The sequence below is a fragment of the Oryctolagus cuniculus genome, chromosome 2, assembly GCF_964237555.1.
Source record: "Oryctolagus cuniculus chromosome 2, mOryCun1.1, whole genome shotgun sequence".
Lineage (NCBI taxonomy): Eukaryota > Metazoa > Chordata > Mammalia > Lagomorpha > Leporidae > Oryctolagus > Oryctolagus cuniculus.
The window spans coordinates 94449842-94521930 of NC_091433.1; the positions used below are offsets into that span (position 1 = coordinate 94449842).

At 44.4% G+C, this 72089-nt stretch overlaps 1 pseudogene; it reads left to right on the plus strand.

Annotated features, from left to right (window-relative positions):
• Nucleotides 1-7520: 7520 nt before the first annotated feature.
• On the plus strand, nucleotides 7521-60432 carry LOC103346463 (protein GREB1-like; annotated as a pseudogene).
• The last annotated feature ends 11657 nt before the right edge of the window (nucleotides 60433-72089 follow it).

Below are 72089 nucleotides of genomic sequence, written 5' to 3' on the forward strand. Positions count from 1 at the left end.
GAAATCCTTACTTAATGTATGCTAAACTGATCTTCTGTATATAAGAAGAATCGAAAATGAATCTTGATGTGAATGGAAGGGGAGAGGGAGTGGGAAAGGGGAGGGTTGCGGGTGGGAGGGACGTTATGGGGGGGAAGCCATTGTAATCCATAAGCTGTACTTTGGAAATTTATATTCATTAAATAAAAGAAAAAAAAGACAACATTACTAGTTGAGCAATACCCTATACCTTGTGCGGTTGTGTGAAGGCAGCCTATTGAAATCCTTGCTTAGTATATACTAAGTTGATTTCTGTATATGAAAGTAATTGAAAATGAACCCAATGAATAGCAGGATGAGAGAGGGAGTGGGAGAGGGAAGGGTTGCAGGAGGGAGGGAGGTTGGGGGGGAAGCCACAACAATACAAAAGTTGCACTTTGTAAATTCACATTTATTAAATAAAAAAATGAACACAGGATTAATTCAATGTTAAGAAAGAGTTCAACAAATAGTATGACGGATAGAAAAAAAAAAAAAAAAACTTTCTCAACAGTCAAGACCAAAGCTGTTCAAGTCATTGCTTCTCAAAGTGTCAATCTCAATTTTATGGATTTTCTTTTAGGTGCTCTGTTATTTATCACAGATCAAGGAAAACATGTGGTATTAGTAAATTGGGACTGTCTTATTTCACTCAGTATGTTTTCCAGATTCATTCATTTTGTTGCAAATGAATGGATTTCATTTTTTTATCCATTGTGTAGTATGCAATAGAGTATATATCCCATAATTTCCTTATCCAGTCTTTAGTTGAAGGGCATTTAGGTCAATTCCATGTCTTAGCTATTGTGAAAGCAGCTTTAATAAACATCGAGGTACAGATAACATTTTTCATTTGCTGACTTCGTTTCTATTGGGTAAATTCCCAGGAGTGAAATGGCTGGGTCCTATGGTAGGTCTATATTCAGATTTCTGAGGTATCTCCAAACGGTCTTTCACAGTGGCTTTACAAGTTTACATTCCCACCAACAATGGGTTGGGGTACCTTTTGCCTCACATTCTCATCAGCATTTGCTGCTTGTTGATTTCTGTATGAAAGCAATTCTAACTGGAATGAGGTGAAACTTCACTGTGTTCTTTTTAAAGCTTTATTGAATTTATTTGAAAGACAGAGTTACAGAGAGAGGTAGGGACAGAGATAGAGGTCTTCCACCTGATGGTTCACTCCCCAGATGGCTGCAATGCCTAGAGCTGTGTTGATCTGAAGCCCGGAACTTCTTCAGGGTCTCCAACATGGGTGCAGGTTCCCAAGGACTTAGGCCATATTCTATTTTTTCCCAGGCCATAGCAGAGAGCTGTATAGGAAGAGGAGCAGCTGGGACTAGAACCGGCACCCATATGGGATGCCTGCACTTCAGGCCAGGGATTTAACCCACTGCACCACAGTGCCAGCCACATCACTGTGGTTTTAATTTGCATTTCCTTGATGGCTAGTGATTCTAGACATTTTTTTATTTGTCTCTTTGCCATCTGGATTTCCTATTTTGAAAAAGATCTATTTAAATGCTTGGCCCATTTCTTCACTGGGTTGTTTGTTTCATTGTTGTGGAGTTTCTTGATCCTGGTTATAAATCTATATCCTGGTTATAAATCTATATCTATATATATCTATAAATCTATATATAGAGATCTATATATATCTATATATTTATATTATATATATAAATCTATATATATCTATAAATTTATATATCTATAAATCTATATCCTGGTTATAAATCTTTCATCAGCTGCATAGTTTACACATAATTTCTCCCATTCTATCAGTTGCCTCTTCACTTTCTCATTGTAATCTCATTTGTTAATTATGGCTTTGATTACCAGTGCCTTTGGTTTCTTTTCTAAGAACCCTTTGCCTGAGTTCTTTCTAAGAACTCTTACTGGCTATCCCCAATGTTCTTTAATAATATGGTGTTATCAGTTCATAGATTTATGTCTTGGATCATTTTGAATGGGTGTTTTGTGTATGGTGTAAAGTAGGGGTTTTGCTTCATATTTTTGCATGTGGAAATCCAGTTTTCCCAGCACCACTTGCTGAAGAGACTGTCCTTACTCCAGGGATGTGTTTATGCTCTTTGGTTGAATATAAGTTGGTTGAAGATGCTTGGATTGACTTCTGGTAGTTTTGTTTGTTTGTTTGTTCATTTTGTCTATCCATCCTTTTTTTCACCATTACTAGGCTGCTTTTATTATAACTGCCTTGAAGCATGTCTTGAGACCTTGTATTGTGATGCCTCTGGCTTTGTTTTTGTTATATAATATTGTTCAGCTATGCAAGGTCTCCCGTGTTTCTTCATCATTTTTCTAGATCTTAGAAGAATGTCTTTGCTATTTTGATTGGTATCACATTGAATTTGTAAATTGCTTTTAGAATAATGGACATTTTGATGATATTGCTTCTTATAATTCATGAACATGGATATTTTTCCATTTTTATCTTCTATTTCTTTGTTAATGTTTTATAATTCACATCATAAAGATCTTTGGCATTATTGGTTAAATTTACTCCATGCTATTGTGAATGGGAATGATCTGAGAAGTTCTTTCTAAAACATGCCATTGTGTATACAATCTTTGTATACAAAGGCTATTTTAATGCCTGTGTATTGGTTGTATATCCTCCTACATTACCAAACTCTTCCATGAGTTCACATAATCTCTTGGAGGAGTCTTTTGGATCCATCTGCAAATAGAGATAGTTTGACTTTCTCTTTACCAATTTGTGTCCCTTGATTTCTCTTTGAGGCTAATGGCTCTGGTTAAATCTTCCAGGATTATACTGAATAGCAATGTTGAGCATGGGCATCCTTGTCTAGTTCCAGATCTCAGTGAGAATGCTTCTAACTTTTCCTCATTCAATGGGATGCTAACTATATTTTTGTCATAAATTTCCTTGATTGTGTCAAGAGATTTACCTCTATACTCAATTTGCTCAGTTTTCATCATGAAAGGGTGTTGTATTTTATCAATTGCTTTCTCTGCATATAGAGATTTGGTTTTTGTTCTTAAATTTGTTAATGTGATGCATCACATTGATTGATTTGCAAATATTGAACCATCCATGCATACCAAGGATAAATTCCACTTGATCTGAGTTAATGATCTTTAGATGTGTTGTTAGATTCCATTGACTAGAATTTTATTAAGGATTTTTGCATCTATTTGATTTAGAGAAATTGTGTCTTTTTCTGTGTTTAGAAATTAAGGTGATGCTGGCTTCATAGAAAGATTTTGTGAAAATTCCCTCTCTTTCAATTGTTTTGAATAACTTGAGAAGAATTGATATTAGTTCTCTTTTAAATTTCTGTTAAAATTCAGCAGTGAACCCATCGGGACCTCAGCTTTTCTTTATTGAGAGGGTCTTTATTACTGATTCAATTTTCATCTTGGAAATTTGTCTGTTTAAGTTTTCTATGTATTCATTGCTCAATGTAGCTAGGTTGTTTGTTTCCAGGAACCTGTCCATTTCATTTATGTTTCCAGCTTGTTGACATGCAGCTCTTTGTATTAATTTCTTGTTATTCACTTTATGGTGTCTTTTGTTACTTTTCCTTTTTCATCTCTAGTTTTATTAATTTGCATAATTTTTTGGTTAGTTGCCCAATTATGTGTCAATTTTATTTTTTAAAAAAAAAAAACAGCTCTTTATTTTTTTACAGGCAGAGTGGACAGTGAGAGAGAGACAGAGAGAAAGGTCTTTCTTTGCCATTGGTTAGCCCTCCAATGGCTGCCATGGCCACTGTGCTGCAGCCGGTGCACTGCACTGATCTGAAGGCAGGAGCCAGGTGCTTATCCTGGTCTCCCATGGGGTGCAGGACCCCAGGACCTGGGCCATCCTCCACTGCACTCCCTGGCCACAACGGAGAGCTGGTCTGGAAGAGGGGTATCCGGGACAGAATCCGGCACCCCGACTGGGACTAGAACCTGGTGTGCTGGTGCCGCTTTGCAGAGGATTAGCCTATTGAGCCACAGCGTCGCCACAGCTCTTTATTTTGCTGACCTTTGATATTGTTTTTTAGATTCATTTTTTAAATTTCCTCTCTAATTTTGATATTTATTTTCTCCTATTAGTTTTGGGTTTGGTTTGTTCATTTTCTAGATCCTTGTGATGCATTGATAGCTCATTTATTTGGTGTATTTCCAGTTTCTTGATATAGGCACCAATTGTTACAAACTTTTCTCTTAACATTCCTTTTGCTGTACACCATACATTTTGACATTTTATTGTTGCTTCATTTGTTTCCAGAAATTTTTTATTTCAATTTTAATTTCTTCTATGACCCACTGTTTATTCTGGAGCATATTGTTCAGTCCCCATATGTTTGCATATGTTTCAGAGATTGTTAAGTTGCTGATTTCCAGCATCATTCCATTGTGGTGTGAGAAGAAGCGTAGTATGATTTTCATTTTTTTTTGGAATTTACTGATGTTTGCTTTATGGCCTAGTTTGTGGTCAATCCTAGAAAAAGTTCCATACACTCCTGAGAATAATATGTATTCTGGAACTGTAAGATGAAAATTTCTGTAGATATCTATTGGATCCAGTTGGTCTATAGTGTTGATTACCTCTGCTGTTTCCTTGCTGAATTTCTGTCTGGTGGATCTGTCCATTCCTGAATGTGGGGTATTGAAGTCCCCCATTACTATTATGTTTGAATCTATGTCTCCCTTTTGTTCCTTTAATGTTTGTTTTAAATAGTCAGGTGACCTGTAATTAGGTGCATATGCATTTATAATAGTGATATACCCTCCTCCTAGCATGTAGGATTTCTGATGAGAAGTCCACTCTGAATCTAACTGGAGATCCCTGAAATAAATCTAGTGTTTCTCTTGTAAAGATTTTAGAATCTTTTCTTTATGTTTTACTGTGGAAAGTTTGATTATAATCTATTATGGTGAATATATTTTCTGGTCATATCTTTTAGGAGTTCCATGTGCTCCTCGTACTTACATGTCCCTTTAATTCTCCAAATAAGGGAAGTTTTCTGTTATTATTTCACTAAAAAGGCCTTCTAATCCATCCCATCTTTCCAAAACTTCAGAAATTCCTAGAACTTTTATGTTGGGTCATTTGATAGTATCTATAATTTACCAACAGTGTATTTTAACTTTCTAATTTCTTATTATGTTTGATCTCTCTGAATGATTTCCCTTTTCTGTCTTCTAAGTCAGATATTCTTTCTTTGGATTCACAGATTCTTTTGTTAAGGCTTTCCACTGCATTTTCTAATTTGCTCTATTGACTTCTTCATTTCCAAGATTTCATTTTTATTTCTCCTTAAGTTCTCAATTCCATGGGAGAAAATTTCTCTCATGTCATGTATAGATTTTATTAGTTCATGCATTTTCTTCTGATTACTTTTAAGAAATCCTGTGATCAATATTTTGAATTCTATTTCTGGATATTTTTTAATGTCATCATCTTCACAATCTATTATTGTAGTGTTGTGTTCTTTGGGGGGCATCATTTTGTCTTCCGTATTATTGTTTGGTGCATTTTTTATTTAGTATTTGTGGAGATACTCATTGTTTTTTGTTTTTGTTTTTTGCTGTGGCAGCTTTTATACGTGGACTATGTCTGTGTTCATTATCAGATTGTCTGCCTTTAGGAAATACCTAAAGGCTTGTGGTGATTGTAGCCAGGGAGCTCTGTTCATTGCTTCAGAGTGAAGGGTGTGTCTGAAGTGACACACCAATTTTGGCATCTTAAATCTCATTTTTTTTTATTAGAAGGGAGTTTTCTTCTTGTCTGTTGGTGTAGATTCATCTGAGCTCCTCTCCTCAAATGAGACCAGTGCCTGGGTGCTAGCCCCAGAGGGTATATTATTTGTTGGCACTGCCACAAGGACCACAGAAAGGATCTGTGCAGTTTCCAGTATAAGTTTGGATTCTCCAGCCATGACCCTTGCCTGGTAACCCGGGAATGCTGATTGTTTGGAGCCTCCCACAGTGACTGCTCAAAGTCCCGGTGACACCCTGAGTGCTCCCACACAACCGCAGTATTTACACAGTCCTAGCACAGAAGCCTCACACAGTCCCAAGCAGCATACCCCCCTGCCAGATCTCCCCACCAGATCAGGATTCTCTGCTTGGCTGCTTTCAAGATGCTGACACAAGCTAGCACAGCTGTCATATGTGTCAAAGTGGCACTTGCTATATCACTTTCTTACATGTTGCAGTTGCAGGGTGCTATGGACAGAGAACATGTGCCCCCACTTTTTTTCTCCTCTAGTTTGGCAGGTACATTATCCCCCAATTGGTTCCAAGTCAGATTCTCTCTAGGCTCTTCCTGCAGCTTTTTCACCCATGGATTTGGCTTATGCAGTCTGGTCTCACCACACTCTCCTCTGTCGTGTCCCTCGACCAGCAAGGAAGACACGACCCGAACTCTTCTTCAAGCAGTTTATTCAGGAACCTTGAACAAGCTTCTTCTTCCACCTCCTTCCCTCTCCCATCCCTCTTATAGCCATCAGCACACCAATCAAAAGCAGCCAAGTGGCAAGGATTGATAGGTACAGCAATGCAGAAGCCAGAAGGGAGCTCAGCCATCTCCTTATTAGGAGTTGTTTGTTTCTCGCCAGTCCTTCCAGGAGAAAAGAGCCGGCGCCATCTTTAGGGTGCAGTGCAATGGCTCCCCACAGTTCCCCCTTTTTATTTTAGAACCAGGCATCTAAGGATTACAGGAGAAGGTAGGGGTCTGTCCCTCACTGCCAGGCATCCACCTGGAACAGCATCCTTTTCACGGGGGTGGGATCTGGGATGCTAACCCACATGCAGACAGACTTGCCTTCCAGAGAACGTAATGGCTCGTTCTCTCTGCAGTGCTTTGCCTCGCACCCTGCACCCATGCCTAGCATTCAAGGAAGGCCAGCCATGCTTGCGGCGATTGTCCAGCCTCAAGAGCATAAAAGGCTTGAGCTATCATGGCCAATTCCTGCCAATGAGCTGTCCTCATCCTGCACAAACACCACAGGCAAAATAACACAAGTAACAGCAACCCCGTCAAAGCTCCAAGTCCTGCCCACTCCTTCAGGTTGGAGACGGCTGTGCGGATCCAGGATGACAATCCAGATGGGAAGGAGACATCCACACGTGTGGAGTTGATGGTGACCACGGCAAGGCACAGTTGCTTCAAGGTGTAGTCAAATTCTGTGGACCAATTCTGCAAGAGCATCTGAGACAACTGTTTAGAGTAATTTGCTGCCTGAGTCATGTTATCGTACTGAACAGAGGTCACACACAACCCTGAAAATTTCCACTCACATCCTAGCTAAGCAAGCTGCCAGAGAGTATCCACCTGCTCCTGTACCAAATCCATACGCTGATTAACAATCATCAAGCCTCCCTTTATTTGTGCATTTAAGGATGTCTGAGTATCCAAAGCAGCAGCCACGGAGGCCGTTAAATTATTCAGGGTATTAGCAGTTTGAACTGTCCCTGTGAGCGCTATAGCAGCTGTTGTAGTGCCCACAGCTGCAATGGAAATGGCGGTTATAATGGCTGCAGTAACGATCCCAATCAGCAATGTTATAATGAAGATAGAGGGGCTGCTTTGTGACATTGTCTGTTTGCCGCACCAGTCGCTCAGGTAACCATCGAGAATATAGAAGCATGTCCACGTCCCCATATTAAAACAGGGTCAGGTCCATACCATTGAGCAGTTAGAGGGTCTTTCCACTTCACATAGACTTGTCTTTTGGTTTCAGGATGCCAGTGACGATCAGCTGCAGTTTTCCCTTGATTATCAAGTATTAGAAAATTTAAAATGAAAAGAGCATGTGATAGCCATTTTTGTGGGGAATATGCCATGGTCCCGTATTCCCCCTTTTTTATTTTTTGTAAATAATTTTTTAATGTGGCATGTGCTCGTTCCACAATACCTTGTCCCTGGGGATTATAAGGAATCTCGGTGATGAGAGATGTGGAAGTTAGTACAGAAGTGCTTAAAAGAGTTGGAAGTATACGTTGGGCCATTATTAGTTTTTATCTGTATAGGGGTTCCTAGAACAGCAAAGGCCTGAAGGCAATGAGAGATGTTTGGCAGCCTCGCCGCATTGCGGGGTGGCAAAAACAAAACCTGAACATGTATCTAAAGAAACATGTATGTATTTTAGTTTACCAAATTCAGAAAAATGGGTAACATCCATCTGCCAAAGCTGATTAGGCATAAAATCTCTAGGATTTACACCATAATAAGGGACCAGGAGAAATGTGACACAGGAAGGGCAGGATTTTACAATTTGCTTTGCCTGTTCCCGGGTGATTCTGTATCTTAATCATAAGGTTTGGACATTGAGGTGATATAAATCATTACCATGGGATGCTTTAGACTTTGTCAGTCTTTCTTTAAAGGATCTGACTTCTAAGCCAGAGACTGGAGCAGCTAGAAAGAAACACGTTTATAACTGAAGTTTACATCATTTCACATCTTGGCACCACTTTTTTTTTATCTTTTATTTAATGAATATAAATTTCCAAAGTACGACTCATGGGTTACAATGGCTTCCCCCCCATACCATCCCTCCCACCCACAACCCTCCCCTTTCCCACTCCCTCTCCCCTTCCATTCACATTAAGATTCATTTTCGATTATCTTAATATACAGAAGATCAGCTTAGTATACCTTAAGCAAGTATTTCAACAGTTTGCTCCCACACAGAAACATAAAGTGAAAAATAATAGATGATTTTTTTTAAATGATGATGAAATCAGATCAGACCTATTGTCATGTTTAATCCCAGTGAGAGTCAAGTTGGGAATTGATAATTTCTTTTTTTTTTCTTTTTACAGAAGATCAGTTTAGTGTACATTAAGTAAAGATTTCAATCGTTTGCACCCCCATAGAAACACAAAGTGAAATATACTGTTTGAGTACTCGTTATAGCATTAAGCCTCAGTGTACAGCACATTAAGGACAGAGATCCTACATGAGGAGTAAGTGCACAGTGACTCCTGTTGTTGACTTTACAAATTGACACTCCTGTTTATGGCATCAGTAATCTCCCTATGCACCAGTCATGAGTTTCCAAGGCTATGGAAGCCCCTTGAGTTCTCCGACTCTTATCTTGTTTAGACACAGTCATAGTCAAAGTAGAGGTTCTCTCCTCCCTTCAGAGAAAGGCACCTCCCTCTTTGAAGACCTGTTCTTTCCACTGGGATCTCACTCACAGAGATCTTTTTGTCTTGGCACCACTTTTAATCTAAACAGCCCGATTGGTTATTATCTCTGCAAGATGAGAGATATATCTTTTGACATCTCCAGGGGCCCTCTGGAGATACCAAAAGTCCAGAGAATTTAGAACTTTGATTTTCAGAAAGTCTGTTAAAGGTGCCAAGAGAACTTAGAGTATCTGGTCAAAATAGAATTCCTTAACATTTAGTCAGGGCGATTTTAACACTTTTAGACCAGATCTGATCATAATAATATTTAACATAATTTTTTAAGACTTAATACTTTTTATCAATCATAACTTAACAGACAGTAGTGTTAAAAAGAGATGTTACAGTTTTTGCAACAACAGATTTTAAGATTTACAATTGAGACCATTTCCAGATAATTACTAACATTAGTACACATTTTAAAAAATCCCATTGTTATAACAGAAGATCAGACTTCAACTTTAGGTTAGTGTAATTTTGGCATTAACATTTAACTTATAGAAAACTCTGTAAACAATGTTTTAAAATCGTAAACTTTTTACAACTTTTCATGACTTGCTCACATCTTCTGTAACTTTGTACCTGTAGTTACTTTTACAGTCTTGAATTATCATGTATGGACAACCTATGAGAATACATGCTGGCAAACTTAAAAGTCTCTCTTATCAAATTTAAGATGTTAAAAGTACACATAATACATTTTCCATATTTTACTTAGCACCGATGCCTGGATAACTTAAAACACTGAGCTATTAATGAATACCACACCATTATCTGAATTAAAAGTCAAAATTACATTTCCATGCTTTTAAGTAACATAAGGATAACACCACTTGGGCAGCAACAGTCACTAGTGCATATTTACAACTTTGAAAAGATCTTCATCCTTAAGAGAAACAAGTTTAAAGCATATCAAAGGCATGTAAATGTAAAACTGAGCAAGTGAACCAAAGGGCGTTTGCATTAACCCAATTTTCTGAACCAATCTGTATTGGCTTACTTGAGTTAACAACATAAAGGCTTGTATACACAGAATTTACTCTCATTTTTAAAAGACTACTCTAGCTGAAAAGCAAAAACATGAATACAACATAGATTTGACATCATTTACTACATTTTAATACACTTTGTATAATTTGAATTGACTCAAACAGCTGTTACTTTAACAAATTTAGAGTCCCATCCTTTGAGAGTTCCAGGGATCTGACTGGAAGCCCCAAAGTTGAAAGACTCGGTTTAGAATTTAAACTATCAGAGAGTCAAACCATTTTAGTCAAAAATTAGTACGTTTAACCAAGGCAGTGGACTAGATCTAATCAGAGTTAGGTAATCACTCAAACATTAAAGATATAACGTAAACAGCTTCATGGTGCAGTTTTTCCAATCAAGACTCATACTGGCAATAGAAAAATGCGAAACCTTCAAGACACATGAAAACTCTCATTAGATAAGTTAGCTACAGCAGCACAGAAAAGAATTGATTATCAGTGTATGAGCCCATTGCTTAAGTTTTTATTAACTGTAAAGAGAAAAACCCATCAAGTTGGAAAGGGTTATTGAATTAAGACTTTTCTCTAGATCAAGATACCTGTGGAATTTTTCCTCTCTCTTTCTCCTGGCCTGTTGCATCCCTCTTTTTGTTTTAAAAGATATTCTTTCAGTGTGCGGTGTGCTCGCTCAATTATGCCCTGGCCCTGAGGATTTTACGGCAATCCATGGACAAGTTGAACCTCCATTTTTTGGCAAAAGGTGGTAAAGGTTTGAGATGTATAGGCCGGGCCATTATCAGTTTTTAGCACCTGGGGTCTCCCCCAGGTGCCACATGCATCCAGACAATGAGCAATCACCTGATGTTAGGGATGCAATTGGGCTAGAAGGTTTAATCGGTCCTGCAGTTTCCAATATCTTTAATGCGTTCACCACATATAAGGAATCTGACAACAACTGGTAATGGCTCAGCGGCTTTAATTTTTGGAAATCCTCATTTGCCAATTCATCTCCCGTACTTGCTTTATACCAGACTCTTTGTTATCGCCACACTCTTCAGACTCACTGCTGCTTTCTGAGCTACTTTCTGCACTAGTACTACTTACTAAGGAGGGGCTGCGCAACTCGGAAAGATCAGGGTACAGTTTTTTCCTAGTTCTTTTCTGACTCTCCTTCAAAGTTTTCCCTTTTTCACTGGCAGCTCTCTCGGAGTGCTCTTCCTGAAGCTCCTACAAGGCAGCTTGACCACTCAGAATAGTTTCACTATACTGCTCATCCTCGAGGCATGCTCGCACTAACATCCATATTGGTCTCACTCCCCTTTTGAGATTACCCTTTTCGAATGCAAAATCCAAATCCCTGCCTAGTTTGTCCCATGAAGGGATAGTAAGGCTTCCCGAAACCCCATACCAGGGTGCAATGGTATCGCAGTTACGTAAAAACCTATGCAATGTACTAGGCTTAAGTTTCAAACCATTTTCTCAAAGCAGCGCATTCAGCGCCAGAAAAATTGGATGGGACTGTGAATTACCCATCGTCAAAAATTGCACTCTTTCCCTGGCCACGGGTCAGAGCTCCTTCTGCTTTTGTCGCAGAACTTCCTCTGCTTTAGTCGCAGAACTATCCTCCCGCTATTGTCGCAGGACTGCCCACTCTTATCGCGGATCCCCACCTTATTTTCCTGGGGGACTTACCAGCGCTGCCCTGACTGCAGGAAGTTCTGAGTTCGCGTTTGAGATGGTTCCCCGTACAGGCCACCAGTTGTCGTGTCCCTCGACCAGCAAGGAAGACACGGCCCGAACTCTTCTTCAAGCAGTTTATTCAGGAACCTTGAACAAGCTTCTTCTTCCGCCTCCTTCCCTCTCCCCTCCCTCTTATAGCCATCAGCACACCAATCAAAAGCAGCCAAGTGGCAAGGATTGATAGGTACAGCAATGCAGAAGCCAGAAGGGAGCTCAGCCATCTCCTTATTAGGAGTTGTTTGTTTCTCACCAGTCCTTCTGGGAGAAAGGAGCCGGCGCCATCTTTAGGGCATGGTGCAATGGCTCCCAACACTCCTCTCTGATGTGGAGGCTCTTGGCTGCTGGAGTTCTGAGTTGTGAATCCCTCCATGTAGGTCCACTTTGTCCCTCCAATGTGTAGAGCTTCCTCTGCTTTTTTACCCAAAACTCTTGCCTGAATCTGCACTCTTTCCATTTTTTAAAAACTATCTTCCCCAAGAATAGAGCAGCAAGCTCCCTCCCTACTCTGCAATCTTGCCCCTGATCCCTATTATTATTTTCTAATGGAGGAGAGCTTACATGTATCTGTGGATTTGTTCAACATCAAATGTTAATAACCTTGATGAAAAGGGAAGAATTTAATTCCATGCAAAGTTAAACCAGAAGAAATTAACATGTATGTTCAGGTACAGGACTCCATCCTTTATTAATGTGTTGGTGGTAGGAATCCAAGTGCTTATGCACCAACTACTGCCTCATAGACATCTTAGGAGGATGCTGCCCTGAATATGCAGAATATCAATCACGCAACTGGGCATGTTGGTATTAGATATGGTATTTCCCAAGCAGCAGACTAACTTGCATCACAACATTTAACATTCCCAAGTCTGATGGTTTGCTATGAAATTTTGCCTGGGTCCTGTATCTCCAACAGGAAGTTCTGAGGCTTATTCATAATATTACTTTTCAAATCACGTTGGTGTTATATTCACTGAATGCCAAGAAGCATTTTGGGGAAGAACTACATGAATATTTGGAAACTGGGAGGTGTCTTCTGCAAAAATTGCTATAAAGATATAATATAATAAATGTGTATTATATTCATTTTTCTACACAGCTGTGGACAAAAATACCCTGGTTATAAGAAGAATATATTCTATAGAATTTTCGTGTATTACATCAAAATATGTTCTAGTGAAACTAACCATGAAGTGTATTTGTAGCAACAGAACAATAGTTAACATCACCCAAGTATTTTTCTATAGGGTAGATTTTAGTGACAGCATTAGTTTCTTTCTGTGGTATTTTGCAACTTGACTCACAAGCATTCTTAAAATAACAAATTGCTTTCCTTTAGGGCCATTTTTTTGCCAGAGTGTCTTGGCTTTCCATGCCTGAAATACTCTCATGGGCTTTTCAGCCAGATCTGCGTGCTTTAAGGGCTGATTCTGAGGCCAGAGTGCTGTTTAGGACATCTGCCATTCTATGAGTCTGCTGTGTATCTCACTTCCCATGTTGGATCCTGCTCTCACATTTTTTTCCTATCAGTTAGTATTTGCAGACACTAGTCTTGTTTATGAGATCCCTTTGGCTCTTAGTCCTATCATTATGATCAATTGTGAACAGAAATTGATCACTGGGACTAGTGAGATGGCATGGGTACATGCCACCTTGATGGGATTGAATTGGAATCCCCTGGTATGTTTCTAAGTCTACCGTTTGGGGCAATTCAGCTTGAGCATGTCCCAAATTGCACATCTCTTCCCTCTCTTATTCTCACTCTTATATTTAACAGCAATCACTTTTCAGTTAACTTTCAACACTTAAGTATAACTGTGTATTGATTACAGTATTCAACCAAAAGTATTAAGTAGAACAAACAAAAAAAATACTAAGAGGGATAACGTATTAAGTTGTTCATCAACAGTCAGGGTAAGGGCTGATCACGTCACCGTTGCTCATAGTGTTCATTTCTCTTTAACAGGTTTCCTTTTTGGTGCTCAGTTAGTTGTCACTGATCAGGGAGAACATATGATATTTGTCCCTTTGGGACTGGCTTATTTCACTCAGCATAATGTTTTCCAAATTCCTAACAGGGGTCACTTTTCAGTTAAAATTTAATCACCTAAGAATAATTGTGTGTTAATTACAGAGTTCAACCAATAGTACTAGAACAAAAAAATACTAAAATGGATAAAGTATTACATTGTACATTAACAGTCAGGACAAGAGCTGATCAAATCACTGCTGGTGCTCTTTCAAGGAGGTCTTCCTTGGCCCTTGTCATGTGTAAAGCACTGTTACTACTGAGCATGATATTGCTCTGAGTCTAGGAGCAAATCACACCAGTTCTCTCACATTTCCATTTTTCTTCTCATCCAGGTACAGTCCTAATTCCCACTGCATGTTTCCAAGGCCAGAGAAAATGAACACACCACCAGTATGTTGTTTATTTTTGTTTGCATTATATTGTGATATAGCAGCTTTATGAGTATATTTTGTTAAAATCGTGAAATAAATGTTTGACAACATAAAATTTTCATGATTATAAAGCATTAGAAGTATCAAATCTGATATCAAATTTGTTTCCAGTCTCTGTGATGCTATAACAGTAACATGTTTATCATGTTATTCAAATTGGAACATAGAATCTCCTAAATTATTGTAAAATATAAAGCCTGAATTTGTATTTGTTGGTCTTATCGATGATATAGTAGACGTGGTTTAGTACCAACATAGTAATATACGCTGAACTAGTAAAAAGTTGGGGCCAGCACTGTGGCACCGTGGGTTAATGCCCTGGTCTGAAGTGCTGGCATCTCAAATGGGTGCCAGTTTGAGACCCGGCTGTTCTACTTCTTTTTGTTTGTTTGTTTGTTTAAACTTTTATTTAAAAAAAAGTACAGCTTATGGATTACAATGGCTTTTCCCCCCAATAACTTCCCTCCCACCCGCAACCCTCCCATCTCCCTCTCCCTATCCCATTCCAGTCACATCAAGATTCATTTTCAATTCTCTTTATATACAGGAGATCAATTTAGTATATATTAAGTAAAGATTTCAACAGTTTGCACCCACATAGAAACACAAAGTGAAAAATACTGTTTGAATACTAGTTATAGCATTAAATCACAATGTACAGCCCATTAAGGACAGAGATCCTACATCGGGAGTAAGTGCACAGTAATTCCTGTTGTTGACTTAACAAATTGACACGCTTGTTTATGGCATCAGTAATCTCCGTAGGTTCTTGTCATGAGTTGCCAAAGCTATGGAAGCCTTTTGAGTTCACTGACTCTAATCATATTTAGACAAGGTCATAGTCAAAGTGGAAGTTCACTCCTCCATTAAGAGAAAGGCACCTCTTCTCTGATGGCCTGTTCTTTCTACTGGGATCTCATTCACAGAGATCATTCATTTAGGTCTTTTTTTTTTTTTTTTTGCTAAAGTGTCTTGGCTTTCCATGCCTAAAATACTCTCATGGGCTCTTCAGCCAGGTCCAATTGCCTTAAGGGCTGATTTTGAGGCCAGAGTGCTATTTAGGACATCTGCCATTCTATGAGTCTGCTGTGTATTCCGCTTCCCATGATGGATCTTTCTCTTCCTTTTTGATTCCATCAGCTAGAATTGGCAGACACTAGTCTTGTTTGTGTGGTCCCTTTGACTCTTAGACCTTTCAGTGTGATCAATTGTGAAATGAGTTGATCACTTGGACTGGTGTGATGCCATTGGTACATGCCACCTTGATGGGATTGTATTGGGATCCCCTGGCATGATACTAACTCCATATTGCAGCCTCAAAACCAAAGGTAACATCAGAAAATACATTGCAAACCATGATAAATAAGAAAAATGTGAAATAAGCCAAAGAAATCCAAGAGTCCTTAGTGATATTGGGCTTGATTTAGTCACAAAGAAACCGGCTTTTCTGGATTCATCCACCCCTCCCAGCTGACTGGCTGTGGAACTCTGATTGAATTAACCTGAAAATCGCAGTCACACTCGATTTGGAGGGAATTAATACCTGTCCCCTCAGCAAAAAGGTTGCATTTCATTTTCCAAAACACAGAAACTCATCTTGGTCGTGTTGCCTGTAGATTTCTAAGCAGAGACACCAATTTGTTGTTGTTGTTGTTTTATTTCCTAATGGATATTCTATCTAAACTCTTGTTTGTATTGTGTCAGAATACCAAATTTGATATTGATATATGACTGCTGCATCATTCCCCCTTCAGAGACTCCATTCACTTAATAGGGATGTTAAAGGGTGTAGAATCATCACATCTTCTATAGCTGCTCCCTGTTTATGAGGGATGTAGTGCAGGTCCTGCCTGTGCTGTTCTGGAAGGCTATGCCTATCTCATCTAAGAAATTCTCTTTGTGAGCTGGAGCAACCTTGGTCACCACCAATGTCTGTTTCCCCTGCATGGTCAGTGACTCCCAGAAGTTGTTGAGTTCTGGAACATACGTTTGTTATGTAGTATGAGCAAAACTGGAACATGACCAATTGTAAGTGGAGTGCCCCTTTAAGATTAAAAGACCACATCCTACAGACTCCCAGATAGTGGGTGGTGATACACTATTGTGGGGAGCAACCCGGACTGGACTGAGTTACTGGAATTAAGACTTATTCTATGCATCTGCTCTCCCACAATATGGCGCTGGGAGAGGAGGCAACAGCTTCTACCCAGCTGCCTCTTGCCAACTTGAGTGATGACCTCCAGGAGCTGATCCTGCTCCTGATTGGAGGAGAGCAGCGTACTCGGCGTGTGGGCAGCCAAGTTAGGATTGGCGGAGGAGGACTATAAAGGAGGAGAGAGACAGCATGCACCAGGAACATCTAAGGGGAACATCTATCTGAAGGAACACCTGTGCAGCCCCCGAGAGAGCCGGCCGGCAGTGTGCTGCTCCCCTGTGGAAGTGGGGAAAGTGGCCAGGGGGAACCGCTCTTCCACGGAGGTGGAAGGGTAGGTAGCCAACCCGGGAAGAACCAGCAGCAAACCCGGGGACGGCCGAGCAGACAAAAGAACAGCGCAGGGTCCTGTGTCATTCCTCCACGAAGACGGGGAGCGACACATTATAAACCCATTTAGCTTTAGTATAGAGAATTATAATAGAAGAACACATTAGGAGTTTTATTATTAATAACAGAGAGAATCAAAAGAGGCAGGTACACCATGCCTGCCTTCAGGTGCAGCACTCTTGATGTGAGGAAAGCAAAGGCTTTGCTTTTCTTTTTGCTTAAGATCTCTGGCTTACAGGAATAATCAGGCATGTCTTTTGAGTACACCTGTGAGGACTTGAGAGGTATATGTTTAATCCTAATTTTACTGAGGTAGTCATGTTCAGTAGCACCTGGTAAGGTCCCTTCCATTTAAGCTGTAGCTGATCTGAAGAGGATCTTTCTATGAATGGCTTGTTCAGGGAAAAGTGATGAAGTTGGTTTGTAGAGGGTCAGCTTTCAGAGACTGGGTCCAGGGTTTGGCATTTCAGGCTGCTATCCACACAGGCTGCAGAGTGATCTCTGGAAAACACAAGCAAAACCTTTGCCCATCATTATGAGGGGATCAGGCCACTTTTATTGTTGGGTGGTTGGGTCCCTCCATCAAACCAGAAGCAATTGGGTTGCACCTATGAGAGGTCTCCAATGTTTCACTGCTGGTGGCTCTCTAGGGTGTGATACCTGTAAGAACTTTATGGTGAAAGGAGCAAAGTGAATACACTCATAGTGGGGTACCATACTCTCCCCTCTGTTTAAGCATAGTCTTAAGGTCCTGCATGGGAAGTTAGTGCACAGTGACTCTTATGGTTAATTTAACAATTCACACTCTTTCGTGTGATGTCAGTGATCACCCAAGGCTCTTGACATGAGCTGTCTAGGCTATGGAAGCCTTCTGAATCCACATACTCCATCAATATTTAGAGAAGGATGGAAGCAAAGTCAAGGTTCTCCCTTTGAAGAGAGTACATCCTTCTTTGATTACCACTTCTTTCCACAGGAATCTCACCCAGGGAGACTCTCCATGTAGGCACACCTTTTTGCACAAGTGTCCTGTCCTGACTTTCCATGCCTGAAATGCCTTTGTGGGCTATTTAGCCAGACCAGAATGATTTAGGGATGACTTTGAGGTCACTGAGCGTTACTTAGAGCAATCGCCATTCTATGAGTCTGCTGTATGGACTGCTTCCCATGTTGAAGCATTTACTCCTCTTTAATTCTATTAATTGTATTGATATGATCACTTTAACAATTAGTGCCTTCTACATGACCAACTTAAAGCTTAATGCAATCAAATACAGTCACTTTTAAACTTAATCATACATATATATATATATATATATATATATATTAAAACTTAAGATGTCACTTTCACCATCTAGCCCAAGGGGATTTTGGGAACCAACGGTAAATCCAGCTGTGAAATTATGATTTAAGCTCTCATTTTGGCTATGCTGTTACACAGAATATGTTGGTCACTCCTTTCATAAGATCTAAAAATCAAACTACATCTTGAGGAATCCCTCAGGACAGAGTCAGTGTCCCATCTTAAAGAGAATAGAGAAATGTGGGAGCAAGTCAGGCTTGCCAGAATGCCCACTGACAATTTCAAATGGAATCTTAGCAAGTGGTTTTAACCATTAAATAATAGCTTATAAAATATTTACTGGAAGATCCAATGCCTTCTATAAATTTTAAGAATACATGTATTTAGGGTCAGCACCATGGCTCACTAGGCTAATCCTCCACCTTGTGGCACTGGCACACCAGATTCTAGTCCCGGTCGGGGCACCAGATTCTGTCCCAGTTTCCTCTCTTCCAGGCCAGCTCTCTGCTATGGCCCGGGAGTGCAGTGGAGAATGGTCCAAGTGCTTGGGCTCTGCACCTGCATGGAGACCAGGAGAAGCACCTGGCTCCTGGCTTCGGATCAGCACGGTGCACCGGCTGCAGCGCGCCGGCCACGGCTGCCATTGGAGGGTGAACCAACGGCAAAAGGAAGACCTTTCTCTCTCACTGTCCACTCTGCCTGTCAAAAAAAAAGAATACATGTATTTAAATATATCTTAAATATCTAACATGATGTGGCTTGTTTAAACAGCAAACAGAAACATAAAACATTTTTTAGTTCCTTTCTATCAACAAATTTAAAACATCTGACAAAGAGATTCAGGTCACATGAATCAAATGTATCTTTAATTAATTTTAGCTTTTAAATTTATAAGCAATCTTTCCTTGATAAACCAATTAAGACAGAGCTCAAAATAAATTTTCCCATGTAGACATACAATATGAACACACATATAACACAACATACAAGATAGAACAATAAAGCAGTTTTAGTAAGAGTTTCCTAAAATATTTAGCTGTTTTTTTCTATTAGAACCAATTAAAATTACTTTCTGTTCTTGGTAACCTTGATTAACCATACTTTCTTCCAGTTGGAACCTGTAGTGCATTATGGACTTCATCCGTTTACAGAACAATTCAAAACTACTGAATTCAATAGAAGTGGCTGGAAAAAGTCCATCAGAACCTATAGGAGGGCAGCTAAACACAGAACCAACAATGTTTTAGTTTAGAGCAGCAAATCTGATATACAAAACTGTGGATGAGAAAAGACTTTAAATAGCTTTGTTTAACATGATAAACTCATTAACCAACAAGAGGCATTTGCTTACTTCACACAGTATTTTCAAAAGCACCTGTAGGATTTTACAAAACATTTAATTCTTTTAGGCCTCTGAGCCTTTCTCATTAAGATAACCATCATGCCTAGTAACACAAGATCATTAGACTTTTTAACTTTCAGACATTTGTATCAGTGGCATTTTATATTATCAAAACTTAAAATTTATCACGACTTCACATTTTAACAATATCTGTAATATAACCCAAATAACCTGATTGATTAGCTGGTGTCTCTCCAAGATGAGTGACATATATCCTTTGACATTTCCAGGAACCCAACTGGAAATATCAAAGTCCAAATTCTTTGGAACTTTGATTTTTTTGAATGCCTATAAAAGATGACAAGAAGGCTTAAAATATCTGGTTGAAATAAGATCCCTTAACATCATGACAAAGTATAGATCAGATTTGATCAAATCATAACTCCTTTAGAACTCAGTTGTTTTAAACAATTAGAACTTAAGAAGCATTAAGAGAACATAATAGATTACTTTAAAATAACACAAAATCTGTCTCTTTGGTTGTTCAAAAGTCAGAAATAAAACCTTAAATTTAATACCTGGTGCATTGAATCAAATCCCATAATTTGGAACAGTGTTAAGAGTCAGAACTAGGGAAGAAAGAATAGCACCCACATGGGAGACCAGGAGGAAGCACCTGGATCCTGGCTTCAGATCAGCGTAGCACGCTAGCTGCAGTGCACCAGCCTTAGTGGCCATTTGGGGGGTGAACCAATGGAAGAAAGACTTTCTCTCTGTCTCTCCCTCTCTCACTGCCTAACTCTGCCTGTCAAAAAAAAAAAGAAAGAAAGAAAAGAAACCAACAAATGAAAAACTGATGAGGATGTGGAAAAAAGTTACCCTGGTCCACTGTTGGTGGGAATGTGAACTGGTGCAAGCCACTGTGAAAGACTGTATGGAGATATCTTACAAATCTGATTATTGACCTGCCATTTGATCCAGCAATCCCACTCCTTGGAATTTACCCAAACCAAAAGAAATTAGCATGTGCAAGAGTTATCTATAACCCCATGTTCACTGCAGCACAATTCACAATAGCTGAGATCTGGGAACAATCCAGATATCAATCAATTGTTGAGTTGATAAGAAAATTATGGTATATGGCCAGCACCATGGCTGAATAGGCTAATCCTCCGCCTAGCAGCGCCGGCACACCAGGTTCTAGTCCCGGTCGGGGCACCAGATTCTGTCCCGGTTGCCCCTCTTCCAGACCAGCTCTCTGCTATGGCCAGGGAGTGCAGTGGAGGATGGCCCAAGTGCTTGGGCCCTGCACCCCATGGGAGACCAGGATAAGCACCTGGCTCCTGCTTTTGGATCAGCTTGATGCGCCAGCCGCAGTGCGCCAGCCGCAGCAGCCATTGGAGGGTGAACCAAGAGCAAAAGGAAGACCTTTCTCTCTGACTCTCTTTCTCACTGTCCACTCTGCCTGTAAAAAAATAAAAATAAAAATAAAATAAAAAGAAAATTATGGTATATACACACTATGGTGTACTACTCAGTTATAAAAAAAAAGAAAGAAAAAGAAACCCTGTCTTTTGCAACAAGATAGATGAAACTAGAAACCATTACACTTAGTGAAATAAACCAGTCCCCAAAAGACAGATATCATATGTATTCCTTGATATGAGGTAGCTAATAGAGTACCTAAAATGTAATGTATTGGAGTTAGATTCATGTTTTGAGATTTGATGATTGTTTAGAGCCCTTGTCTCTTCCATTGAGGAACAGTGATTATTTTTAATTTATTTTTTTTCATCATACTATTTGCTGACTTGTTGAACTCTTACTTAGTGTAGGGTTAGCTATACAATCATTAAGTAAACTGAAAACAGATTTTTTTTTTGGACAGGCAGAGTGGATGGTGAGAGAGAGAGAGAGAGAAAAAGGTCTTCCTTTTGCTCTTGGTTCACCCTCCAATGGCCGCTGCGGCTGGCGCGCTGCGGCCGGCGCACCACGCTAATCCAATGGCAGGAGCCAGGTGCTTCTCCTGGTCTCCCATGGGGTGCAGGGCCCAAGCACTTGAGCCATCCTCCACTGCACACCCTGGCCACAGCAGAGAGCTGGCTTGGAAGAGGGGCAACCGGGACAGAATCCGGCACCCCGACCGGGACTAGAACCCAGTGTGCCGGTGCTGCAAGGCAGAGGATTAGCCTATTGAGCTGTGGTGCCAGCTGAAAACAGATTTTGTAAAAGTTAAGTGGGAATATTAGAGGGAAGAGGAGAAAGGGTTGGAGTGTGTGGGGGAGGGAGGATATGGGGGAAGTGTCACTTACATTCCTTAATCTGTATATATGAAATATTTCAAACTTATATTACTTAAATAAAATTTTAAAAATAAGTAAATATTTAAAATTCAAAAAAATTATACCTGGTTCAATTTAGGTAGGTTGCATGTGTCCAGGAATCTATCCATTTCTGATAGGTTTCCCTGTTTGCTGGCATACAAGTCCTTGTAGTAATTTCTGATGATTCTTTTTATTTCTGTGGTGTCTGTTGTTACGTTTCCTTTTTCATCTCTGATTTTATTGATTTGGGTCTTTTCTCTTCTTTTTTTAGTTAGTTGGGCCAATGGGGTGTCAATTTTGTTTATTTTTTCAAAAAACCAGCTCCTCGTTTGGCTGATTTTTTGTAATGTTTTTCTTGATTCAATCCTGTTGATTTCTTCTCTGATTTTAATTATTTCTCTTCTCCTACTAGATTTGGGTCTGGTTTTTTGCAGTTTTTCTACATCCTTGAGGTGAATTGAAAGCTCATCTATTTGGTGCCTTTCCAATTTCTTGATGTAGGCACCTATTGATATAAACTTTCCTCTTAACACTGCTTTTGCTGCATCCCATAAGTTTTGGTATGTTGTGCTGTTATCCTCATTTACTTCCAGAAAGTTTTTGATTTCTCTTTTGATTTCTTCTATGACCCATTGTTCATTCAGGAGCATGTTGTTCAATCTCCATGTGTTTGCATATGCTCTAGGGATTCCTGAGTTGCTAATTTCCAACTTCATTCCTTTATGGTCTGAGAAGCTGCATGGTATGATTCTAATTCTTTTGAATTTGCTGAGACTCGCTTTATGACCTAGTATGTGGTCAATCCTAGAGAAGGTTCCATGTACTGCTGAGAAGAATGTAAAGTCTTTAGCTGTAGGATTGAAAGTTCTGTATATATCTGTTAGATCCATTTGGGCTATAGTGTCGTTTAAATCTACTGTATCCTTGTTGATCTTCTGTCCTATTGATCTGTCTATTTCTGAGAGTGGAGTATTGAAGTCCCCCAGTACTATTGTATTGGGGTCTAAGTCTCCCTTTAAGTCCGTTAACAAGTCTTTTAGATAAACCGGTGCCCTGTAGTTAGGTGCATATACATTGATAATTGTTATATCTTCCTGTTGAATTGATCCCTTAATCATTATGTAGTGTCCCTCTTTGTCTCTCTTAACGGTTTTTGTGGTAAAGTTTATGTTGTCCGATATTAAGATGGCTACGCCTGCTCTTTTTTCATTTCTGTTGGCATGGTATATCTTTTTCCAGCCTTTCACTTTCAGTCTGTATGGATCTTTGTTGGAAAGATGTGTTTCTTGTAAGCAGCAAATAGATGGGTTTTGTTCCTTAACCCAATCAGCCAATCGGTGTCTTTTAACTGGACAGTTCAGGCCATTCACGTTCAAAGTGACTAATGATAAGTGGTAACTTTGCCCTGCCATTTGCCAAAGATAAGTTCTAATATATGCTTTGAATTCCGTGTGATCTTTTGCTGTGAGGTTTCCTTCCTTGGTTTCCTTCCTTTACCTTCTTTCATATTGATGACCGTGTTTCTGTGTTTCTGTGTGTAACACATCTTCAAGCATCTTTTGCAGGGCTGGACGAGTGGCAACAAATTCTTTCAATTTCTGTTTGCAGAAGCAAGACCCCTACCTTACGCCTTACACAAAAATCCACTCAACATGGATTAAAGACCTAAATCTACGACCTGACACCATCAAGTTACTAGAGAACATTGGAGAAACCCTTCAAGATATTGGCACAGGCAAAGAGTTTCTGGAAAAGACCCGGGAGGCACAGGCAGTCAAAGCCAAAATCAACTATTGGGATTGCATCAAATTGAGAAGTTTCTGTACTGCAAAAGAAACAGTCAGGAGAGTGAAGAGACAACCGACAGAATGGGAAAAAATATTTGCAAACTATGCAACAGATAAAGGGTTAATAACCAGAATCTACAAAGAGATCAAGAAACTCCACAAAAACAAAACCAACAACCCACTTAAGAGATGGGCCAAGGACCTCAATAGACATTTTTCAAAAGAGGGAATCCAAATGGCCAACAGGCACATGAAAAAATGTTCAAGGTCATTAGTAATCAGGGAAATGCAAATCAAAACCACAATGAGGTTTCACCTCACCCCGGTTAGAATGGCTCACATTCAGAATTCTACCAACAACAGATGCTGGAGAGGATGTGGGGAAAAAGGGACACTAACCCACTGTTGGTGGGAATGCAAACTGGTCAAGCCACTATGGAAGTCAGTCTGGAGATTCCTCAGAAACCTGAAGATAACCCTACCGTTCGACCCAGCCATCCCACTCCTTGGAATTTACCCAAAGGAATTTAAATTGGCAAACAAAAAAGCGGTCTGCACCCTAATGTTTATTGCAGCTCAATTCACAATAGCTAAGACCTGGAACCAACCTAAATGCCCATCAAAGGTAGACTGGATAAAGAAATTATGGGATATGTACTCTTTAGAATACTATACCGCAGTAAGAAACAATGAAATCCAGTCATTTGCAACAAAATGGAGGAATCTGGAACACATCATGCTGAGTGAAATAAGCCAGTCCCAAAGGGACAAATACCATATGTTCTCCCTGATCGGTGACAACTGACTAAACACCAAAAAGGAAACCTCCTGAAGTGAAACGGACTCTATGGGAAACGGTGACTTGATCAGCATAGCCCTGACTGTTAATGAACAACTTAATACATTATCCCTCTTAGTAGTTTTTTTGTCTGTTCTACTTAATATGACTGGTTTAATTCTGTAATTAATACACAGTTATTCTTAAGTGTTGAAATTTAACTGAAATGTGATCCCTGTTAAACATAAGAGTGGGAATAAGAGAGGGAAGAGATGTATAATTTGGGACATGCTCAAGCTGACTTGCCCCAAATGGTAGAGTTAAAAACATACCAGGGGATTCCAATTCAATCCCATCAAGGTGGCATGTACCAATGCCATCTCACTAGTCCAAGTGATCAATTTCAGTTCACAATTGATCATAATGAAAGGACTAAGAGTCAAAGGGAGCACATAAACAAGTCTAGTACCTGCTAACACTAACCGATGGAATAAATAAAGGGGAGAGTGATCCAACATGGGAAGTGAGATACTCAGCAGACTCATAGAATGGCAGATGTCCTAAATAGCACTCTGGCCTCAGAATCAGCCCTAAAGGCATTCGGATCTGGCTGAAAAGCCCATGAGAGTATTTCAGGCATGGAAAGCCAAGACACTCTGGCAAAAGATCTCTGCGAGTGAGATCCCAGTGGAAAGAACAGGTCTTCAAAGAAGGAGGTACCTTTCTCTGAAGGGAGGAGAGAACCTCCACTTTGACTATGACCTTGTCTAAACAAGATAAGAATCGGAGAACTCAGAGGGCTTCCACAGCCTTGGAAACTCATGACTGGAGCATAGGGAGACTACTGATGCCATAGACAGGAGTGTCAATTGGTAAAGTCAACAACAGGAGTCACTGTGCACTTACTCCTCATGTAGGATCTCTGTCCTTAATGTGCTGTGTATTGAGATTTAATGCTATAACGAGTACTCAAATAATATATTTCACTTTGTGTTTTCATGGGGGTGCAAACTGTTGAAATCTTTACTTAATGCACACTAAACTGATCCTCTGTAAAAAAAAAAAAAAAAGAAAAGAAAGAAATTATCAATTCCCAACTTGACTCTCACTGGGATTAAACATGACAATAGGTCTGATCTGATTTCATCATCATTTAAAAAAAATCATCTATTATTTCTCACTTTATGTTTCTGTGTGAGAGCAAACTGTTGAAATCCTTACTTAATGTATACTAAGCTGATCTTCTGTATATTAAGATAATCAAAAATGAATCTTGATGTGAATTGAGGGGGAGAGGGAGTGGGAGGGGGGAGGGTGGTGGGTGGGAGGGACGTTATGGGGGGGAAGCCATTGTAATCCATAAGCTGTACTTTGGAAATTTATATTCATTAAATAAAAGTTAAAAAAAATTATATCAATAACCAGAATTTTAAAGGTTTTTATATATATAATATATATGTGTGTGTGTTTAATTTATGACATTACAATATAAATGTACATATATATAATTTGTAATATAAATATATAGAGAGCAACATTTTGAAATTTTTATAATGTATTTGTTATCAGAAAGGAATAGCTCAGATTTCTGTAATAATCCAGTTTCTGATCATTACAAGAATGAAGAGTAAGCCATCAAGTTGTAGCTCATAATCTCTGTTTCTCTGTGTCTCCAAGTCTACCAACTTCTAAAATTAAATAAACATACATAATTCTGGGATAAAAATAACATTAAGATCCCACTATTTTCCCGCATAATTTTCAGGAAATATAGAAAATATATGTATGTTATATATGTTACATATATTAATATATATATATATATATATTACATTGAGGAGAAAGAATTATTACCCTTGGCTAAAATGGCCCTGAGACACTGTGTACCTGACAGTTTCCAGGGCAACTTACAGAATGTTGGGGGTGATGATGATCTTACAATAAAAGTGAAATCACCATGGCCACAGATTCACAGAGCAAGGATTGGCCTAGACTAAAATATTTGTTCAAAAGAGTGACTCCAGTGAATTTAAGAAATAACTTAAATTTTCATAATTAAAGGTTAATTTCAAGTTCCATGAATGTCTGTAAGGCTAAGAATGAAATCTCCTGCTAATAAGTGATGGAACTGACTCTAAATTGTTCTTATATACTATGAAAATAAAATTTGGACATCTTCCAGAATTTGATGGCCTTACAATGTTAAAGTAAATCATGGTAGCCTGAAGTTCTCTGCACTAGAATTGGCACAAATTAGGTTATTATTTACTGAGGTGATAATAAATTTGAATCAACATGAAAAATAGAGAAATGTATTCATTTCAGTATATGTTGTATATTGACAGTTGTGTGTACAAATGGTAAATTTACTAGAAGCAGGAATAAGGTTACAAGGAGATGTAACAGATATTAATAAAAATAGCCCTAAAAGCACATTTAAATAAAGAAAATTTGTGCTCTCTTAAATCAAAGAAAGCTTATGCCATTGACTTCAGTAATTTTAAAACCAAGATAAAATTGTCTTGATCTAATGCATGGAAATTTTAAAGAGAATGAGTTTTGTTTCTTGAAATATAAAGAAGCTATAAAAAAGTGTCCTTGAAAGTGTAAAAGAATGTAATATTCTAAAAATTGTTTTATAGGCCATAAAGATGGAGGTTACTAAGACAATTTGAACATTATTTAGTGCATTCATGACATGAAAATATAAGTGTCCAAAAGAATCTTCATACCTTGGCAGTGCTAAGATTGCTTTTCATGTGGATATTGACATACTCAGATGAAATTGATAAAATGAAAGACAAAATATAGAAACCTGATGTACATGGAAGTTAAAACTTTGCCTTGCCCTTAGTAACAATGTGTATTTTAATGTGAGCCATAATTAAAAAACAAATATGTGGAAAATATTTGGTGAAAAAAAAGTCCGGAATAAACTGGAAAAATTACAGTATGATACAGACTTGCAGTTTGGAAAATTTCCACAATGAGAAAATAATTTACAGCTCTAGGACCATCTAGAAACAGTAAGAATGTATCCTATGCTGATGACCATGATGGTGCTGACACTGCAATGTACTCAAATCCTATACACATGACAGTTGCTGGGACAACTTCCAGCAATTAGAGTGAGTTGATGACCACACAATTATAAATCAAACCATGATACCCATCATTTCCCTGTGTTAGGAATGTCACAAATTGGGTTATTCATTACACATGCAGGTGATAGTAATAAGTGACAAAATAAATATGCACTCCATGGAAGGCATTTAATTTTGATTATATGGTGTATAAATTAGTAATTTGGCAGAAACAGAGTCATAATCATATAGAGATGGGCTAATAATTGGATGGTGGAGTAGGGAGGGAGCTTACTGCTCTAGCCCAGGAGAAGATAGTTTTAAAAAAGTGGAAATAGAGTAGTCTCAGGGAAGAATTAGGGAAAAAATGACAGAGGACATTCTACCTACATTAGAGGGACATGGTGCCCATGGCTCATGACTCCAACAGCTGAGACAAGACCGCAGTAGCCTGAGTCACCGGCAAAAATGTGTCAGGAACCTAGAGGGAATGAGGCTTAAATCTCCATGGGGGAAAGTGTGCTAGCCAAACTAGAGAAGAGAAAAAAAAAAGGACAGTACAGACACGTTTCTCTCTCTCCAATCACCTCACAAAGGAATGCAAGCTGATAGAGCAGGAGCCATTTTGGACATATATAACATCTGTGCCAGCTTGTGTTTGCACCAGGCAAGCAGCCGAGTGGAGACTCCTGACTCTGGTGAGGAGAAATAACAGGAAACTAGGAACTTGTGACTGTGTGAAACTTCTGAAGCAAGACTGTGAAAAAATAAAAAAAACTGATGGTGTGTGGGAAGACTCATGCTGTGGCTGGGACTTTGAGCACTCTCAGTGGGAGAAGCCACAAGCTTAGGGGTTCTTGGTTACCTGATGAGAGACATTTCTGGAAAATCTGAACTTATACTGAGGACTACACAGATCCTTTGTGTGGTTCTTTGGACAGAGCAGACAAATATTATACCCACTGGGGCTAGTACTCAGGTACTGGTCTCCATTGAGGAGAAGAGCCCAACTAAGTGGAATATACTTCCCTTCTGATTAAAAAAAGGAGAGATAAGACTTAACATGCCAAACTTGGGTGTGTCACCTGAGGCACACCCTTAACCCTGGAGACTGAACAGAGCTCTCTGGCCACACCCACTACAAGCCTCCAGAGATTCAGTGAAAGCAGAAAGTCCACTTATCTATAGAGTCATAGTACAAAGATAAAATCCTCCACAGTGGAAAAAAAATAAAAAAGAAGAAATCTTGCTGGTCTGTAAAAGTGGTGGCAAATTCTTTCAATTTCTGTTTGTTATGAAAGGTCTTTATTTCACCTTCATTCACAAATGAGAGCTTTGCAGGGTATAATAATCTGGGATGACAGTTTTATTCTCTTAGGACTTGGGCTAGATATTGCCATTTTCTCTTAGCCTGCAGGGTTTCTGATGAGAAGTCTGCTGTGAGTCTAACTGGAGATCCTCTGAGAGTAATGTAATGTTTCTCTCTTACGCATTTTAGAATCTTCTCTTTTTGTTTCACTGTGGCAGTTTGATTACAATGTGTCATGGCAAAGATGTTTTCTGATCATGCCTATTCAAAGTTCTGTGTGCTTCCTGTACTTGGATCTCTCCTTTTTCCAAACAGAAAGTTTCCTGCTAGTATTTCACTACAAATGCCTTCTAATCATTTCTCTCTCGCCATGCCTGCAGGAACTCCTAGAACCAGAATGTTTTATTTTTATAGTATCCTGTAGATTCCCAACAGTCTTTTTTAGATTTCTAATCTCCTGTTCTTTTGTTTGGTTTGACTGTATACTTTTCTGTACTCTGTGTACTCAGTCTGATATTCTCTCTTCTGCCTCACTGATTCTATTTTTAAGGCTCTCTACTGCATTTTTTATTTGTTCTATTGAATTCTTAATTTCATTTTTATTTCTTTTTTTAATTTTTGACAGGCAGAGTGGACAGTGAGAGAGACAGAGAGGAAGGTCTTCCTTTTGCTGTTGGTTCACCCTCCAATGGACGCCACGGCTGGCACGCTGCGGCCGGCGCACCACACTGATCTGAAGCCAGGAGGCAGGTGCTTCTCCTGGTCTCCCATGCAGGTGCAGGGCCCAAGCACTTGGACCATCCTCCACTGCACTCCCTGGCCACAGCAGATAGCTGGCCTGGAAGAGGGACAACCAGGACAGAATCCGGTGCCCCGACTGGGACTAGAAGCCGGTGTGCTGGCGCCGCAAGGTGGAGGATTGGCCTATTGAGGCACGGCGCCAGCTTGATTTCTTTTTAATATCTCAGTTTCATGTTCTGTTGAATTCTTCATGTCATCTTGATTCCTCCTGATAATTTTAATTTCATGGGAAAGATTTTCTTTCATGTCCTTCATGGATTCCAGTAGTTTGTGCATTTGTTTTTGATTACTTCTATGTAATCTTATGACCAAATTTTTGAGTTCTATTTCTTGCATTTCTTCTATCTCATCATCTTCATGATCTAGTATTGAAGTATCATGTTCTTTTGGGAGCATGATGACGTTTTCTTTATTCTTGCTTCTTGGATTCTGGCATTTGTGGAGATACTCATCTTTTTTTTTTTTTTCTGGCAGTTTTTATCATTGTATCATGACTGTAGGTAAATGGACTTTCTGCTTTCAGTGAATCTCTAGAGGCTTGTAGTGGGTGTGGCCAGAGAGCTCTGTTCAGTTTTCAAGGGTAAAGGATATACCTAAGGTGACAAACCCAGGTTTGGCATGGTAAATCTCTTTTTTTTTTTTTCAATCAAAAGGGAGTTATATTCTGTTCAGCTGAGTTCTTCTCTTCAATGGAGACCAGTGCGTGAGTACTAAATCAAGTGGGTATAATATTCGCTATGTCCCAAGGACCACATAAGGATCTGTGCTCTCCATGTGGGACCTCTGTTCTTAGTGAGAATTAACAGTAAATCTAGTCTTCAAACACCTGTTTAGCTGGGAGCCTAGGAAAAAGTGCTCAGGTGAGTAATATAATGAAAAAATAGTTCTAAGTAATATGAAAGATAACCCAGACAAAACAGCGGTCCAGCAAATCATTCAACCTCACTGAAACTACCAGCAGCTACATCATTCATTTTCTATTAAATCTGTTTATAATAAGATTTTTTTTGATGAACACTTGTAAGAAGCTGTGGGGACTTAAACAGGGATGAACTATTTCTCATGGGTAGTAATGGAGGTGGAATGGATTACTTGCACAGCTATTATCTAGATGAGAAATAAAAGAGCTACTGCAGCTAGATGCATCATAGCATTTGTAGCCCTGTTATCATAGGATAGCCATGCAACCTAGGAAAAGTGTTTCTCCTGAGAGTATTGTGAGGAATTAACTGAATGTAAATCAGATTTATATTAATCCAGAAAGGACTTTGTAAATCAGAAGGAATAAAAACACACATTTTCAATAAAAATAAAGGCCACCTGCAAGAGCAGGGAATAATACAAAAAAGGTTATAAAAATTATAAGTTAAATAATACAAAAGTGTACTACAGGGGCCAGCACTGTGTCACAGGTTAACACCCAGACCTGAAGTGCTGGCATCCCATATGGGTGCCGGTTCAAGACCCAGCTGCTCCACTTCCAATCTAGTTCTCTGCTATGGGCTGGGAAATAGTAAAAGGCCCAAGTGCTTGGGCCCCTGCACCTACATGGGAGATCTGGAGGAAGCTCCTGGCTTTGGATCAGCACAGTTCTGGCCATTGTTGCCAATTGGGGAGTGAACCATTGGATGGAAGATTCTCTCTGCCTCTGCTCTTTCTGAGTAACTCTGACTTTCAAATAAATAAATCTTTCTTTAAAAAGTATACTACATTTATGCTCCTGCTTCTCTGTTACAATGGGTACCACCAGGATAGACTTCATTCCATGTTCTTGTCTCAAGGCAATTAGGAATAGAATGAAAAAGTGTAGAAAAGGGGCATCATGAATGAAAAAGGCATTATGCACTCTGTAATACAGGAAAATTCAGATGAGTGTTGCAACTTACAGGGTTTGAGGTTGTCCCTTTAAAGAATGAGGGTAATGTGTGTGACAACATCTACTTGCATCTTCAAATAGACCTTGGGTAGTGGTGTCTAATCCAGATGTGTACACAGATAAGTTGAAATTTCTCATGGATATATAGGTCGCCACAAACTCATTCCCTTGTGTTGCACACAACACTTATTATCCAGGGCTGGGGTATACTATTATGGCTGGAATATGTGTCACTTGATATGCCTATGGTCACATCACTGGTTTGCACTGCAATAATGAGGGGAAAGAATCCTGGGTGGCCAACAAAGCAGTTATAAAACAAATAACTTTGTAATTGATGAAGATGGTATACCAAATAACTGTTGAAATAACTGTTACTCAACTTTTAAATATTTATTAACAAAATTTACACAAGAGAGCACAGTTCAATTCATATACTTGATCCCACTCACAATAATGGGAAACCAAAAGTTCAGGTTGTATAAGAGAAAAATTTCTGAAGAATGGTTATTAACCACTCTCTGTCACAATTCATCATGAAAACTGCCCAGTACTCACTAAGGTGTAATTCAACAAAAGAATTCTTCCAGACAAATTGTATTTCAGGGACTTCTCTCTGTAATCTTGCTATGTTTTGTGGAAGTTTCCCTAATAACAAAGGTATTTCACATTACAATACAGTCACAGGATTTTTTCTTTTTGTGAGTTGTCAGGTAACCATTGAGAGGTGACATATGGTACATGAATTTTCTGTGCGTGTATGTTTTTTCAATTCTGAGTCTCTTCATGTGAATTGATTGATGGCAGAAGAAATTTTTCACATTCATTATATTGACATTTTACAAGGCTGGTGCCACAGCTCACTAGGCTAATCCTTCGCCTTGCAGCACCGGCACACCGGGTTCTATTCCCGGTCGGAGCACTGGATTCTGTCCTGGTTGCTCCTCTTCCAGGCCAGCTCTCTGCTGTGGCCAGGGAGTGCAGTGGAGGATGGCCCAAGTGCTTGGGCCCTGCACCCCATGGGAGTCCAGGAGAAGCACCTGGCTCCTGCCATCGGATCAACGTGGTGTGCTGGCTGCAGCAGCCATTGGAGGGTGAACCAACGGCAAAAGGAAGACCTTTTTCTCTGTCTCTGTCTCTCTCTCTCACTGTCCATTCTGCCTGTCAAAAAATAAAAAAAAAAGATTTAAAAAATTGACATTTAACTGTATGAATTCTCTGGTGTTAGTTGATGTTTAATTATTTTTTTTTTAAGATTTTTATTTATTTGACAGGTAGACAGTGAGAGAGTCAGAAATAAAGGTCTTCCTTCTGTTGTTCACTCCTCAAATGGCCACAATGGCCAGAGCTGCACTGATCTAAAGCCAGGAGCCAGGTGCTTCTTCCTGGTCTTCCATGTGGGTGCAGAGGCCCAAGCACTTGGGCTGTCTTCTACTGCTTTCCCAGGCCACAGTAGAGATCTGGATTGAAGAGGGGCAGCTGGGACTAGAACTGGCACCCATATGGGATGCCAACATAGCAGGTGGAGGATTAACCTATTGCTCCACGGCGCCAGCCTGATGTTTAATTTCTGGGTATGGTTTTTTGAGGTCTATTGCACTTGAAGGATATCACCTTTTTTGAGTTGCATATTTATGCAGGCCTGAATTCCATGAAAATATACTTCCACATTCATTACACTCCTAAAAAACCCCTTGTGTGAATTTTCTGATGTATAATGAAATTTCTGACAAATGGCTTTTTGTCACACTAATAATATTTCTGAACTTCTTCATTTTTTTAGCAATTTACTTTATTCACTTGAAAGACAGAGTTACAGAGAGACAGAGAAGCAGAAAGAGGTCTTCCATCCACTGGTTCATTCCCCAGATGGATGTAATGGCTGGAGCTGCAGCGATCCAAAGCCAGGAGTCAGGAACTTCTTCTGGGTCTCCCAGGTGGGTGCTTTCCCAGGCCATAGTAGAGAGCTGGATCAGAAGAGGAGCAACCAGGACTAGAACCAGAGCCCAAATGGTATGCCAGCATTTCAGGCCAGGGCTTTAACCTACTGTGCCACAGCTCTGGTCCCAGCCTTTCTTCCTTACAGGAGTGCCTATTGTATGGGATGTAATTTCCAGCAAAAGGCTCTGTCACATGGTTATGTTGATTTTGGAAAAAAGTCCTTCACATTCACTATATTCTTAAGTTCCCTCCCTTGTTTGAACTACATGTGTTATGAGGTATTCCTTCTGACAAAAGGCTTTCCCACATTTATTACAAGATTTCCACCATGTAATAAATTCTCTGATGTTATATTGTGTGATTTTGGCAGAGTTTTCCAACACTCATTCCATTCATAAGGTTTCTCCCCCAAGTGAATTCTGATGTTTTATGAGGTGTTACTTATGGATAAAGGCTTTTCCATATGCATTATATCCAAAGTGTTTTCCCCCATATGAATTAGATGATGTGCAATGAGGGCTGAACTATGGGAAAAAGCTTTCCAAGTCATTATGTCCAAAAGGTTTCTCTTCATGTGAATTTTCTGATGCATTCTGAGATGTGACTTATTGCCAAGGGCTTTTCTACAGTCATTGCATTCATGAAGTTTCTCCCCAGTGTGAATTCTCTGGTGTGATATAAGCTATGATTTATAACATATGATTTATAAAGGCTTTTCCACACTCATTAGATTTATAAGATATCTGCCCTGTGTGAATTCTGTTTTGATATGAGTATAACATAGAAAAAGGCTTTTCTGTAGTCATTACATTTATAAGGTTATTTCCCTGTGTGAATTCTCTGATGCATTTGGAGTTGGAACTTAAAATCAAGTTTTTCCACAGTCATTACACTCATGAAGTTTCAACACTGTGTGCATTCTCTGGTACATTATGAGATTTGACTTGTGTCCGAAGGCTTTTTCAGTCATTACATTCATAAGCTTTCTGCCCTGTGTGAATTCTCTGATGCATGATGAAGGTTGACTTATGGCTAAATGCTTTCCACAGTTATTACAATCATGAGTTTTCTACCCTGTGTGAATTCTCTGCTGTAATATGAGGTTTGTCTTTTGTCCAAATGTTTTTACAAAGTCATTACATTCATGAGGTTTCTTCCCTGTGTGAATTCTGATGTATTCAAAGGATTGACTTTTATCCAGAGCCTTTCCCTCGGTCATTACATTCATGGGGTTTCTCCCCTGTGTGAATTCTCCAGTGTGATATGAGGTGTGACTTTCATACAAAGGCTTTTTTTTTAATTTTTTTTTTTATTTTTGACAGGCAGAGTGGGCAGTGAGAGAGAGACAGAGAGAAAGGTCTTCCTTTTGCTGTTGGTTCACCCTCCAATGGCCGCCGAGGTGGGCGCACTGCAGCCTGCACACCACACTGATCCGAAGGCAGGAGCCAGGTGCTTCTCCTGGTCTCCCATGGGGTGCAGGACCCAAGTACTTGGGCCATCCTCCACTGCACTCCCTGGCCACAGCAGAGAGCTGGCCTGGAAGAGGGGCAACCGGGACAGAATCCGGTGCCCCAACCATGACTAGAACCTGGTGTGCCGGTGCTGCAAGGCAGAGGATTAACCTAGTAAGCAATGGCGCCAGCCCATACAAAGGCTTTTCTACAGTCATTACATTCATGAGGTTTCTGCCCTGTGTGATTTCGCTGATGTATCATGAGGCGTAACTTATGGCCAAAGGCTTTTCCACAATCATTACATTCATGAGGTTTCTGCCCTGTGTGAATTCTCTGGTGTACAATGAGGTGTGACTTGCTTCCAAAGGATTTTCCACAGTCATTACATTTATGAGGTTTCTCCCCTGTGTGAATTCTCTGGTGTATGATGAGGTCTGACTTTTCTCCAAAGGCTTTTCCACAGTCATTACATTCATGAGGTTTCTGCCCCGTGTGAATTCGCTGGTGTATGATGAAGCATGACTTTTGTCCAAAGGCTTTTCCACAGTCATTACATTTATGAGGTTTCTCCCCTGTGTGAATTTGCTGATGTTTCATCAGGTCTGACTTTTGTCCAAAGGCTTTTCCACAGTCATTACATTTATGAGGTTTCTCCCCTGTGTGAATTCGCTGGTGTATGATGAGGCATAACTTTCTTCCAAAGGCTTTTCCACAGTAATTACATTTATGAGGTTTCTATCCTGTGTGAATTTGCTGTTGTATGATGAGGCATGACTTTCTTCCTAAGGCTTTTCCACAGTCATTACATTTATGAGGTTTCTCCCCTGTGTGAATTTGCTGATGTTTCATGAGGTCTTTTTGTCCAAAGGCTTTTCCACAGTCATTACATTTATGAGGTTTCTCCCCTGTGTGAATTTGCTGATGTTTCCTGAGGACTGACTTGTTTCCAAAGGATTTTCCACAGTCATTACATTTATAGGGTCTCTCCCCTGTGTGAATTCTCTGGTGTACTATGAGGACTGACTTTCACAGAAAGCCTTTTCCACAATGAAGGCATTTATAAAGTTTCTCTTCTGTGTGAATTCGCTGATGGTTTATGAGGTATGACTTTTGTGTAAAGACTTTTCCACAGTCACTACATTCATGATGTTTCTCTCCTGTGTGAATTTGCTGATGTTTCTGAGGACTGACTTTTGTCCAAAGGCTTTTCCACAGTCATTACATTCATAAGGTGAATTAAAACTGAATGATTTTCCACAAGGTTTACATGTGTAAAGTTTTTCTTTTGTATTTAGTCTCTGATTTATTGCAAGATGTGACTGGTGAATGACAGGTTCAACATACCTAATGTACTTATAAAATTTCTTTCTTGTGTGAGTTTGTTGATGCATACTGAGGCTAGAAATTTCATGGATAGCTTTTTCTATTTGAGTTACTTTTCCAAAAGTGACAGTTGATTTATTACAGTTTTCTGCCAGATGAACCCTCTCAGATTTACAGAACATCTTTCTGGAAAGACTTTTGCTTGTCCAGTGGGTCCAAATGGCTGCTTCATGATATGAATATTGTCATGCTGACTAAGAGGCTCACAGAACTGGAGAGATTTTCCAGGTATCTTAGTGTTATCAAATTTCTCTCCAGCCTGTAGTTGATCAGGCCCACTGGGGGGATACACAGTGTGACATTTATTGCATTCCTCAGGCTTCAATCCTGAATAGATTCCCTTTTTAATAATCAGTGTTGGAATATGGTGTGAATTTAAACTAAGGGTTTTTCTTAATTCATCTCTCTTGAGAGCTGATGTCTTCTTATTTTTCATAAAATCCTGATTCAGATTTTTGTCCTGACTTTCCTGGTTGATGCTAATCAGGTCATCCATACAACAGGCACTCCTGTAAGGAAGAAAGGTTGGGACCAGAGCTGTGGCACAGTAGGTTAAAGCCCTGGCCTGAAATGCTGGCATACCATTTGGGCTCTGGTTCTAGTCCTGGTTGCTCCTCTTCTGATCCAGCTCTCTGCTATGGCCTGGGAAAGCATTAGAAGATGGCCCTGCATCCACATGGAGAGACCCAGAAGAAGTTCCTGACTCCTGGCTTTGGATCACTGCAGCCCCAGCCATTACATCCATCTGGGGAGTGAACCAGTGGATGGAAGACCTCTTTCTGCTTCTCTGTCTCTCTGTAACTCTGTCTTTCAAGTGAATAAAGTAAATTGTTATGCTATGCTGGCATCCCATATGGGTGCCAGTTCTAGTCCCAGCTGCCCCTCTTCAATCCAGATCTCTACTGTGGCCTGGGAAAGCAGTAGAAGACAGCCCAAGTGCTTGGGCCTCTGCACCCACATGGAAGACCAGGAAGAAGCACCTGGCTCCTGGCTTTAGATCAGTGCAGCTCTGGCCATTGTGGCCATTTGAGGAGTGAACAACAGAAGGAAGACCTTTATTTCTGACTCTCTCACTGTCTACCTGTCAAATAAATAAAAATCTTAAAAAAAAATAAATTAAGCATCAACTAACACCAGAGAATTCATACAGTTAAATGTCAATTTTTTTAAATCTTTTTTATTTTTTGACAGGCAGAATGGACAGTGAGAGAGAGAGACAGAGACAGAGAAAAAGGTCTTCCTTTTGCCGTTGGTTCACCCTCCAATGGCTGCTGCAGCCAGCACACCACGCTGATCCGATGGCAGGAGCCAGGTGCTTCTCCTGGACTCCCATGGGGTGCAGGGCCCAAGCACTTGGGCCATCCTCCACTGCACTCCCTGGCCACAGCAGAGAGCTGGCCTGGAAGAGGAGCAACCAGGACAGAATCCAGTGCTCCAACCGGGAATAGAACCCGGTGTGCCGGTGCTGCAAGGCGAAGGATTAGCCTAGTGAGCTGTGGCACCAGCCTTGTAAAATGTCAATATAATGAATGTGAAAAATTTCTTCTGCCATCAATCAATTCACATGAAGAGACTCAGAATTGAAAAAACATACACGCACAGAAAATTCATGTACCATATGTCACCTCTCAATGGTTACCTGACAACTCACAAAAAGAAAAAATCCTGTGACTGTATTGTAATGTGAAATACCTTTGTTATTAGGGAAACTTCCACAAAATATAGGAAGCCCAGCTGAGTACAGTCCATAACACAGAGTCAGAACTGCAAATCAAATGGCTATTTGTTAAGCCATTGTGTTTTCTGATTTGTGCTACATCAAATGCTGATATATATCAGTAAGTATGAAAGGAAGTTGAATTACATGCAAACTACAATGCATACAACTTCAAAATTTCATTTAGAAGTTCCCATAAAACAGGGCCAGCATTGTTACATAGCAAGTAAACCTGCCGTCTGCAATACAAGCACTCCATATGAGCACTGGTTCATGTTCTGGCTGTTCTGCTTTTGATCCAGCATCCTGCTGATGGCCTGAGAAAAGCAATGGAAGATGACCCAAATAGTTGGGCAAATGCTACCAATGTGGGAGATCCAGATGAAGATCTTGGTTTCTGGCCTCATTCTTTCCTGGCCCTGCTCAATGCAGCCATGTGATGTGAATAAGGAGAAGGAAGATCTCTCTGGGTCTCTCCTCTATATACAATATTTTCAAATATTTTTTTAAAAAACTTAGAAAAAAGCTCCTATAAACGTAATCTTTGCCTATCAATTAGATCATAGAAGGCTGCTGATATCTGGCCAGCGCCGTGGCTCACTAGGCTAATCCTCCACCTTGCAGAACCAGCACACTGGGTTCTAGTCCCAGTCAGGGCACCAGATTCTGTCCCAGTTGCCTCTCTTCCAGGCCAGCTCTCTGCTGTGGCCAGCAAGTGCAGTGGAGGATGGCCCAAGTGCTTGGGCCCTGCACCTGCATGGGAGACCAGGAGAAGCACCTGGCTCCTGCCATCAGATCAGCATGGTGTGCCGGCCGCAGCATGCCAGCCACGACGGCCATTGGAGGGTGAACCAATGGCAAAAGGAAGACCCTTCTGTCTCTCTCTTTCTCTGTCCTCTCTGCCTGTCAAAAAAAAAGGTTTAGGAAGTCATGAGTCATGGGAGTAGCCATTAATAGGTCAGGCCTGCCAATATCAACAGTCACTGGGTTCCATACTCCCCTTCCTTCTCACAACTAAGTTCAGTTAAGTCAAAGAAAAAAGGGTAGTTCTTTGTATTTTCGTCCTGAAAACATCAATCTTAAGATATTTTAAGTCCTCTTTCAAAACTTCAAGTAGGAGAAAGAACATTTATCCAAGGCCCATGATCTAGGTAACTGATTATTTTTAGCATCTTTGAGCAAGAATTGTTAATGAATTTTTAATCTGAAGGGCTTAAATCACAAAGTGTTCCAAGTTTCAGGGAAGCACCACAGAATTCAAAGGAAATCTCATCAATCCCTTTCTATCAGTTCACTTCCTGACAGTCACCTTCCAATAAAAGCAGCCAAAAAATTTCTAAGATCACAGACACACTTTAGTGGAGCCACATTCCAAGTCCTTGTTTATAAATTGGTTTTTAAATGGTCAGGGATTGAGGTAATATACTTAATCTCCATGCACAAGTCCATAAAACAAGACAAGCTATGTGCCAAGAAAGAGGTGACAGAGCATGGAGGAGCCATAGGCAGACCAGGTTTATTCACTCCAAGGTGAATGCATGGCAGAGTTCCCAGCAAACACACAACAAAGAGAGAACCCCCTATCTCTAATGCTTTATATAATACAAAGTGGTGGGAAGGAGCTTGGAGGTCTGGGCTAAATCAGGGCTGTTGAGATAGAGAAGTGCTTGGGATAGATTTAAAGGTCCTTATGCTCCTGAATGAACACTGGATCATAGAAGAAATCAAAAGAGAAATCACAAACTTTCTGGAAGTAAATGAGGATAACAACACATCAAAACTTATGGGATACAGCAAAAGCAGTGTTAAGAGGAAAGGTTATAGCAATAGGTGCCTACATCAAGAAATTGGAAAAAGACCAAATAAATGAGCTTTCAATTCATCTCAAGGATCTAGAAAAACTGCAAAAAACCAGATCCAAATCTAGTAGGAGAAGAGAAATAATTAAAATCAGAGAAGAAATCAACAGGAATGAATCTCCCCCCAAAAAATTACAAAAGATCAGCCAAACAAAGAGCTGGTTTTTTTGACAAAATAAATAAAATTGACACCCCACTGGCCCAACTAAAAAAAATACAAGACCCAAATGAATAAAATCAGAGATGAAAAAAGAAATATAACAACAGACACCGCAGAAATAAAAAGAGTCATCAGAAATTACTACAAGGACTTGTATGCCAACAAACAGGGTAAACTGTCAGAAATTAATGGATTCCCCCAGACAGTGGCTGAGCCCCATCTGCCCCTCTTAGGCTTCTACCAGGCCTGCAAGGACCTGTGTCGTGTCTCCATCTCCAGGAACACCATCGATGTCCTCACGGGCTTCCTGCTGATGGGTGCCAAGTGCCCCAGCCTGCTTGACCGTGTGTGCCATGGACAGGAGGTTTTTTCCTGATGACAATGGCCACAATGCCCTTCTTGGTGAGTCCTCACTTTGTCTGCAGCTGCACCTGTCTGTGGTGGGCAGGAGTGGAGGTGGGGGTGCAGAAGTGGTAGTGGCAGTGACAGAGAGGCCACCTTCAGAACCCTGCCATCACATACCCCATGCTTCTCAGTAGCTGATTTCCTGGGGGAATGGCATCCAAGCGGGATTCCTTTGAGAATGCAGCCAGCACCCCATGGACAGACCTCCCTATATATTCATTTATTCCTCAAACTCATGAAGTACCTTCGTGGACCAGATCACAAACCCTGTCCTGGGCACCCTTGGAAATGACAGACATGGAGCAGCTTTGAGGGAGGCCAAGCATGGTCCCCATCTCTGGAACGTGCGTGCCCAGAGTCTGCTGGTCCCTCACCTCATTCTGCCCCTGGGTTCAGTGCTCACCTCGCAACAGGTGGGCATTACTATCTTGGTTTCTGGGGGGCTTGGAGCTGTTAAGGAACTTGCCCAGCGATGTGCAAATCAGGAAGACAGAGCCAGAGTTTGACTCATGTCTTCCTGGCTGCAGATTCCACCCTCTGAAGACTGAACCCCATGGGCCCATGTCGGGGTCAAGGTCAGGAGGGCATGAACCTCGGCTCCTTTGCAGCACCAGCATCCCCCCAGCCTGCGTTCTTTCCCATACCACTGAGGCCTAGACTTCAGCACAGGATTGAGGCCAAGCCTGGATCCTGGCTCATTTGAATGTGCCAGGCCCATGCACACACGGGTTGAAGCAAAATAAGATGAGGATTCTAGTCCTGCATCCACCTGTGGGTAAGTGTGGCCTCCTGGCCTCAGGGGAGGTGACCTCATGTGTTCTCCCCACCCTGTGTCTCCTCTGGTGTGCTGGGCACTGGCACAGTGGGTGAGGATCTGTCTGGAATGTGACTTCAGGAGCCATCGTCATTATAAAAGTGTTTTCCTGCCAGAACTTGTGGGAAACACTTTGACAATGAAACTTCAAGACTAACAATTTCTTCCTGGTCAGAACTCATGGGTTAGCAAGCTATTCAGGGTCTTCCCTGTGTGTCAACAGCTATGTTGCTAGCTCTGTCCCAACTTGGCCCCAGAGTGGGGAGGTGCACTCATGTTGTGTGTTGATGGGGTATTGTGCAGAGGACAGAGGGAGGGGCAGTGGCCAGGGTACATGCCCACCTGAAAACTTCAGAATGAGGCAGAGGAATGCTCACTCCTGGGACAGCACAGTTCTGGGACAAGGATGAGGGAGAGAAAAGGTTTTAGACACCTCTCTCCTTATGTCTCTGGACTTTCTGTAGCCAGTTCTTTAAAAACAAGAATAGGCCCAGAAAATTCACTCTGCCAAAAAGCTGGCAGAATCAGTTTGTGAATCTCAGGCTGAGTTTCCTTCCCAAGGCTGTGGGGGGGGGGGGAGTTGGAGGGGCTGGGAGATGGGGGATGGCTGCCTTAGTCTGTTCTAGCTGGATCCCACCACTTTGTGACTGTAAGGGAATTGCCAGAGCAGTAAATCAGAGTCTCTGCCTCTGTCTCCTACCCTGTGGAGAGGGAATCTCCCAGTGCCTCCCCACCAGCCCCCGGGGGTGACCATTGAGTGTTCAGGAAGTAGCAGCCTTTTAACTGCTTGCCAAAAAGCCATCTAAACTGGGCAACAAAGGCTGCTGGGAAATAACCAGGCTTTCTTCTTTGAAAATAGATTTATGTTCTCTGCTTGCACATTTAGCAATGTTCAGGTTTCCTGCAGTTAACCCCTGCTGGCTGCCAGGGCACTGTGGTCAGGCTTGGTGCCTTTTAGTGACCCATAAAATGGAGCCTGTGAGCTATCTTGGGGGAAGCAAGGGCTTTAGGAGTCTTGTTGTAGCAACTTTGAATCTGTGAGGGATTTTGTCTGAGAAAACTGAAAGATTAAGCTCCTGGCCTGTGTTTCAGTCTGGAGCCTGTAGCCTGTCTAAATCAGCTGATCACCAAGATGTAAGAGAAGGGAGCACGTCTCTCTAGAATGGTCCATTCTTAGATGACAATAATGAATCCTATGCTCCATCAGCAGGGAGGTGGTTAAGCAAGCTTTCACTGAATGCATAAGCCCAGATCTGCTGGCTGGACATGCAGCCCGGGGCCACAGCAGATGAGGCCTAACCTGGGAGCCCCTTGCTGGGCAAGCACAACAGGATCAGCTGCCAGGTCCATGGGAAGTGGCCACCCAGGTGGTACCTGGGCCACCTTCTGCTGCTTTTCCTAATCTATCAGTCTGCTGGATAAGAAGTGGAGTAGCTGGGACTTGAACTGGCACCCCTAAGAAATGCTGGTGTTGTAGGCAGCCACAAGGCCAGCCCTAGCTTGTCTGTTTTCCATAATTGGTTTATTTGAATCAATAACTCAGTGAATTTCTCCCAGAGCACTTGGTGGTTGTCTCTCCTAAGTGCTTCCTAATCCATGGGTTCTTTCTCTGTGGTTTTTCCCTGATGATTTACACTAAATCTGAGTGCTGTGTGGATGCTGAGGGACACCCTGGCTTTCTGTGCTGGGAGAGGTGTCCCAGGGAAGCAGGAGTTTGAGCTGCCACACTGGTGGCAGCCAGCATTGGCTGCTCACAGGCCAGAGACTGTCCTGATTCAGCTGCAGCCACTCACAACGTGGTTCCTTTATTACCTACTGCTTATAGATGACAAAGGGGGGGGGGTGCACAGGAGTGACTGTCACAGACTCATATAGCTGGCAGCTGGCAGGTCCTGAATTGGAACCCAGATGCCCAGCCCTGGAGCTCGCACCAAGGGATGGGGTGAGGGTGTCTCAGGCAGAGGGAGCCATGCATGGCGAGAGCTTGGTGCATGGGACAAGAGGGTGTTTTAGGCCATAGCAAGAGCTTGGTGCACAGGACAAGTGCTTCCACTTCCTTTTGACTGGAGCTTGACTCATGGGGAGAAGCTGACAACTTTCAGTCATGTCCTGCTTAGCCAAGGCTGCCTATGGTGCCCAGAAAATCATTTTCTAGCTGCAGCAATAGAGAAAAAAGTCTCAGACTAATGCACCTGCCCTCGTCCTCAACAGTTACCAGCCCACAGCCAGCCTGGTTTTGTTTGTGACTCCTCCCTCTTCTCCCTCTCCTGGAATGTGGTGAAGCAAAGCCCAGACCTGAGTCTTGTTAGTTCATCTGTTTGGGGTTTTAGAGGGTATCTCTAAAAGATAAGTGCTTTTTACAAGGAAACCAATACCATAATCATATCTGAAAAAAAGTAACAGTTCTTCAGGTTTTTTTAAAGATTTATTTTATTTATTTGAAAGAGTTACAGAGATAGGTAGAGTCAGAGAGAGAGAGAGATCTTTAAGCCACTAGTTTACTCCCCAAATGACTGCAATCCTAAAGCTGAGCTGATCTGAGCCAGGAACTGCCGCCAGGTCTCCCACACAGGTGCAGGGGCTAAGGAATTGGGCCAACTTCCACTGCTTTCCCAGGCTATAGCAGAGAGCTGAATCTGAGGTGGAGCAGCTAGGACTCAAACCAGTGCCCATATGGGATGCCCATACTGCAGGCTGGGGTTTAACCTGCTGCACCACAGCACTGGCCCCAGTTCTTCAATATTATCAAATATGCAATGTGTTTAACTTTAACTTGTCTTTTTTATGACTTATTTATTTGAAAGTCAGAGGTAGAGACAGAGAAACACAGAGAGAGAGATCCTCCTGCTGGTTCACTCCTCAGATGGCTACAACAGCCAGGGCTGGGCCAGGCCAAAGCCAGGAGCCAGAGCCAGGAGCTTCATCCAGGTCTACCATGTAGTTAGCAGGGGCCCAGGCACCTGGGCCACCTTCTGCTGCTTTTCCTAGTCTATCACAGTCTGCTGGATAAGAAGTGGAGTAGCTGGGACTTGAACTGGCACCCCTAAGAAATGCTGGTGTTGTAGGCAGCCACAAGGCCAGCCCTAGCTTGTCTGTTTTCCATAATTGGTTTATTTGAATCAATAACTCAGTGAATTTCTCCCAGAGCACTTGGTGGTTGTCTCTCCTAAGTGCTTCCTAATCCATGGGTTCTTTCTCTGTGGTTTTTCCCTGATGATTTACACATTTTTTAAGAAGTACTGAATGGTGGCAGGTGCCACAGCTCACTAGGCTAATCCTCCACCTGCGGCGCCAGTACCCCGGGTTCTAGTCCCGGTTGGGGTGCAGGTTCTGTCCCAGTTTCTCCTCTTCCAGTCCAGCTCTCTGTTGTGGCCCAGGAAGGCAGTGCATAGTGGCCCAAGTGCTTGGGCCCTGCACCCACATGGGGGACCAGGAGGAAGCACCTGGTTCCTGGCTTTGGATCCGCACAGCGTGCAGTCATAGCAGCCATTTAGTGGGTGAACCACCGGAAGGAAGACTTTTCTCTCTCTCTCTCTCACTGTCTAACTCTGCCTGTCAAAAAAAAGTACTAAATGGTAAGAGGAGGTGGTCTCCAATTTTTACTTTGTGTTTTAGAAAGATCGCTTGTCAATCATACACGCAATATTTTTTTAGAAAGAGGGAAACTGAAGCAGAGGAATGAGCTATGAGCTTAGTGCAGGATTCTGGATAATTGTGGTGGACTGAAAATTAGAAGCTTCATGGCACGGTGTTGGGCATAGCAGTCAGGACATCATTTGGGATGTGCACGTCCCACATTGGAGTGTCTTGGTTCGAGTCCCAGCTTCTCCACTTCTGATCAGCTTCCTGCTAAGGTAGATCCTAGGATGCAGCAGGTGCTGGTGCAAGTGCTTGGTTCCCTCCCATCTGGATGGAGACCTAGATTAAGCTCCCAGCTTCTGGCTTTGGCCTGACCTCGACCCAGCTATTGTGAATATTTGAGGAGTGAACCAGTAGATGGGAGATGTCTTTCTCTGCCTTTGGAATAAATCTTTTGAAAATTAAATAATCCAAGTGCTTAACTATAATGTTCATAACAAAATTAATAGTTTTGAAAGAGAAGTCTCAACCTTCTGACATTGTACAGTGACCCCCTGAGTTATCCCACTTTTCCCACATGCCACTGCCCCAGCATTGACTCAAGGCAGGTTATCTGTGCACCGTAGGCAGATTTGGCCAAACATCAGCGTGAGATCCCTGGGATTGCTTTTTTCCCTTGGCTGTATTTACCTTGGGAAAGAAGTCCAGAAAAAAATCAACAAACAAAAAGGAGAAGTTCGCCCCAATTCTTTCACACAGAAGAGTAGTGCATTTCATTTTTCCCATTGCCTGTTTGATTTTCCTCCAGCTGGGGGTTTAAGTGAACTTTCTATGAGCTGGGGACTGCAGCACCACTCTCATGCTTGATTAAGCCCACTGCTGTTCCTGCTTCATGGCTATCGAGCCAGAGATGACCCTCCTTTTGTCCCATGTTGCTGCTCCAGTGCAGGGACTGGGTGGAGTGGGCTGGCCAGCCAGGTGCAGCTGTGGTCCCAGCTGTGACATCTCTTTCCTGGAGGGGAGCTCAGAAGGGAGTTCCACCTTTGCTTTGAGGCCTGGAGTGTCTTCCTGGACCCACTCTCTGGTACTGCTCCTGTACCTGTCCTGCCTGTGGCCCATTAGGCTGGAAACGCAGCTCCCAGAGCATGTCAGGGAAGTCTTCAGTGCCTTCTGCCTTGGAGCTGTGGGTTTCCTGACTGTTCCCCCAGGCCACTGGTGCCTGTGGGTCTGAGATCTGCCCAGGAGCTGATGTGCACAGCAGGGGGCTGAGTGCCAGATGGAACCTGGCCTGCCCTCTTCGTGCCCAGGGCTGTGTGCTTTTTTTTTTTCCTTTTGGTCTGTGTCTTCCTCAGAGTACCTGGTTTAATTCCTAGCAATTGTCCTTTCAGTGAGTGCTCAAAACACAACTGGGTGTTTCTCAGAGGGTTGGTGCTCAGGCCAAGTGGTGCCAATGTGGGGCAGTAGCCTAGCTCCAGGCCCATCCTGAATGTCCACTCCTGGGAAGTTGCAGGTGGAGGTGGGCGGGCTGACCTTAGGGCTGGTTTGTGGTTACAGGTGACTGGGGAGGTGGCTGTTGGTGAGGCCTCCTGGGATTGCAGCTCAAGAGGGAAGGGTCATAGCTGGGGAGCTCCTGAGCCATCCTTGAGCTCCCACATAGGGAGTGGCCCCAGCCATAAACCTGGGCCTGCTTCACCACTCCTGCTGTTGGCTCTGTGCTCAGGGACTCCCACGGAGTCTGAAGGAGCTGCTTGTGGTTGTTTTCCAGAGGACTCTGTAGCTCTGGACCAGGGAGGGAACATCAGCTAGCTTAGTCCTAGCCTTCCCTCTTGTAATTAGGAAAGGGAAGGGCACACAGGCTGAACACAGGTCTCCATGAGGGACCAGGCAGCTGTTCTTTAAGGGTTGGATCCAGTCCCCGATCCCTGCTGTACTCTGCAGCCCAGAGAGGCAGAAGAAGCAGCCCAAGGTGGGTTTCAGAGCCAAGGGTACAGCAGAGGGTTCAGATCCCAGCTCCAACCTGTCCCTGTGATGAGTTCCTGCCCCTCTGTCTGCCTCAGTGCCCCCATCTGTAAGCTGGGGATTCTGTGGCAGATGTTTCATGAGGCTGTGCGAGGGGTGGGAACCTCGTACAATGCCTGGCACAGGGTGGCCACACAGTGGCTGCTTCCTCATGTCATCTTGTTTGCAGGTGAGGAGGGCAAGGGTGGGGCTTTTAATCAACCTGCTGTCAGGATCTGAACCCAGGCCCCTCCCACTTCCAAGTCTGTCTCAAAGAGGGGAGCAGTGGGGAGGGAGTGGGTGAGAGCTTCCTCCCAGTGGAAGGGCAGTGTCCGTGGGCAGTATGGGCTCCCCCAGTTGCTAGATGACACCCCACTGCTGCACTTGAACCACAGTGGGACCACAAGTGGCTGTCACGGGACAGTCCCTGTCATGTGGTGCTGGCAGGAAAGCTTTCTCTGCACCCTGTGTGTGCTGCCTGCAGGAGCTGAGGTTTTAGGCTGGACCTCATGTTTTCTAGACTTGCCTCCTGCAGAGCTTTTTGGAGACCTCAGGCCTAGGGTAGAATTTGAAGAGAACAGCTCCTTGTTTCAGCCTCTCATGAAAGCATCTATTGTCTTTCAGATAATCTCCTGAGTTGGAATGGCTTCATTGTCTACCCAAGGGGGTCATGGACCCATCTCTCCAAGGTAACCTCTCAGACCAGCAGCTGGGTTTCACATCAGGTGCATTTGGCCAAAGCAGGAGAGCAGTTTGCTTGAAGGCTCCCTAAATCCTATGGAACCAGTAAGACCTGGGGTGGCCACTGCTGTCTCCCAGCCCCAGAGAGAAGTTCCTGGTGGATGCTGTCTTTTAGCTGAGGACGGCTTGTGAGACCCAGTGACAGCCTCACCTGCAACGTCTGCAGCAGCTCCAGCCTTGGCAAATTGCCCTCCCACCCCTAGTCTCCCAGTACTGCTTCCTGATCATCCACCTCTGCCACATGGAGCCTTCTAACCCCTTCAGGGAGCTCCAGAGGCTTCTTAAGTCCTTCTTTGTGGCTTGCTGGGGAGAGCTGTGTTTCTCCCAGGGTTGGAGGAAGTGAATAAATAAAAATTGAGGTTAGTGCTTGAAGGTTTCTGCAGGAAGCTTAAAATGTTCTGTTTGACAGTGAGCCTGTTTCCCTTCCTCTGCCCTTCAGTGCTTGGTGGCCCTGGTCCACACACACACAAGCACAGCATGTACATGTACATGCACACCCATGCACACATATGCACACATACACACATAGGCAATCACACCAGGGCCCGGGTCCTTTAGGAGGACTGAGATAATTATGGGAAAAGCAGACATGGATTTCTATAGCCAGAACACTAAGGAGGATGTCCCAGGCTCTCTGAGCATAGAAGTAGGCAGAAGGCTGCAAGTAGCCCTTTGGGTCCAGGCCCTGGTACTGGGTAACAAGTGATGGCTGGTGCACTTATGGGAAGGAGCAGGAGCAGGAACCAGGGCAGGAGCTGGTGGAGTCTAGGGGGGAGTCAGGTGTGTGAGGAGGGACAGCAGGAGAGGCAGCTCGGGCAGAGTCCATGCAAGCCCTGAGCACTGTGCTTGTGGCTCTGGGCCTGTTCCTAGGTGCTGGAATCTAGCAGCATGCTGGCTGCATCAGGGACTGTGCAGTGCTGAAGCCTCTGTGGTCCTTGAATTCACAGAAGTGTTTGCTTCTGTGCTGAGTGTCAACCAAGCCAAGTGACAGATATTGTCAGAAGGTGTGGCTGTCTCTGGCTCTCTGTGTTCCATAAACAACAAGGAAGCATAGAGGACAGAGTGTGGTGTTTCCCTGGGAGAGGTGAGATCACCTGTACCTGACCTATGACCTGAGTTATATTGAATTTATATGTAGTACACAGATGAACACCTCTGGTAATGTTCTGTACTGTGCACACCTTGTCTCAGTGGGGATGTTTTTAACCTTTACTAACAGCTGTTGTATGGAACCTGAGCCACAGAGCCCACTCACAGATACTCGGTTTCAAGGGAGAGCTTAACACACAGCTTTGTGTCCCTTGGGGCCCAAGGCAAAATGACCCTTGCAGACCTACCAGCCAGAGACCCAGGAAGAAAGCATCAGGCTCAGCCCCTGTGTCTCCCCCTACTCTGGGAACTTGGGCCCATGGAAGCCAGATCAGCCCATGGGCAAAGCCATATCCCTTGCTCATAGGTGACAAGAACCATCATTAGAGGCAGCAGCTGAATTGTGATGCACACTTGTCGTGAGTACAGTCTGAAGGGGCTTTTTCCAAGCCCCATCTCAGAGCCTCAGTAGGTCACATGAAGTGTTTTGTCATTGTCACTGTGTACATGGTCTTCCCAGAGTGTGTCTGGCCTTGGGCAGGAGGACCCTGGCATTGAGACACATACACACAGCAGTGAGCATCTCCAGCAGCTGGCAGCCAAGCCCCCAGAGTCCACCCTGGTACACATTGGCCATGCGCTAAGGACCCCTCTTGGTCTCATTCGAGCACTCAATGCACCTGCTGGACTCCAGGATGCAACCTCAGCCTTCTGAGTGGTCTCATGGTGTTCTGGGCTCACTGGTCTGATTGCTCTGGGCCTTTGTGTCTCTGGCTGGTGCCCAGGGAAACAGGGCTGTGGTGGTCCTTCCAGGCCCCTGGTCAGTGTGGCCACTGAATGGGCAGTTGTTCCCTGCAAAACCTGTTCTCCTTGTGGGGGTTCTAAGCACATGAGAGGCTCCAAGCCTGCTCAGGCCCAGCCCCAAAACTTCTAGGTCCTTCCTGTGTTTGAGCCAAAGCTGTTTTTTATTTTATTTATTTTAAAGCTTTACTTATTTGATAGAGTTGCAGAGAGAAAGGGAGATAAAGAGACAAAAAGAGTTTGCATCGCTGATTCACTCCCCAAATGGCTGCGATGGCAGAGGCTGGGCCTGGTTGAAGCCAGGAGCTTCCTGTGGGTCTCCTACATGGGTCCAGGGCCCCAAGCACTTGGGCCATCCTCTGCTGCTTTTCCAAGTGCATTAGCAGTGAGCAGAATCAGAAGTGGTGCAGCCAGGACTTTAACTGGCATCCTTATGGGACACCAGCATTGTGGGTGGTGGCTTAACCACCTGTGTCATGGCACTGGCCCCCGAGGCTGTCTTGATCCCTGTGCCAGTGTGCTGTGCTAGGGCTTTTGCTGTGTGCATTCTCAGGTTGGTGGGACAGAACCTGAACGTTGAGTTTCCATGAAATTGTATTTGAAAGACGAGCTGGAGGCCTTCATGTGTGCTTCCTCCTCCCGGCTTCTCTGGGAATTGTGTTGGCTGCAGGAAGAAGGGCTTCTGTTACTTCACGGAGTTCAATCACATCAACCTGAAGCTGGCCACCCAGCCCAAGAAGCAGAAGCACCTCAAGTACTACCTAGTCCGGAACACCCAGGGCGCTCCCACCAAAGGGCCTCTGATTTGTTGCAAAGGCTCAGGTGAGGAGTGTGGCCCTGGGCTGCCCCTCCAGTGGGCATCTTGCAGGGTTGTCCTTCCACATTGAGCCTTACAGACAGACCTGGGGAGCATCTGCCTTTCCCATCGCTCTCATGTTCACTGTGGCTCCCACACCTGAGGATCAGAGCTGCCCCTCAGCATGGGGCCACAGGAAGAGTGCTTCCCTTGTGCCCAGCTCCCCACTGTAGCCACAGTTGGTGTGGTGGCGGTGCCTACTGGGGTTACCCCTGTGTCTTGCACTCCTCTGGGATGAATTCAGGACGTGGCTGTGTGACTGTCAGAAAAGGCTGATGGGTTTCTCATGTGTGTCTTGTCCTCAGAGATCCGAGGCCTGCAGACTTCCGCCAGGACTGGTGCCAGCTCTCGTCCCACTGCTGGAAAGCTCAGGGCCTCTGGCTGCCTTCCCCCATGAGCCTCCTCCTGGGACCAACCCCAGCATCTTGATGGGCACTCAACAGGCTGGTGAGGCCCAAGGCGCTAAGCCCACAGACCTGGTGTATGTCTCGTGGGCTGCCAGCTGCCTTCAATACTGAGGGCACACTGTGTGTGTTATCTTCATCTTGAACCTGTGATGGTTTCCAGTGGAGACTGTGCTTTCACTTGGAAAGCTTTTCCTCCCTGCTCCTGTGGATACGCCATGTGGCCCTGGATGGAGGGAGATCATGTCCCAGGGTGCCTGGCCAGGCACTGTTCTGTGCACCTGCCTTCTCATGGTGGCTCTGAGCACACCCTCTATGATCACCCCCACTTTATGGATGAGGATGTGGAATCTGGGGAGGTTCTGTGGGTGTCCCTGGTCACATGGCTGTTGGTGGTAGATGGGGATTCATCAGAGGCCACTGAAATCTCAGGAAATTCTTGGTGCCACTCCTGGCTCAAGTGCCTTCCAGAGCATTCTGGCTGACTTGGACAACTTGGACAACTTGGACAACTTGCTTGTCCCTAGAATTGTCCTCAATCTAGCCAGGCCTCAGACCTGTGAGCACCCAGAGCTAGGTGGCTGCAAACCTCACAGTGTTCCGGGCTGTTTTGCATACAAGCCTGACCTCTGGGGGTAAACAGGGAGGGGGAGAGAGAGATCTTCTATCTGCTTTTTCACTCCTCAAATAGCTACAACAACCAGGTCTGGACCAGGGCAAAGCCAGGAGCCAGAAACTCCTCTATCCAGGTCTCCCAAGCCACTTGGGCATCTCCAGCTGTCCTCCATGGGCACATGAGCAGAGAGCTGGGTCAGGAGTGGAGCAGCCTGGACTTGAACCAGCACTCTGACCTGGGTTGCCGACCATGACATATGTCACAAGCAGTAGCCACAATGCCGTCCCGACACCAGTGTCTTCCCGCATTGTAATGTGGTCAGCTGGCATGCAGGCGCTCTGGAAAGGAGCTGATGGCAATGGTTCTGTCAGCTCCTCTGGGGCATCAGAACTGGGAGGGTTGCATTCTGCACATGGTGTACTACAGTGAAGTTTGTCATGAGGAGCCCTGGAACCAATAAAGCCACATGATGGGGTGGAGCTCAGCAGGTCCACAAGGGAGCAGTACTCAGCAAGTGCACAATAGGGTGGCACTCAGCAGGGGATGGTGCCTCCTGAGCTGGGACTTTATGTATCCATTAGCAGTGCTGGTTATGGGGACTGGAAACAGCATGGAAATGTGATTATGTGATAACAGCAGGAAAGAAGGTAAGCCCCAAAGCTGTAAGCCCAGGATTCTAACTGCTAGTTGAAACCTGTATGGTAAACAGCCACTCGAGGCACTGAGACATACCCTGAGGCAGCCCTGGCTGTGTTGCAACTGCAAGAAAGGGTACAGGTGATTTCTCATTCTCCCATGTTTCCCAGCTGCCCAGGATGCTGGCTACCAGCAGTCACTCAGATTGTGTGATTTCCAGCGCTCACCTGGGCCCCCAAAGCTCCTGCTGAAGGCTCCTTACCCTTCTTGTGCTGTAGCTGCCCACCAGGTGCCACTCATGGAGGACCTGGAGCAGATCTTCCTGTGCTCCTGGTGTGAGTCACACCTGACCAAGATCCAGCAGTACCAGCAGGCGCAGCCGTAGCTGCAGCTCTTCTCGCCCACACCAAGCACGGCAGCACCTGTGACCACAGCACAGCTCCTGCAACGACAGTGTGCATGTCATTGAGTGTGCCTATGCCCTGGCCAAAGGCCTCTCCAAGATGTTCAGGCTGCTGGTGGAGGGCAAGCTCGCCAAGACCAACTTTGTGGTCATCATCTGTGCCTGCCACAATGCTGCCATCGACTCCTGCATCACTGTTACCGGTGAGTCTGTTGTGGTGGCCAGGGTCAGAAGCAAAGGTCGGCACATGCAGTTGGTGCCCAGTAGCCAGTTTTAGAAGGAGCCATGCATGGTGCCAGGGGCTCAAGTTCTGGATAATGCTCACAGTTGTGGTCCCATTGCTGCTGGGATTGCAAGGTTCATAGTTCCCAGGGCTTCCTTAGTGAGAAGTGGGCCAACTTTGCAGTCTGCATAGAGCTGTCTGGGAAGCTGGCACCTCCATGCACCTGGTGCTGTGGTTGTCAAGACTCTGACCCTGGTTCCCCCCACAAACTGGTGCAGAGAAAAACGATGACCTCATTGTGTTGGGTGAGCCCTTGAGCCAATTCCAGGCACTCACTGAAGCCCTACTGTGTGCAGCCACTGTTCTGGGGGCCGGGATAAAGGGAGGCAGCCAGCAAACACTAGCATTTTTGGCCTGTTTCGATTTTCACAGGTGCATGTTTTCAACATCAAGTTGTCACACTGCCACTGTGTAGGGCCCCTTCCTTTTGCCCTCAAGCCCAGGAATAAGCCTGAGGCCACTGTTGGTGCTTGTGAACACACACTGCTGGGAGCCAACCATTCCAGGTGAAGGGCACGGGTCTAGGAGTGTTCTGTGGTGTGTCCAGTGTTACACCACTGGGGGCAGCAGTCAAGTCCCAAGGTCAGTGCTCTGAGATGTTGCTTAGTGATCTTGACCTTCTTAGCACCCTGATAGGAAAATTAGGATAGGATGGTGCCCTCTGCTGATCTGTTTAACATACACGAACACCTGCTCTTCACCAGATGTGGTGCCAGGCTCAGGCTGTGAAGAAACCAAGCCACAGGCCTCGTCCTCTGAGAAAATGTGCTCCTTCTAAACACAGGGTCCAGGGAAAGTGAAAGTTTTGTTTTCCAGGAAAATACCAAGCCCAAATTCTTTCCGAGAGCCTGCTCAGCCCCTCCAGGTACCAGCAGGAAGTCAAGGCTGAGCTGGTGACTGGGAAGGTGGACTCACTGGGGATCTTTGTCAACATGCTCCATCCAGGTGGGCTGCTCATGGGTGGGAAGCATGCCAGAGATGCTGACAGGGCGGCCATCTCTGCCCTGCCCAGCCTGAGCCCAGTGGGACCCACTCAGTGGGTCTGTCTGTCCATTCCTGCCTTTTGGTGCTCACCACCCATAGTTTCTGGCTGTCGTCTCTCCTGCCCTAGCACTGGGGTTTCCCTGGGGAAGTCCTGGGGCTCTGTATTGCATGTGAGGCCATTACATCTGTTCCTCTATACCTCCCCAACATCCTTGGCCACCACCGCCCCATCCCCCTACACTCCAAACAGCACAAAGCTTCTCCTCATTGGGGAATTCCTCACCTGTGTGTTCTCTGAGCCTTTCTGGCTTTGCCTGGCTCCCTGCCTCTCGGGATTCAGCCCCAGTCCTCCTGCACCACTGTGTCTGGTGCCACACCTGAGTCCTTCCTTACTGGGCTTCAGACTTGTGGACGGACCAGGCTGTGCCCTATCCTTGGCCTTAGGAGGTAGCTGACACACAGCTGTCCAGGAACGAGTGCTGAATCTCACTGAGACATAGAACCTGTTTCTGTCTGTTCTAGTTCTGGCAGAGGGCATCATAGACATTTTGCTGGACAAATTTCATCAGGAAAATCAAGACCCTTTCTCTTCCTCACTCACTACCACCTCCATCTCTCAAGCAGCATCTGTGGATGTCAGTGGGTCACATATGTGTATGAGTGGCCAGAGGGGGAAGAGTGCACGTGTGCACAGTGAGTGGTAAAGGCATGGGGGCACAGGTATGCACAGTGAGTGCTGAAGGGATGGGAGGGGCACAGATGTGTACAATGAGTGGTGAAGGGATGGAGCCACAGTTGGCACAGTGAGTGCTGAGATGGCTGGAGGGGCTCAGGTGTTCAGTGAGTGCTGAAGGGATGGGGGAGTGGCACAGGTGTGTACAGTGAGTGGTGAAGGGATAGGGGCACAGATGTGCACAGTGAGTGGTGAGAGGGGGAGGGGTGCAGGTGTGCACAGTGATGAGAAGGCTGGGGACACAGGTGTGCACAGTGAGTGGTGAAATGATGGGAGCACAGGTGTGCACAGTGAGTGGTGAGAGGGTGGGGGACACAGGTGTGCACAGTGAGTGGTGAAATGATGGGAGCACAGGTGTGCACAGTGAGTGGTGAAATGATGGGAGCACAGGTGTGCACAGTGAGTGGTGAGAGGGTGGAAAGGGGCATAGGTGTGCACAGTGAGTGGTGAAAGGGTGGGGGACACAGGTGTGCACAGTGAGTGGTGAAATGATGGGAGCACAGGTGTGCACAGTGAGTGGTGAGAGGGTAGGGAGGGACACAGGTGTGCACAGTGAGTGGTGAGAGGGTGGGGGACACAGGTGTACACAGTGAGTGGTGAGAGAGGGAGGGTCACAGGTGTGCACAGTGAGTGATGAGAGGGTAGGGAGGGACACAGGTGTGCACAGTAAGTGATGAGAGGTACAGGTGTGCACAGTGAGTGGATTCCTGAGGAGCTGTGATACCTTCCTTCCCTTCCAGAGCACTTCCAGCTCTTCCCCAGTGCAGTTTCAGTGTCACCTCCCCAGGCTGCTGTGCTTGTGCCCTGCAGGCACTGCTTCCTTTGTGTGCCCTAGAGCACTTGGCTTATTCTTTTACTAGAACATGAAGTGGTGCGGAAGCATCCAGCCCAGGGCTAAGCTGAGAGCAGGCACTCATTGGCTGTGAGACTGTCCCTGGCCCTTTTGCTCTGAGCATGCACTTGGCTCACTGTGGGAACCCCCGTCCAAGTGCCCAGGTGGTGGTTTTCTGGCCCCCAACACTCAGCTGGCCCTCAGGGCTCTGGTTCCAGGTTACCACCTGGAGCTGCATGGCATCTGGCCCTTCCAGCTGGCTGTGGCACAGAAGCTCCTCTCCCACGTATGTTCAATCACTGACCCCAGCACCCAGAACCTGGACTTGGGATCCTTCAAGAAGGTGGACTTCCTGATCTGTGTTCCACTCTCAGAAGTGACCTACCAGCAGACCCTGTGCCACATCTGGCACTCAGGTGTGGGGCCTTGTGAGTTAGGATGTGAGGACTTCCTGTCTGTGGAGTAGATAGGGTGAGTGTCAGTTATCATCCCCATTTTATACATCATGAGACAGACACCCAGAGCTGACACCCGAGAACCAAGACTTGACCTTTTGCTATTTCCCACCCAGGCCAAAGAGCCAGCTGAGTGTGTTAATACCTGGCTTCTGAGTTGTCCATCAGGGGCCTGCAGGTTGACAAAAACCGGGATCATGTTTGGCAGCTACTGATGAGTTTCTGCTGTGCTGCAGGGGTCTTGCCGGAACTGGGCCTGGAAAAGGAGCACATGACCAAGCAGAAGGTAGAACAGTATGTCTTGAAGCTAGATGCAGAGGCACAAACAAAATTCAAGGCCTTCCTGCAAAACTCCCTGTAGAATCCATACACACTCTATGTCCTCATCCATGACCACACCCACTAGGAAATCGTGATGTTAGAGTGAGTGCTATGTGACAGGTTGGTGTATCCCTGTCTTTTTGTTTTTTAAGATTTATCTGTTTAAAAGACAGAGAGATGAAAGCAAACTTCTATCTGTTGGTTCACTCCTCAAATGGCCACAACAGCCAGGTCTGGGCCAGGCAAAAGCCAGGAGCCAGGAACTCCATCCTGATCTCCTGCAGGGGTGCAGGGGCCCACGTACTTGGGCCATCTTCTGTTGCCTTTCAAGTGCATTATCAGAGAGCTGGATCAGAGGCAGAGCAGCTGAGACTTGAGCCAGCACTTGGTTATGGGATGCCATTGTCCTACAGTGTCCAAAGTGTCTCTTGTTTGCAATGGTAAACAGCTGGCACTCTTCACCTGTGGGTTGCATATCCACTGATTCAGCCTCAAATGGAAAATATTTTTGTACCAAATTGCATCTGAACAGAACATGTCCAGATGTTTTTCTCTAACCAATAGAGTGAAACAGCCATGTCTGTGGGGAGCAACTCGGACTATACTGTTACTGGAATTAAGACTTATTCTATGCATCTGCTCTCCCACTGTGGGGAGCAACTCGGACTATATTGTTGCTGGAATTAGGACTTATTCTATGCATCTGCTCTCCCACAATATGGCGCTGGGAGAGAAGAAAGAGGCTTCTACACAGCTGCCTCCAGTTCAGCCAATAGACTGTGGGACTTGCTCCTGATTGGAGGAGAGCAGCGTGCTTGGCGTGTGGGCAGCCGAGTTGGGATTGGCAGAGGAGGACTGTAAAGGAGGAGAGAGACGGCATGCACCAGGAACATCTATGGGGAACAGCTAAGGGAACCCGTGCAGCCCCCGAGAAAGCCGGCCGGCGGTGTGCCGCTCCCCTGCGGAAGTGGGGAATGCGGCCAGGGGGAACTGCCCTTCCACGGAGGTGGAAGGGATAGTAGCCAACCCGGGAAGAACCAGCAGCAAACCCGGGGAGGGCCGAGCAGACGAAAGAACAGCGCAGGGTCCTGTGTCGTTCCTCCACGAAGAGGGGGAGCGACATAATGGTGCCGTGACTCGGATATGAAGCCTAGGCAGGGCTTAGTGTCGTTCCCCCATGAAGACGGGGAGCGACATAATGGTGCCGTGACTCGGATAGGAAACCTAGCTCGGATAGGAAACTTAGGACGGATAGCAAACTTAGGAGGGAAGAAACGGGAAGAAATGGGAAAATACCGGAGAGAGAGACTAGCAAAGAGCCTAGGTGCCGGAAGAAGCTATTGAAAGCCTAGGCATAGACTCGGATATGGACTGTGGGAAAGAAGTTAGGATTGAAAGCGAAAGTGAAAGCTTTCATAGACTCGGATGCGGACTATGGTGGGGAAGCTAGGAGATTGAAAGCGAAAGTGAAACCTGGAGGAGGCTTGGACTCGGATACGGACTGTGGGGAGTAGCCAGGAGAAATGAGAGGAATATTGTTGGAAGAAAACTTAAGGAAACATACCGGGTAGAGAAAAACGTTAGGGAGGATGAAGCCGCGAGTGCAGGCCGAGGCGGAGATATAAGCCACCTTGGAATTCTTCAAGTCACCCCGGGGAGCAAGAGGCGAAGATCTGGAACCAGAGGCAGAGACGTGGGCCGCCAGGTTGAAATTCGCCAGGTTAGTCCGGGGAACTTGGACTGAATGCCGGTGGTGGCGGAAACATTCGCGGAAGCCGCTGCGGGGCGGGCGCCGGCGGGGCGAGGCGCCGGGAAGCTGCGCAGAGCTGTGAAGCCGCTGCGGGGCGGGCGCCGGCGGGGCGAGGTGCCGGGAAGCCGCGCAGAGCCGTGAAGCTGCCGCGGGGCGAGGTGCCGAGAAGCAGCCTCGGGCGGGCGCCGGGAAACCGCGGGGATAAGAGAAACAGAAGTTTAGAAGTAGAAGAGAAATAGGAATGCTGGAAGATAGAAGTAAAATGGGAGAAATAGGAATGCCCGGAGATAGAGAAATAGAGAAATAAAAAGGCCTCCCTACAACACTGCAATGTGAGAGCTTGGATTCGGTCTGCCCGATTAGTGAGGCGATGAGCACCTGCGGGCAGCTAGCAGCTTATGCGCCGCAGGTCACCGAAGACAGGCACGTTATCAACACCAATAAGTCACCCCACAACATGGCAATGAGAGAGCTTGGATTCGGTCTGCCTGATTAGGGCGATAAGCACCAGCAGGCAGCTCGACCAGAGTATGAGCTGCAGGTCACCAAAGATAGGCACGAATCAACACCAATAAGCCTCCCCACAATATGGCAATGAGAAGGCTTGGATTCGGTTTGCCTGATAGGGCTTGTAAGCCCCTGCAGGCAGAGCAGAGCATGCACTGCAGGGCACCGAACACAGGCACGCATCAGCGCCTAAAAACCTCCTCACAACATGGCGAAGAGAGGACCCGGATTCGGTTTGCCTGATTGATAGGACTTGTAAGAACCTGTGGCAACTCTAGCAAGCAGAGCAGAGTGTGTGCCGCGGGACACCGAAGACAGGCGCGTATCAACGCCAAAAAATAAAAAGAAAGGGGGATCTGTGGGGAGCAACTCGGACTATACTGTTACTGGAATTAAGACTTATTCTATGCATCTGCTCTCCCACTGTGGGGAGCAACTCGGACTATATTGTTGCTGGAATTAGGACTTATTCTATGCATCTGCTCTCCCACAATATGGCGCTGGGAGAGAAGAAAGAGGCTTCTACACAGCTGCCTCCAGTTCAGCCAATAGACTGTGGGACTTGCTCCTGATTGGAGGAGAGCAGCGTGCTTGGCGTGTGGGCAGCCGAGTTGGGATTGGCAGAGGAGGACTGTAAAGGAGGAGAGAGACGGCATGCACCAGGAACATCTATGGGGAACAGCTAAGGGAACCCGTGCAGCCCCCGAGAAAGCCGGCCGGCGGTGTGCCGCTCCCCTGCGGAAGTGGGGAATGCGGCCAGGGGGAACTGCCCTTCCACGGAGGTGGAAGGGATAGTAGCCAACCCGGGAAGAACCAGCAGCAAACCCGGGGAGGGCCGAGCAGACGAAAGAACAGCGCAGGGTCCTGTGTCGTTCCTCCACGAAGAGGGGGAGCGACAATGTCCATCATGTTTGAGTTGTGTGAGGAGTTAAAAGTGACCTGGACATGGTTTAAAGTAAGTGGGAGCAATACATGGGTTTTAAGCAAGTGCTACCCTTTCTTGTCTAGGGGACTTGGGCATCCACAGGTCACAGCCCTCACAGTTACTGTGGGATGACTGGGGAGGGATGACACCTGGTGCTGACAAGTCCTGAAAAGAGGGGGTGCTGCTGGGGCCTGGCATGGGCCTGCTGATGCCAGGGATGTGTTCTGCAGCAGAGCCAGAGGTTATCTCAGGGATCATCGCTTGGAACTTCTGAAATGCACATTACAGAAGGCAGGGGGAGGGGGAGGGGAAAGCATGTCACTCAGATTCACAGGGCTGGGGCAGGTGGGTGTTAGTGGTGGAGTGTGGCCTCAAGTCCAGGCCCTGAATCACAGCTGGGTAGGTGACAAGGAGCCCTGCAGGTGCAAGTTGGAGAAGGGTCCCAATGGAAGCCGAGCCCAGCCCCTCCCTGGTGGAGGCTCCTGATGCCATAGTCCCAAGTGTCACTGCCGGTGCTATGCTCGGTTAATTTCAGACAGGGAAAGCTAGAAGCCTACAGGTTTCCTGGCTGGGCTGCTTCCTCACCTCTCCCTGCCACCGTCTTAATTCAGGGTACCCTCTCTGGGTGATCACAAGGTCAGCTCTAGGGAAGAGCTCCAAGGTGAATCGAGATAAGGATCTGATCAGATTCTGTGGCATCTGCAGAACTCCCTGGATTTGGAGTCCATGTTTTGAGGGAGCAGGTGACCTGGGCACCTTGCAGGAAATCCTAATAACAGCTGAGCCTCTCCTAAGTCACGAATTTCAGGGGAGTCCATGGTAGGGAGCCAGAGTGCAGTCCTTCCATTTCTCCTAGTCGTGGGCAGAGCCAGAAGCATCCGTTGTTGACAGAGTTGGAGATGGGTCATCGGTTAATTCCCTAGATCTATCCCTGTGAGTTACAAAGTGGCATGTGCAATTCACTGGCTAATTCTTCTCCTCCTGTTTGCTGTCCAGCAGCACTGTTCATAACCTCTGCTCCCAGAGCGAGCCCTGAGTGGGGCTGGTGGACAGACTGCTCAACTGCAGGGAGGTGAAGGAGGCCCCAACATAGTGACCCTGCATGTGACCTCCTTCCTGTACACACTGCAGACCCAGCACATGCTCATCAGCCCCTATAATGAGATCCACTGCCAGCCTCCTATAGTAACATCAGTGCCACAGGGCCGCTGGGTCTTGCTGTTGCCCGCACACTTACATCTTCAGGAACGATGCTGAGTAAAAGCAGTTGGCTTCTGCTCACTGAGGCCAGCTCCCTGGACCTGTCAGTCCACGCGGGGCTAGATTTAGACCCTTTCTGGTCTCCTCCCTTGGTGGCTCCAGCTCAGAAAGTGTGAAGGAAATGAAAGTGATAATTGATGTTGGCTGTGTTTTTATTGGTAATGTGTGCATTTATGGACTGTTTATTTTGTGCTGTTCACTGTCCCAAGAATGTTATTCTTTGCATTAAAATCAATTTTACCTGAAATTAATAGCCACTCTGGTTTATTTTGGTCTATTTTGATTCATGTGCACATAGATGATAATTTTTCATCATTTTATTTATTTATTTCAAATTAAAGGTTTTCTCTGTTTTTTTTTTAAGATTTATTTATTTATTTGAGAGGCAGAGGGAGAGGGAGACGGAGAGAGGGGGAGGGAGATAGAGAGAGAGAGAGAGAGAAAGAGAGAGTCTTCCATGTGCTGGTTCACTCTCCAAGTGGCCACAATGGCCAGGGCTGGGCCAGACCAAAGCCAGGATCCAGGAGCTTCATCTGGGTCTCCTATGTAGGTGCAGGGGCCCAAGTACTTGGGCCATCTTCTACTGCTTTCCCAGGTGCCTTAGCAGGGAGCTGGATTGGAAGTGGAGCAGGTGGGACTCCAACTGGTACCATATGGGATCCCTGCATTACAGGCAGAGGCTTAACCTTCTGTGCCATGGCACTGGCCCCCATCCTTTTATTTTTTAGCCCGTTGTATATTTGTGCTTACACATGATTACTTGTAGGCAGCTTATAGTTGGGTCTTGGTTTATCCAATCTGACAACATGTGCCCTTTGTTGAGGTGTTTGAAGCACTTATATTTAATGTGGCGTTGATGTAGTTGCGTTTAGATCTTCCATACTTCAATTTACACCACTGTTTTATGGTCTGTCTCTGATTTATTACTCACTGGTACACTTTCTTGTGGCTGCCTTACATGTATAGTTTACATCTAACCACACTCTGCTCTCAGGTCATGTTTAGGATTCTTCCAGCAGGTTATGAGAGTGTTCAAAAAGTTTGTGGAAGATGGAATTAAATGATAAATTTTTTGTACCAAAGTAAACTCTAGAGTCAGTGTATTTGAGGAGACTTTGAAAAGTTGACAAAGAATGCGTAGTGGGAAGAAAGTGTGAGTGGATTTCAAATTTTTTTTGCACCAAAAAACCTGAACTTTTAATTCCATTTGCACATTTGTAAAAAATGACTTAATTTATTTGAAAGCCAGAGAGGACTTACATCACTGATACAATCTGCAGATGGCTGCCAGGAGCTTGCTCCGAGTCTTCCATTTGGGTGGCAGGGGCCCAAACACTTGAGCCATCTTCCGGTGCCACTGGATGTTGGTGTCACTGGCAGCAACTTGACCCTCTACACCACAGATCTGTCTCCTCCTTCTGTCTTAAGGCCTTCATTTAACGTTTCTTATAGAGCAGGTCAGCTAGTGATGAACTTGTTCTACTTTTGTATGTCTGAAAAAGTCTGTCTTTGCCTCGTCCTCGAGAGTAATTTTCCCTAGGCCTCATAAATGCTGGACCAATTCTTTCTGTTAGTATGTTAGAGATGCTATTTCGCTGTCTTCTGCCTTGCGCCATTTCAGCCCAGAAATGTCACCCCCTCTGTGTCTCTCTGCTGTCTTCCTTGCCCCTGCCAGAGACTTGGAAGCTTTTAAAACATTCACTCACTTAAAGCCATACAAGCTCGGCATGACTGGGCATAATTCTTGTCATCTTTCTTGTGCTTCACTTGAGTTTACTTCACATCTGAGCAAGCTCAGCCTTTCCTCAAATACTTTTTCTGTCTCCCACCCACCTCTATTGGAGAGGAAGCCAATCACACAAGGATCAGGCTGCTTGAAGCTGAGCTCTCTGCCTCCGTTTCATTTTTTCCCTCAGTCAGTTTGGGGTCTGCAGCTGTTTTCAAGTTTATTGATTTTTAAAAAATATTTAATTATTTATTTGAAAGGCAGAATTACAGAGAGAGAGAGCTTCCACCCACTGGTTCACTCCCCAAATTACCAAAACAGCCAGGGCCGGGGCAGGCTCAAGCCAGGAGCCAGGAGCTTCTTCTGGGTCTCCCACACAGGTACAGGGGCCCAAGAACCTGGGACATCTTCTGCTGCTTTCCCAGGTGCATTAGCAGGGAGCTGGATCAGAAGTGGAGCAGCTAAGACTGGAACTGGCATCCATATGGGATGCCAGCCTTGAAGGTGGAGGCTTAACCTGCTATGCTGCAGTGCTGCCCCACCCCCAAGCTTGAACTCTTTAGGAAGAACAGGGATGTATTGGGTCATGAAGCAAAAGGCTAAGCAGAGCCACTGCTGGTTATGAGAGTAGTTGTGTTAGGTGTTCACCCATTGCCACAGCAGCACCATCCTCCCTTGGCTGTCTCCAGGCTGGCTTTACTGTATGTATCTTATGCCCATGGGCATCATCTAGGGGGCTGAAAAGTATTGCACGTGGTTGCCAGTGGACCTCACAATCTCTGACTTCTGCAGGGGGAATAATCCTGGGAATATGATGTTGGTTCTTGCTGGGTCAGGTTCCTATTCCTGAGCCAGCCTATTGTGGCTGGCACAGTGAGACCATGGGCAGAGACAGTGGGTCCTGGGGAGAACCCAGGGTCTGGTTTATTTTCTTAGGCATAGCTTTCACCTCCATAATTTGCTTTTTTTTTTTTAAAGACATCTCCACTTAACACGTTCCATTTTTCCTCTAAATATTTGAATACAGAATGTAGTCAGGGTGCTTCTGTTAGGTTTCCTGTCTGCTGATTAACCTGTAGTATTTCTCGGTTGGTTTCTGTTGACTGGCTTGCCTCCTCTTCCTTAGGCTTGTTTTCTCTGCTGCTTTTCATATCTGACCACTTTTGAGAGGATGCTAGTCACTGTGAAGTTTACCTTATTAGGTGTTACATATTTTGGTATTATTAGAAATACTGAGTTTTGGGTTTTCTTCCTGGAATACAGTGAAGATTCTTGAAACAGTTCGGTCCTTTCTGGACTTGCTGCTGAACATTGCCAGGCAGGAGCAGAGCAGCAGGCAGTGCCCCCTGCCTCTGAGGTCTTCCACATCTCAGGTGGGAACAGGGACTGCCTCCAACCCCAGGGGCTCACACCAGCACACCCTTTCCTTGCCTCAGGCAGCCTCCTCACCTACCCGTGCTGACCACAGCTCAGCTGGAGACTTGAGGGGGCAGGCATTGCAGATCTCTGGAGCTCTCCTTGTCTATGCAGCTCTCTCCTCCCTGGGACTCTGGCTGTGCTGCACAGTTGTCTTGGTTTCCCTGGGATCTGTCATCTCCGCTCAACTCAGGGAGACCCCTGGGCTTTGCCTAAGTTCCCCTTTCTGAGCATGCAGGGGCTGGAGGCTCAGATAACTAATGTCTTTCCACACCATTGTTCCACCCACTGGGAAGATAAACATGATCCCTGCGACTCTGTCATGGCCAGAAGTGGGTCTCTGCTTGTCCTTGAGCAGAAGAGAGTTAACCCACCCCCTCTCTCCCACTCTTCCTCCATGCCATCTGGCTGGGCACCAGGGGCAGGGTAAGAAGTCCTTGGGCCACTGAGTCCCCTTTGTGCCAGACCCCATGAACCACTTATTCCCTCCTGGAACTGTGCTGAGTCCTGCAAGTCAGCAAGGCCAGCCTTCCAGTTTACAAAACCCCCAAAGTAGCTGCCCTGCTCAGGGAGGAATGAAGAAGAGGAGGGAGCAGAAATGTCATCTGGCCATCAGCTGGCTGCCCCGAGAGCACACACAGGTGCCTGGCCATAGCATGGTTCCCAGCTTTGCAGGTTCCGGGGGACTCACTCCAGCTACAGGAACTCACAAGGGCACTGTTTGGAAACTGGATGTCTGGGGCCAGCACTGTGGCATAGCAATTTAAGCCACCATCTGTGATGCCAGCATCCCATATAGGCACGGGTTCTAGACCTGGCTGCTCCACTTCCAATCCAGCTCCCTGCTAATGGCCTGGGAAGGCAATGGAAGGTGGCCCAATTGTTTGGGCCTCTGCACCCACATGGGAGAGCCAGAAGAAGATCCTGGCTCCTGGCTTCAATCTGGCACAGCCCTGGCCATTGCAACCATTTAGGGAGTGAACCAGTGGATGGAAGATCTCTGTGTGTGTGTGTATGTGTCCTAACCCCAACTCTGCCTTCCAAATAAGAAATAAATCTAAAAAAAAAAAAAAAAAAAAAAAAAAAAAAAAAAAAAAACAGAGCACACACATATCTGTGCTCCTGGGAGGCACAGAGTGACCCAGGAGGACCTGGGGTTTTCCAGTGGGACCTTGGGGCCTGTTTCTGATGTGTAGGTCGGAGCCACTCCAGGAGCCACTAGCTCTGTGGGGACATGTGGTAGCTGTCAGCTTGACTTCATATGTTCTGTGACTCATCTGTCAAACGTGACTCCTGTAATGGAAACAAAGCAGTGTGTGGAGGACGGGCCCTGGGTCTGAGGCACAGGGATTGCCCCTGCCTGTTGGTGGATTCAGGCTCTCCCAATGCTAGGGGGAGCCCTGAAAGCTTCACCTGCCTCCATGGGGAACCTTCCGGAAGCCGATGAGAGCTGCACAGTCCCTTCCTTCCTCCATCTGTTTGCTCACTGCACATGTTTAGTTGGTGGCCACAGGGTGCCAGGAGCTGGGAGGCACAAAGAGACACCACAACCATGTGTCTGATTCCCAGCAAGGCCCTGGCACTCTCTGTCCCCACAAGTTCCCCTGCCTGCACAATGCAGTGATCCAGACCTTTGTTCTCCTGCAGCACTATGCCACTGTGCTGATGGCCATGAGTGGCCTGCCACAGATGAGGAACCACACACTGGTGGAGACGCTGGAGATGGCTCAGAACCTATTGCATGCATCTGCACAGTGTCCCCATGGCCATGGGCTCATGGTGCTGTTGCACATACCCTGTGCGCCGCTGGCTGCTGTGGCCTACGAGTCCCTGGTCCACGTGTGTGCATGCCTGGTGCTGCGGGAGTGCTTCAGGATAGTCCACGGCAACCCCAGTGTGGGCGTCATGGTGGGCAAGCACTTCATAAAGCAGCTCAAGGTGGGCACCACGGACAACTGCTGGCCTCCTGGGACCGGACCACCCCTCCAGCCCAGGGCCACTTCTCCACTGTGCAGCTCTCCATGCTACTCCCCTGGACCTGAGGCCACCTTTTTCACACCCCTAGGGTTGCCCCAGCTTTTCCTGCATCCTGGGATGCATTTCTCCTCCTGCTGTGGGACCCAGCTCAACATCATTTCCCCTTTCACAAGGCCACCCTCCCCCACTGCTGAGACTGGCCCCAGGTCCCTGCAGTCCCCACCCCTCCTCCAGGCACTGGAGACAAGGACCAGCCCTCATGGCTTTCCCAGAAGCCTAGCACAATGCCTGACCCATCAGAGTTGTCACTAGGCCTGGAGAGAATGTAGAGGTTAGGGAGCAGGTGTTGAAGGAACAAGCGAGTAGCACATGATGACAGAACAGTGAGCCATGGGACAGCACCCACAGGTCCTCCCTTCCAGAGAACTGCAAATGGACACTCTCAGTCTGCCCAGTTAGCATGTTCAAGAATAGGGCATGATTGGGCATCTTGCCTAGTGGTTTGTGCCTGTATCCCACGTTGGAGTACCTGGGTACAGTACCTAGGCTGTGATGAGAGCTCAGCTGAATGGATTTCTGCCACCCACATGGGAGACCTGAATTGAGCTTCTGGCTGCCAGCTTCTGCCTGGCCCAGCCCAGCTCCCACCATCATAGGTGTTTGGTGAGTGAACTGGTGGGTGGGGGAGCACACTCTTTATCTTCCTTCATCCTAACCCCCTCCTCTGTCTCCCTGCCCCTAAAATTAATGAATAAAGTGCAGAAAGGTATAGGATGCTCACACCTAATGGGAAACAAAGTGGACGGCATGCTCGTCCACAGTGCAGAGAGCTGCATGGTGAGGGCTTTAAATCATTCGGAGAACATGCGGGTCCTGGACAGCTGGGCCTGTGGGGAGGAAGGAGCCTCTGGACCTCATCTCTTTATAACTATCTGCAGATGTGGCAGAACATCGAGGATGCAGCGTGGAGACCCCAGACCTACCTGGAATTGGAGGGCCTGCCTTGCATCCTCTTCCTCAGTGGGGCGGACCCGCTCAGGGAGTCCTTGCCCAGGTGAGGCCAGGTGTGTTACCATGGCCTGGCTCCAGGTGGCGCCCTTCACTGTCAGCTATGGTCATGGTAGATGGTGTAATTCTTGAGTTTCCAGCAGATGGCAATGAGATTCATCAGAAGCACAAGCAGCTTTTTCCCACTTCTCAGAAAGGTTAGGGGTGGGGCTGCTGCTGGACTCCCTACATGCACGTGGAGACCTGGATGGAGTTCCAGGCTCTTGGCTTTGGCCTTGCCCAACCCTGGACACTGTGGCCATTCTGGGGAGTGAGTCAGCAGATGGAAGATATCTCTCTCTGTCACTCCCTGTCTCACTGAAACTCTGCCTTTCAAGTAAATAAGATCTTTTAAAATCAAAGCCTCAGAGAAGTTGCACAGTTATAGAAGGTTCTGTCACATGAATGTGGCTGATCTGGATTCCAGCCCTGTGTCGCTGGACCCTAAAATCATTGTTCTTTCAATCACATGCAGCTGAGTTGGAAATGCAGCAGGTGCCCTGGAGCCTTGCTGGCAAGCTGGCATTGCTGTGAAGGCTCACAGAAGCGTGGTTGTCTTCCCACGGGCATGGGTCCTGGCATCACGAGGTGGAGGGCAGGGGTCCACAGTCGCTGCCTCCCTGGGTGCTTGCTCGGCACAGGGCACCCCCTAAGGCCCAGCCTGTGCCGCCTCCTAGGTCTCTGACCTGCACCTGATCAACTCCTCGTGCTTGGGCGAGAAGCGCCTTGGAGCAGGAGCTGGGCCTGAAGTTGTATTGTGGGGGTGGGAGCAGGGAGGGCCCTGGGCTTGCCTGTGGTGCCTCTTGAATCAGCTGTTACCAAGAGGCAGTGGGAGTTTCTGTGAGTAGAGTCACCTGCTGGGCCAGGGGTGCAGGATCTGTGGCAGAGGAAGGAAGAAGAGAAGAAGATGCTTTTTCTTCCTGGGTGTGGGAGAAGAGAAATGAGATGTGGACATTTTGTGTCTTGGGCAGTGAACTTTGTTACCTTACTGTAGACACAGCGATAGAAGCAGGCAGTTTCTGGCCATTGCTGTGGTGCAGCAGGTTAAGCTGACACTTGCAAATCCAGCATCTCCTATGAGAGTGCCCAGTCGAGTCTCTGCTGCCTTGATTCCAGTCCAGCTCCTTGCTAATGCACCTGTGAAAGCAGCAGCCTGTGGCCCCCTGACACCATGTGGGAGATGTGGATGGAGTCCAGGTTCCTGGCTTGGGCCTTCTCATGTGATGAGGAAAGCCTCTGTCTATCAGAGCTCCAGTTTGAGTCCCAGCTGCTGCTGTTCCTGCTCCCTGCTCCTGTTCCTGAGAAAGCAGTGGAGAATGGTCCCTGTTCTGGGACCCTTCCACCCACATGTGAGACCCAGATTGTGCTCTGGGCTTCTGGCTTCAGCCTGGCCTAACCCTGGCCATTGTAGCCATTTGGAGAGTGAACCAGCAGGTAGAAGATTCTCTCTCTCCCCCACCTCTCTCCCTATCTCTGCCTTTCAAATAAATAAAATAAATCTTAAAATATCGAAATATAAATACCCAACAGTACAGACAGCCAATGAGGTAGCAGTTTATGTTGACCCATGGAGGTAAATGATATTGGAACTCTTCTTTAGAGTGTTCTTGTGCTATATATTTGTGTATTTGGTGTACTTTTAAGCTTTCTATATTATACTAATTGCATTGATTTTTTAAAATGAAAATAGTAAAATTTGTCTTACATTTTGTTTTTGTGATCTTAGTTTTTCTTACATAAAGATTAAACAGGCTGCTGTTTGAAGATTTTGATAATATGAATATAGTATCCATTTCTGCTTCAGTATTTTAATATCTTAGTGGTAAGCATGATACCTTTCCTAGTGATACTTTTTTGTTAAATGTTGTATTGAGAGGTGCCCTTATATTTAAATAAGTGAAATTGATATTAAAAACTGCTATAATTAGATTTTAAATGTGAATATATCTTTGTATTACAAATGTATATAATAGTTTCACCAAGATTATTTATGCTAATTCTGTTATATGCTTCAGAGCATTTTTTAAAGATTTATTTTATTTATTTGAAAGACAGAATTACAGAGAGTTACAGACAGAGAGGTCTTCCATCCACTGGTTCACTCCCCAAATGGCCACAATGGCCGGATCCATGAAGATCTGAAGCCAGGAACCAGGAGCTTCTTCTGGGTATCCCACATGGGTGCAGGGGCCTAAGTACTTGGTCCATCTTCCACTGCTTTCTCAGGCCATAGCAGAGAGCTGGGTTGAAAGAGGAACAGCCAGTAAGTAGAACCAGCACCCATATAGAATGTTGGCGCTTCAGGCCAGGGCTTTAACTCACTGTGCCACAGCACCAGCCCCTGGAGCATATTTTTTTTTATTCTTGTTTGTTTTTTTTAAGTGTGTGTTGTTAAATATTGAGTCTTTTATTCCCTTAAACCTGGTTAAGAACCATTTTAAATTAATTCTACTCTTTATTGTTTCCAAGAATGAGTAGTTACCTTTACTGAAAAGGCTTTTCATTTATATCCTAGCTTAACATTTCTGTGACATACTAACTTATGAGGATTTAATTGATGTTTAAAAGTGCCATTAATGCATTTACCCCAAATGTTCACTAACAATGTAAATGTATGCTTATGTTCTATGAGAAAGGAAGTGACTAATGGCTCTTTCAACTAACAGCACTTAAAATGAATAGAAACTTTAAATAGCTAATCTTGAGGTAATCAAGACCCTCATTGAGTTTGGCACCTCTGTATGCTCTAAAACAGCTGTCAACTGTTAAAAATACACACACACACACACACACACACAAAAAGAAAGATACACAAATATCTAGTTCCCCAAAGCCATGAAAGTTACTAGGTTACTAAGCACAGTGTGTTTTGTGTATTGTATATGTAAATATTGTATATAAAGCATTTATTTAATCTTCTTTGATTTTCTTTTTGTAGAAAAACATGGGTTGCATTTTAATGGGCTGTCATATTTACTTGATGAATCATCACCTTTCTGACCTTTCTGGTGTGTTTGTTTATTTTTATATATGTCTTCTTTGAGCTTTCTTTAATTTTGAGTCCCTTTACACATTTCTGCCAGAATCATTAGAAAGTTCATGGATACTGGATGACTTACGTTCCAAATAATCATTGGACTTACATAACTGATTGTCAGTATTAATATCATGTATCTTTTGTAAAACTCCTGTTATAAACTTCATTAGTAAATAAAATAGTCTTTACATTTTCAAATCTAGTTTTAATGTTCATAATGAAACAATACTGTTAAGTGATTTTTGGAGTTCTGTAAAGGATTAATATAAATAGCCATAATAGGAATGGAAAGTGATTATTTTTATTAATGATTAAGGAAAGTGGGTGAGGGAAGCAAAATCCTCTATTTGGATATGTAAATACATACTCTTACATATTTTCCTTATGAACTAAGGGTATTTTCCTTATGAATTAATTTTTGAATTTTTAAATTTCATTTTTTTTGAAAGTAGGCAAAACACTGATCCTTGACAGTATAGACAAGGGTTATAAATAATAGTCAAATCTCAAAATGTCAGTTTTACTCATATACATTATATTGTTTTTTGTACTCTATGTATTAGTTACCACAATTCAAAGACATTATATTTGTCTTTTTGGGACTGGCTTATTTCACTAAGAATAATGGTCTCCATTCACATCCATTTTGCTGCAAAATACAGAATTTCATTCATTTTTACATCTGAATAGTATTCCAACTAGTGTATATACTACGTTTTCTTTATCCAGTCATATATTGATGGATATCTGGGTTGATTCCATATCTTAGCTACTGTGAGTTGAGCTATTATAAACATGGGGATGCAGATAACTCTTTCATATGCTGATTTCATGTCCTTTGGTAAATTCCCAGGAAGGGGATAACTGGGTCATATGGTAGACCTATTTTAAAATTTCTGGGTAATCTCCATACCATCTTCCATAATGGTTGTTCTAGTTTAAATCCTTACTAACAATGTATTAGGGTACCTTTTTCACAATATCCTTGCCAGAATTTATTATTCTTTGATTTTTTGTGATATTCTTGAATTCCAATAATCTTTTAGAGGAGTCTTTTGGTTCCCCTATGTATAAGATCATATCATCTGCAAACTGAGATTATTTGACCTCTTTGTTTTCCATTTGTATCCCTTTGCTTTATTTTTCTTGGTTAATGGCTCTGACTAAAACTTTCAGAACTATGTTGAATAGCAATGATGGCATATTTGTCTTGTTCCTGTTCTTAGTGGAAATGATTCCAGCTTTTCCCCACTCAATATAATTTTGGCTGTGGGTTGGTCATAAATTGCTTTGGTTGTGTTGAAGTATGTTCCTTTTGTACCCAATTTGCTTAATGTTTTTATCATGAAAGGATGTTGTATTTCGTTAAATGCTTTCTCTGTATCTATTGAGACAATTATATGATCTTTATTCTTCAGTTTGTTAATATGAGCTATGACATTTTTATTTGCATATGGTAAACCATCCCTGTGTTCTAGGGCTAAATCCCACTTGGTCCCTGGTGAATGATCTTTCTGATGTGTTGCTGGATTCGATTAGTTAGTATTTTGTTGAGGATTTTTGCATCTAGGTTCACAGGGATATTGGTCTATAATTCTCTTTCTTTGTTGTATCTTTTTCTGGTTTTTGTGTTAATGTGATGAAGTGTGAGGGATTCCATCCCCCCAATTGTTGTAAATAGTTTGAGAAGAATTGGGATTAGTTCTTTAAAAGTTTAGTACCTGCTAACACTAACTGATAGAATAAATAAAGGGGAGAGTGATCCAACATGGGAAGTGAGATACTCAGCAGACTCATAGAATGGCAGATGTCCTAAATAGCACTCTGGCCTCAGAATCAGCCCTAAAGGCATTCGGATCTGGCTGAAAAGCCCATGAGAGTATTTCAGGCATGGAAAGCCAAGACACTCTGGCAAAAGATCTCTGCGAGTGAGATCCCAGTGGAAAGAACAGGTCTTCAAAGAAGGAGGTACCTTTCTCTGAAGGGAGGAGAGAACCTCCACTTTGACTATGACCTTGTCTAAACAAGATAAGAGTCGGAGAACTCAGAGGGCTTCCATAGCCTTGGAAACTCATGACTGGAGCATAGGGAGATTACTGATGCCATAGACAAGAGTGTCAATTTGCAAAGTCAACAACAGGAGTCACTGTGCACTTACTCCTCATGTAGGATCTCTGTCCTTAATGTGCTGTGCATTGAGATTTAATGCTATAACGAGTACTCAAACAATATATTTCACTTTGTGTTTCTATGGGGGTGCAAACTGTTGAAATCCTTACTTAATGCATACTAAACTGATCCTCTGTAAAAAAAAAAAAAAGAAAAAGAAATTATCAATTCCCAACTTGACTCTCACTGGGATTAAACATGACAATAGGTCTGATCTGATTTCATCATCATTTAAAAAAATCATCTATTATTTTTCACTTTATGTTTCTGTGTGGGAGCAAA